Source organism: Hypanus sabinus, chromosome 21, assembly GCF_030144855.1.
Source record: "Hypanus sabinus isolate sHypSab1 chromosome 21, sHypSab1.hap1, whole genome shotgun sequence".
Classification (NCBI taxonomy): Eukaryota; Metazoa; Chordata; class Chondrichthyes; order Myliobatiformes; family Dasyatidae; genus Hypanus; species Hypanus sabinus.
In genome coordinates this window covers 21,117,462-21,189,550 of record NC_082726.1, presented here as the reverse complement: position 1 = coordinate 21,189,550, position 72,089 = coordinate 21,117,462, and the positions used below count along the sequence as shown (strand labels likewise).

Sequence of the window (72,089 nt, the reverse complement as noted above, 5' to 3'; positions counted from 1 at the left end):
TCAGTCACTTCGACCCCAGGAAAGAGATACCAGCTGTCTACACTAGTTCTCATAATTTTGGAAAGCTTAGCCTCTGCCACTACAGAGAAAACAACCCTAGTTTTTCTGTTGTTTCCTTATGCCACAAGTGCTTTATTCTCGGCATCATTCTGGCAAACCTCCTATGCGCCCTCTCCAAAGCCTCCACATCCTTAGTATAATGGGGCAACCAGAATTGAATGCAGCACTCCACATGTGGCCTAACCAAGCTGCAGCCTGACCTGGTAGATCGGTAAATCTTGAGTAGGTCTGCAGAGAGCAACTTGCAATGAACCACCATACTCTGGCTCAGCTTGCATCTTGCGTACAGGAACTCTCCTGACTCTTGAGATCAGTGCCTCAAGTAACGAGGCCAAGCATGTCATATGCCTTTTCATTGGCACCCCATCAACCTCTACAGCCATTTGCAAGGAGCTATGAACTTGGACCCAAAGATCCCTCTGTACACAAGGGTCCTGCCCCTTTACATTTGATCTCCCGAATACAACACCTCACACTTGGCCAGATTAAACACCACGTGCTATTCCTCTCCCCATTTCTGCAACTGTTCTTTTCCATCTGATAGACTTGTGCACGTAAGCATATCTTTAATTCTCATAAAGTGAAAGAGCACCCAAAGAGTACTGGCAACCGTGCTCCCGGACTTTCCCATGCAGTTCAGAAGGGGGAGGGATACTCTGGCTAAAAGATGGACTTTGGAAAACTAAAAGCAATCAGATTTAAAGAGCTCCAGCTGTTAATCACATCTGCCAGACCTTCAATTTCAGATGTTCGTGGGACCTTGGAAAGGTCAGGAGCAAGAAGAGCCCTCCCACACCCAAGTACAGAAGAAGGGTCAGTAACTCCTTCTACCACACTCGGTGGGGGCGCTGCAGCAGAGCTACGGACTTTGCCTAGCTCTGATATTTCCTGGAGGATGACCAGCATAGATTCTCCCTCCTGCCACTGGTGAGCATTTGACGGAGAGAAATGTCTCCCCCAACCACAGTGTGTGGGAGTTGGCCCATCTGCGTCTTTCCCAGAGAAACAGAGCAGCCTAGACCTTAGCTACCAGGCTGTAACCAAGCAGGACCCTTCCTTGTTAGAAAACTTACCAAGGATCATTCAATACCAACTACCCCCTTCTGAAAACACATCTGGCCAACCTCTCATCACCTAACACACATTAGGCCTCTGACGTGGCAAATGCCCAAGATACGAACCAGCAAACATTGGCAAGTGAAAGCTGAAGAAGCCACAGGATCACATCCTGGTGTTCGTGTACTCCCAATACCCCTCCACCTTCCCAGAAGGTTGAAGGGATTTGTGTGCTTTGGTAAGGGGAAGAGGTTCATGTGAGGACACCGCACAGATTTGGAGGAACCATTCACTATGATCAGTGGTGCAGTGCGTGCCAGGGAAGGATGAATTGTGGCTCCATGCAAAGGACAAGAGGAGAAAATTTCGTCCTGATTGCAAAGATGAACATCCAACAGATATGGAACACAGCAGTGGATTTCAGAGGGGCCCCTGGCAAACGTTGACACTTCTTTCCCAGTTCTCCGACAAGGTAGGCACACAGCAATGGATGGATCTGATATTTCTTGTGATTAATTCTTGGATCCCAATCTTCAGAGCAACTTTTTAGATGGAAAGATCTCTACTTGTGACTGATTCCAGTCCAAGTTCCAATTTCCAAGCATTCGAAGTTACATCTTTCATAACTGAGCTACAGAAGTAAAACTAGTCCTTTGGTCATCCAATCCATGCCAACTATCAAGAATCAATTTACACTAATGTTATATCAATCCTACTTTCCCACATCCTCCAGCTTTACCATTCACCTACGCGCTAGAGGTAATATTTACAGCAGCCAATTGATCTGCATATTTGGGCGAAACTAGAGTACTTGGCGGAAACGTACGTGGTTACAGGGACAACCCACAGACAGCACCCAAGGTCACAGGATCAAACCTGGGTCTCTAGCACTGACGCAGCAGTCCTACAAGCAGTGCAACTATGTCTCACACGGCCCCTTCCCATTGTCTAAAGCTTCCATTAGCCTTTCCTATCTGGTCTCCAGAGAAGCTTTGAACCATTCAGGCCCATGAACAGTCATTCCAGGTGAGGCCACATCTCACCTGCAAGTCTGTCAGGGTTACCTACTGCGTCCAGTCTTCCCGGTGTGGCCCGCTCTGAATCGGTCAGACATGACATTGATCAGGGCGGCATCTCCACCTCCTCTTCAGCAGGCAGGATTTCCCGGCAGCCGATCATTTTAATTCCACCCCCCCAATCTCTTCCAACACGCCAATCCATAGCTTACTCTACTGCACCAATGAGGGTGGAAGGAGCAACACTTCATATTCTGTCTGAGTAGCCTGCAAACGAACGGCATGAACATTAATTACCCTTTAAAGCAGTCGTGCCAGAGTTGTTGCCTCCAGAGCTGGTCCACTGTAAAACAATTTAAAAACCATTAGTTTCTCTTCTTTGTCTCTCTCGGGAGCAAATAGTATCATGCTGGAAGCTGGACCCTTTCAATCTTTGGATAACTCCTTGGCACAGATGCAGTTTAATTCACAGAATTCTGAATGGTTTTGGACAGGAATGCAAACATGAGATGGAAATGCAGAAGGTTTGTTTGATTCCATCCTTCACAATTCTTAGTTGACGTACTTGCAAAGGAAGTCGTTAGTAATTAAAAACACACACATAATCTTGAAAGGTCCATCTGTGGAATGGTATCAATGTGGAAAAGATATTGCTTGTGAAAAATACACTCAGTCATAAAGTGAGTAATCATTAAAGCAGGCTCTCCGGAGATTTACAACTGTAATCCAGAGCATGTGGCAGCTGGTTTTATCAACACTGCATGAAAGGTGTTTTGGCTGCTTTCCACATCTCTAACAAGCCATACCTAATTTAGCTGTCTTAACACTTCTGAGGGGCTATTGTCAGTGCCCATGCCTGGAAAATAGGGTACTAAGGATGCTGATGGAAACTCCTGCTAACTGATGGCCAGAAGCCCCATCATTTCTTTTCATAGGTCATGACGTTGGGCAGAACCCTTGGCTTGTAGCGCATTGGAGACTATCGCCTGTTTACATCCCCTCTCCATTAGCACAGCCTAGCTTGTGACTCACAATACATCACACTTCTTTCTCACCCTCTAACAATCCCATTAACAGCCCATTCCCTCAGCAATTCTGCTTTCACCCTTTCACAGATATCCTCTTCCAAAAAAATTTAAAGATTAGTTTTGTATTTATCACACGCCTATCGAAACATTAAAACATAGAGTGCAATGCGCTGTTTTGAAACAGTCCACATCAGAGCTGAGGGAAACCTGCAAGTGTTGTCGATGTTCTATCGCCAATACTGCATGTCCACAACTTACTAACCTTAACCCATATGTCTTTGGAATGTGGGAGGAAACCAAGTCAAACCAAACCATGCTCAACGATGTTCTGTATTTGATACTTCAATAATGTTTGAGTAATCTTGTATGTATGTTATTTAATTAAGCATTCTTGTTCTGTTAAATAATTAATTATGGGTCATATGCAGAAGTACTTTAATTGCACACGTCATCACACTACCACGTGATACATCAACACATACAACCACTGGAGGAACTCAGCAGGCTGGGCAGCGTCCATTGAAACGAGCAGTCACCATCTTGGCCCGAAACATTTCCATGGATGCTGCCTGACCTGCTGAGTTCCTCCAGCATGTTGTACGTGTTGACTTACCATATAACCATATAACAATTACAGCACGGAAACAGGACATCTCGGCCCTTCTAGTCCGTGCCGATTCAACCACAGCATCTGCAATGTACTTTGTGTTTACCACATGATATATGCCTTCCTTGCTAAAAGAAAAGTTACACTTCATTTTGGTCTCCTGTATTAATTAGTTTAATATTTTGAAGTTACAGAACATAACAATGGGGAGAATGTACAAACTCCTTACAGACAGTGGTGGGAATTGAACCCCGATTTAAGACATTACGCTAACTGTGACGCTATAATCATCCCTCTCCCACCTTCTTTCCATTTTAACACAAGCCAGTTTCTTTCTCCCAGTTCTAAGGGTCTTCAATCTCAAATGTTAACTTTATTTCTCTTTCCACAGATGTGGCCTAGCATGTTGAATGTTTCCGGTATTTTCTGTTTCTTTCAGACATTCATCACCCACAGTTTAAAAAAGTTTCATTTCATCTACAGTAATTTGAAACTAGTTATCATCCCTGTTATAAGAAATACCTAAGGGTGTGGCATTCATTGGTGTAATTTCATTAGACTGGCTACTTGCTGAATAGTAATTTCTTTCTAGTTATGGAGAAGTGTGTTACAGGCCCTGCAGACCTCTGAGTTTGCACTTGCCACCAAACACACATTTACACTAATCCTAAATTAATCCCAATTTTGAAGGAACCTATTAATCTATATTTAATGATTTTCAGATTCTGGATTCACAGACACAGATGTGATAGGCGAATAGTTGGCCACGTGCATAAAATGCTGGAGGAACTCAGCTGGTCAGGCATCATCTATGGAAATGAGCCGATAGTCAACATTTCAGGCCAAGACCCTTCTTCAGGGTTGAGAAGGAAGGGGGAAGATGCCAGAATAAAAAAGGTGGGGGAAGGGGAAGGAGGCGAGCTTGAAGGTGATAGGTGAAGCCAAGTGGGAGAGAAAGGTCAAGGGCTGGAGAAAAAGGAGCCTGTTAGGAGAGAAGAGTGGACTATAGGAAAATTGTTGGAAAATTAACAATAAATTAAACAATGTTTTGTCCCCGTTAGGATAGCTCATCCACCTTTGATCTGCACCTGGCATTCAATTCTCACCTGTGCCGTTTGCATGCGACAGGGGCCACACCTCGGTACGCTGCTTTGACAGGTGAGCTAAGCCAGGTGAGGGTAGCTGGTTTGCTCAGATGCTGCAGCGATAGTAGGGGTGTGCCTATCCTAGCACGCAAAGCCAGTTCCGGTGGACCAGGCAGATGGGATCCAACGGCCAGGAAGGCGGTTCTGCAGCACTCTGTAGAGAGGAAAGGGCAGGGCGAGGCGCAGAAGACGTCACGGCCATCCACTGCAACCAACGAGGCCTCTAGTCGTGACGATCACACGTACAACTGGGATAGGGCTTCTGAGGTCGAACTGAGAGGAACTGCTTCAGTGCAAAGACTTTTCTACCTTAAAAGCTTTCCTGCACAGGTCTTCATTGCCATCGTCGAAATCAGCAGACAGACAACAAATGATAAGATAAACTCTTGACCTCACAATCTACCTTGTTACAAGTTTACACCTTTTTGACTATCTACACCGCACTTTCTCAGTAATGTTACCTTTGATTCTGCAAACTGTAGTTATTGTGTTACCTTGTTCCACCTCCATGCACTGAGTAATGATTTGATCCATATGAACTGTATGCAAGACAAGCTTTTCACTGTATGTAACAATAATAAACCAATTCCAATTCCAATTCAATTTCCATTGACTCCAGATTCCCAGAGGAAACTTAGATTCAGTGGAGCACTAAAGGTCCGAATTCCAGAGCCATGAGTTTGTAGCCAGACTCAAACTTTCAGGACCCAGATTCCAGTGGTATTGGTTGCTAAAAACTAGAAGCCAGAGGCGGAGCCCACCATACTATCCCACCAGCCTCTAGGCGGCGTGGCCCACGGCGGCAGCGGCCTTTCGGATCTGGTGCAACTTTAATTCAGTTTTTTAATTTAATTTTAAGGCAGAATTAGGTTTTAGGGCAATGGATAACAGAGCCACTATCTACCATCGCCAGATACAGTGATCGCCCAAAAACAAACCTTCATGAGAATCTGCTGGTTAGATTGCGCAACCTCGGCTTGCTGAGGGAATCGGGCCTGCGGTCCTCGGAGTCGCCTGATGCCAATGGCCAGAATTGGGGACGTTGTGAGCAGTGTGTGAGGAAGCGGAAGCAAAGCGGGCGGGCAGGAGTCCGTGCCAGGAGAAAAGCAAGCCCTAGCCGTCCGGCTCTCCCGTCCATTCTGCTCTCCGATGTCTGCTTGCTGAGAGAATCGGGCCTGCAGTCCTCAGAGTTGCCTGATGCCAGTGGCCGGCGTTGGGGACGCGGTGTACGAGGAAGCGGAAGCGAGGCGGGCGGGCAGGAGTCCGTGCCAGGAGAAAAGCAAGCCCTAGCCGTCCGGCTCTCCCGTCCATTCTGCTCTCCAATGTCTGCTTGCTGAGAGAATCGGGCCTGCAGTCCTCAGAGTTGCCTGATGCCAGTGGCTGGAGTTGGGGACGTGGTGTACGAGGAAGCGGAAGCGAGGCGGGCGGGCAGGAGTCCGTGCCAGGAGAAAAGCAAGCCCTAGCCGTCCGGCTCTCCCATCCATTCTGCTCTTCGATGTCTGCTTGCTGAGAGAATCGGGCCTGCAGTCCTCAGAGTTGCCTGATGCCAGTGGCCGGAGTTGGGGACGCGGTGTACGAGGAAGCGGAAGCGAGGCAAGCGGGCAGGAGTCCGTGCCAGGAAAAAAGCAAGCCCTAGCCGTCCGGCTCTCCCGTCCATTCTGCTCTCCGATGTCTGCTTGCTGAGAGAATCGGGCCTGCAGTCCTCAGAGTTGCCTGATGCCAATGGCCAGAATTGGGGACGTTGTGAGCAGTGTGTGAGGAAGCGGAAGCGAGGCGAGCAGGCAGGAGTCCGTGCCAGGAAAAAAGCAAGCCCCAGCCGGCCGGCTCTCCCGTCCATTCTGCTCACCAAAGGACATTAAATTGGACTACATCTGTGGCAATGAAATACCCGGCGGGAGTATAGAAACAGATGGAATCCCAGACACTGCCATTCAGCTGTTTATTTATGTAACAGATTTTCTCCTAAGCCATCGGACTACCAACCTACTGCCCTCTGCTGTGCCGATTGTCTTGCTTATTATTTATTGTGATGCCTGCACTGTTCTGTGTACTTTATGCAGTCCTGGTAGGTCTGTAGTCTGGTATAGTGTAGTTTTTGTGTTGGTTTACGTAGTTCAGTGTAGTTTTTGTATTGCTCATGTAGCCGCATGGTCCTGAAAAACATTGTCTCATTTTTACTGTGTACTGTACCAGCAGTTATGGTCGAAACGACAATAAAAAGTGACTTTACTTGACTTGACTTCTTTACTGTTAATTTCCACCATGGTATCTGGCAAATTTAATTTCAATGATTAAATATATTAAAATCCTGGAAATAAATTGATAGTTAATTTCAGTTACAGTAACTACGTAGATAAGAATGGAGTGCAAAACATAGAATGTAGGACATAGAAGAGTACAGCACAGGAACAGGCCCTTCAGCCCACAATGTTGTGCCGAACCAGCTAAAAATCAAATCAAAAACACCCAAACACTAAGAAACTCATGCAAAATGCTGGAGAAACTCAATAGGCCAGGCAGCCTTTATGGAAAAGAGTAAACAGTCAACTTTTCGGTCTGAGACCCTTCATCAAAAAAGATGAGAAGTTAGAACAAGAAATTGGGGAAGGGGAAGAAGACATACATGGTGGGTAGGTGATAGGTGAAACTGGGAGAGGGGGAAGTTGATAGGTGAAAGAGATAAAGGGCAGGAGAAGGAGAACTCTGATGGGAGAGGGTAGAAGACCATGGAATATAGGGAGAAACACCAGAGGGAAGTGATGGAAGTGAGCAGAGGTAAGGAGATATGATGAGAGAGGGAAACAGGAATCAGAATTGGACTATTTTCACTGTGCCCATGGTCTGTTTTTTTTAATCAATTATGCGATTGTTTGCACTGTTGTAACTATATGTTGTAACTATGTGGTTTTGTGCAGGTCTTGTAGCTTTAGATTTTAGTCTTGTTTGTCTGGTGGATTTGGAGCTCCTTTCCAGGGAACGCGCTAAGACGGTAGCACGATATTAATACACAGCAGCCTCTCTGGACTCTGGATTGGGGATTGCCAAAAGTTATGTGGATTTTCTAGTGTAGTCTGTTTTGTCATATTGCTTTTGTGATATCATTCTGGAGGAACGTTGTCTCATTTTTTAACTGCATTACATTTGTGGTTTCTAAATGACAATAAACTGAATCTGAATCTGAGAATGGTGAAGTTAAAGTGGGCAATTTCTGGTATTTCAAGAAATCAATGGTCATGCCATCGGGTTGGAGGCTACCCAGACCGAATATAAGGTGTTGCTCCTGCAACCCGAGTGTGGCTTCATTGCAGCAGTAGAGGAGGCCATGGACTGACATGTCGGAATGGAAATGGGAAGTAGAATTAAAATGGGTGGCACCGGGAGATCCCGCTTCTTCGGTGGATGGAGTGTAGGTGCTCATTGAAGCGGTTTCCTAATCTACGTTGGGTCTCACTGATATACAGGAGGCCGCACCAGGAGCACCAGACACCGTATATGACCCCAACAGACTCACAGGTGAAGTGTTGCCTCATTTGGAAGGACTGTTTGGGGCCCAGAATGGTAGTGAGGAAGGAGGTGTAGGGGCAGGTGTGGCACTTGTTCCATTTGCAAGGATAAGTACCAGGAGAGAGATCAGTGGGGAGGGATGAATGGGCAAGAGATCCCTGTGGAAAGTGGAAAGGGAGGAGAGGGAAAAACCTGTTTGGTGGTGGGATTCCATTGGAGATGGCGGAAGCTAAGGAGATTTATGTGCTGGACACAGAGGCTAGTGGATGGTAGGTGAGAACAAGGGAACCCTATAACCCTATCTCTGGTGGGGTAGCGAGAGGATGGGGTGAGGACAGACACGTGTGACAGCATATGTTAAAAATAACTGGTGGATACCATTTAGAACACAGACTGGAAGATTGTGGTTGGTTGACTGGAAAAGGTTCTCAATTAAGTGATGGAATATTGTTCAGTTATTTAACTTGGTCAGAACAGTACACCTTAAAAAATTATTTCTTTGTATAGTAGTTTTCTTATGTCGTGCTGCAGCAAAACAACAGATTTCACAATATATTGTATGTCCTGTTAATAAAACTGATTCTGATTCTAATTTGGAGAAGAACAAAGGCAAAGGGAAATTTGTTGAGAAGTCATACGTCTTTTGGATATAAGAGCACAAAGAAGCCACTCAGCCCTCGAGTGTGATCTGTCATTTCAGCATGGCAGATGTATTTTTTCAACCCATTCTCATGCCTTCTTGCCTTAGCCCTTAACCCCTCAACCAATCAAGAGCCTATTAATCTCTGCCTTGAAGACACCCAGTGGCCTGACTCCACAGCCCTCCATGGCAACAAATTCCACAGTTTCATGACCCTCTGGCTGAAGAAATTTCTCCTCATCTCAATTTTAAAGGGACATCTCTTTATTCTGAGACTGTCCGCTCGGATCCTGAGCTCTCCTACTAATGAAAACATCCTCTTCGTTAGTCCAGGCCTTTCAGCATTCAGTAGATTTCAGTGACACCCCCATCACCTTCATTCTTCTGAGCTCCTTTGAGTACAGGTCCAGAGACACTGAACTCTCCTCAAAGGTGAAATTCTTCACTCCTGGGATCATTCTTCTGAAGCTTCTCTGGACCCTCTTCAAGGATAGCAAATCTTTCCTTAGATATGGTGCCCAAGATTTCTTATAACATTCAAATGCGGTTTTGATCAACTCTACACGAAGCCTTAGGGAGAAGTCAGGGCCAATGGTCACCATTCATATTCCACGCAAGGCCTTTTGAATAACCAAACCTGAAGCCCGATACATCCGACCTCTGTGGCCAAGGCTATTTCCAGTAAGTATTGCTGCTTCCCTAATATATTTTGGGAGTATGAGTTACAGTCAATAGTAAAGTCAAAGATTAGGTGACAGCCAATGTCAGTTTAGACATGACCTTTCTGAATGACAGAGCTGGCTCTAGGGTCTCATGTGATCTACTGTCTTATTTCTTGTGTATGTTGAATATATTACAGGACTGGAACCCAAGGGAGTAACTATTGATCTCAGGGCAAGAGTTCAAATCCCATCTTGGAACTTGGGAAAGTAAAATTTATTTAATAATTAAACACATGTGCAGCCAGACATTCTCTTCAGCAATGATGACTGTGGATCTGCATGTTGTTGTAAGAACAAACCCATTTTACATCAAGGAAGGAAAACTACTATTCTTACTCAATTGGGTCTTTTTGTGACTCCGGACCCCTCCCCCCCAATTCCCCACACTCTGCTTGACCCTTGACCGTGAAAAGTCTCAAAAAACCAAAAAGCTCATGGGCTCAAAGGGGAAAGGTCACCAAATTCACATCCAATGAAAGAATCAAGAACAAGTGAGTGCAGGAAGTTGCCAGTGTTGCAACTGAAAGCCTAAGGGTGTTTGGACAGAGAGCTGGAATATCAGAAAGCAAGAACGTATGGGAAAGTTGTGGGTGGGAGACACAGGACACAAAATTGGCACAACAGTTACTAAAATGACTTCATACACAATTGACAGCGATCACTTAGTTTGTACACATTTGATCTGCACTTGAAGCAATTTTAGCTCTGGTATATTGGTTCCTTTCTTCCTGTTGCATCCTAAGTCATAATTAGAAAGCAGTCCCCAAAAATGATGAAGTCTTTCTTTAATTATGATTCCCATGATTTTGACATACTTGAGACGGGAAATTCCATTAAAGCGGAACATCATTCACTGCTGCCACTGCAGTGAACTCTATCAATAACAAATATTCTGTCTGTGTTTTCATACAAGGATTGCTGATGGTTTGGGGATTTTTTTTCAGACTTTTCACAGAACTGAAACACAAACAAATCAGTTATATTTTTCATGATACTGTCACTGAGGTTGTGATTTTATTTACTTTAATGCAAAGGATAATAAAGATTTTTGTTTGTGATGTTCACCCCGAACTCCCTATGCACAAAGAAATATGTCTGAACTTAGGCCTCAGGCTTCATTGCCAATGGTCAAAAAGTGCCAGAAATCTGTTGAGTATCAGCTTGTGACCCAAAAAGAGAACAAGAAAGTGAAGGCTATCTGGAGAGAAGATGGGTAGAGGGTCATAGGCTTTAAGGGGGAGGGAGGTTGGTGATAGAGTTCTAGAGTTACCCAGTCCCTTTGGCCCAAGTTATATATACTGAACACAATGTCCCATTTGCCTCTGTTTGGTCTGCATCCCTCTAAACCTTTCCTAATCATGTACTTGTCTAAATTTCTTTTAAACATTGTAATTGTGCCCACTTCTTCCCCTTTCTCTGCCATACCTTACCACCCTATGAGTGGGAAGGCTTTCCCTCAGGTCCCTGTTAAATCTTTCCTCTCTCCAGCATCTGCAGATTTCCTCTTGTCTGAGAGTAGGAGACTGGTTGGATCACTCTGTGGGACGGTTCATCAAGCATGTCAATCTTGTCATTTCTGTCAAGGAGTGATCTGAACACAAAAATGAGACATTTTATTGGAGAAATGAGACATTTTTACATTGATGGATTGGGGGCCAGTGACATTCTGAGAGCACACAGCTGATGTCTAAATAGGACCTGGAGTGAGTTGGAAGCCAGGCCATTGCATTCTTGGCAACCTGAGTGATCGGCAGGAAGAATATTACATAGTGCTATGGACATTGAAGACATATTGCATGTATTTTCCCTTGACTCATTCTCTTTGTAACTTGAGAGATTTATAGTCAATCATATTTCTCCACGTAGTTACTAAGTAATTCAGGCTAATATCACTAAATGTGAGATTTTATTTTCCCCAATATGCACATAGATATGGATTGGGTGTTACACTGTTTTTTATGGAAATCCCAGCACTGTTTGTCTGTAAAATGACTCCAGGACCTTTAAAATCATTCTTCAATTGCCCATTTTTCTAGGAACTTTATGTTTGTTTAATAATGTGATAAAAAACAGGCATCAATCAAGCTGCCACATTATCCCACCTGCCTGACCTGTTGCAGCTTTAAGGCTCAAATGTTTATTGTAGTTTATTCTCAGACACACACAGAGCTGTGAGACAAACGAGACCCAGGTTCAGTACAGACCCCGAGTGCTACCAGAGAGGAGCCTGTAAGTTCTCCCTGTGACCTGGTGGGCTTCCCCTGGATTTCCTCCCACATCCCAAAGACAGGCAGATTGGCCACTCTAAATTATCCTTAGTGTGAAGTGAAGGATAAAATCTCAAGAGGGTTAATGAAATATAAAATGGGATTAACATATTATTAGTGTAAATATGTGGCTGCTATTTGTTGTGCGCTCAGTTGGCCTAATGACCTGTTTCCATGTGTATCTTTAAAACTCCCTAGCCCTTCTAAGGAAAACCAATATTCCATCAGTCTTCCTAACTGCTTGCCACTAATTTTCTGTGCTATGTGAACTAGGGGCCAGCAGATCCCTTTATTATTACATTTTGTCGTTTTGATTCTTTATTCTTCCTTTCAGAGTGGGTCACCTCACATTTTTCACATTATACTCCATCCGTCAAATTCTTGCCCACTCACTTAACCTATCTATATCCCTCTGCAGGCATTTACTGTCCTGCTGAGCCACAGCACCCTCAGTGCATTCATCCAAGTCATTAGTATGGATGGTAAATAGCTGAAGACCCAGTGCTGAAGCCTACCATTTACAGATCATCATCTGAAAATGACCCACTTATACCAACTTTTAGTTACACTCTCCCTATTCCAGACCAACATATCACACTGTTATAAGACATAGGAGAAGAATTAGGCCATAAGGCCCATCGAGTACACACTGCAATTCAATATTGGCTGATTTATTTTCCTTCTCAACCTTGTTCTCATGCCTCCTTCCTGTAACTTCTGGCATTCTTATTAATCAAGAACTTATCAAGCTTCGCTTTAAATATACACATTGACATGGCCTCCACACCTATCTGTGACAATAAGTTCTGCAGGTTCAACATCTACTAGCTGAAGAAATTCCTCCTCATCTCTGATCTAAAGGGACATCTTACTTTTCTGACGCTGTTTCTCCTGGGGTCTGACACCGTCCAGGCCTTCCAATATTTGATAGGTTTCAAAGAGATCCCCCCACATTCTTCTATACTCCAGTGAGTACAAACCCAGAGTCATCTTTGTTAACACTTGCATTCCCATGTTAATTCTTGCTCCTCGTGTATTAACCTTTTCATTCCCAGGATGAGCTCCAACTCCTATGCACTCTTACATTGATGCAAAAAGTCTCTTCAGTAGCAATTTACTGAGTGCCTTCTTTGTTATATTTTATCAACACTGTTTTCTGTATCCTCAAAGAACTCTCTCAAATTTTCCAAATATGATTTTCCTTTTATAATACTAAATTGACTTAATTTAATTGCTTATTAATTTTCTAAAGGTCTCAGTATTAATCATCCATCATTAAGGACGCCCTCTCTCCTCTTATTACTTCCGTTAGGGAGGGGTACAAGAGCTTGAAGACTCATTCAAATTTTTACAAACAGCTTCTTCCCTTCTGCCTTTAGATTTCTGAACAGTTCATGAATCCATGTACACTACCTCATTATTTTACTTTCTTTTTGCACTATTCACTTATTTTTTGTATTTCTTATTGTAACTTATGGTATTTTTGCCACATTGCACTGCACTACTGCTGCGAAACAACAAATTCACAGCAGACGTCAATGATAACGAACCAGATTCTGATGTTGCATTCCAGGATTTTCCAAATGACATATGTTAACTGTCCACTAATTGTCTGTTTACAGTCTCCTTCATTTCCTGAATAGCAAGTTTCACTTCTCTGGAGCCTCGTCAATATGCAGGGAAAGTTGTTCTGGTTTGCATAAGTGTGAGATCATCCCAGGAATGAAAGGGTTAACATATGAGGAGGGAGAATGATCCCAGGAATGAAAAGATTAAAGTATGAGGAGCATTTGATGGCTCTGGACCTGTTATTGTTGGAATTTTGAAGAATGAGGGAGGATCTCATTGCAACATATCAATAATTGAAAGCCTAGATAAAGTGGACATTGAGAGAATGTTTCCTATAGTGGGGGAGTCTAGGAACAGTAGGCACAGCCTCAGAATAGAGGGACGAGGAAGAATTTATTTAGCCAGAAGGTGGAGAATCTGTGGAGTTCATTGCCACAAACAGATGTCATTGGATATATTTACAATGGAGGCTGATGGGTTCTCGATTAATTAGGGTGTCAAAGGTTATCCGGAGAAGGCAGGAGAAAGGGGGTTGAGAGGGAAAATAAACCAGCTGTGATGGAATGGTAGAGCAGAATCAATGGACAGAATGGGCAAATTCTGCTCCAATGTCTTATGGTGTTATTCCAAACAGTGCATCAACTGTCACAGCAACCACTTCCTCTAGGTTCCTGGGATGGTGGACATTAGGTCCAAGTGACATATGAGCCTTTCACTAGTGACAGGGCTTATCTTAAATTCCCCCCCTCCTTATAGCCCAATAATTATCTATCATTGTTGGAATGTTTTCATTGTCATCTACTGTGGTCACTGATCCGAAATAATTATTTAGACTCTCTGCCATTTCTTAATTTCCCGTTATTAATTCCCCACTCTCATTCTCTTAGCAACCAATGTTGACTTTGGCTCCATTCTTCATTTTTATATGCCATAGTTGTTCCATTTTTACATTATTTACAGTTTACTCTCTCTTCTCCCGCTGTTATTTTTACTCATCTTTTGCTGGTTTATACAGATTTCCCAAACTCCCGGCCTACCACTAATCATTGTGACATATTGTGGTTTTTCTTTCAATCTGAAGGCATCCTTAACTTTCATAGTTAGTCAAAGATGGCGATTCCTTCATGTGGGGTCTATCTTTTCTGCCAGAATATTTCTATGTGGAGATTTAAGTATTACTTCTGTAAATGCAGATTTATCTTTTTAATTACGTTTTTTCAACCCGCGCTATCCTCATACCATTGTAATTTGCTTTAAGTTCAGGATAGTATCAGTCCCAATTTTCTTACTCTCAAAATGCCCTTATCGTTCATTAGACAAAGGAAGATAGTTGCAGCTGTGGACTTCAGTTATTGCTGCTGGTGGACCTCCTCACAGGAGATCCTCACCCTCAGATGTTGAAGGAAGATACTTCAACATCTTCCTTCCTTCAGAAGGTAGAAATGGGACCATTTGCTGATGACTGCACAGTGCTCAGATCCATTTGCAACTCTTCAATAACTAGTCCATGCCTGCATGGAACGGGACCTAGCAGAAGATAACATCTCTAACAGTAATGAGCTCAACCACTGATCACTGACAGTCAATGTGATTACAGTGACTGAGATCGACCCATTATCAACAACCACTGGGTTCACCATTGGGCAAAAACTCAAGTGGACCAGCCACATAATGTCATGGTTCCAGTTGGCCATTCCCCTTTTACACTTCTTTCTCCCTGATCATGCCCCAATTTCAGTCAATTGCTGCTAGTTACCCAATAATCATACACCTGGCTTTCATCAGAGACTGGGAAATAAGTACGAGGACGACTCTATCACAGGTTGCCAGTTTGTTGGTCAATTCTAGTGTGATACTTCGTTCCCTGGTCCAATTAGAACCGTTAGTTCTACGTTCTGCTCTAGTTTCTAGGGAGTCTCTGTGAATCCCGTCTCCTTGTCAAGATTCCTCTGGTTTCCTGCTCTACGTTCAGGTCTATGCCAGCCTCCCCAACAGAGTCGACGTGCCAATGTCCTGCACTTGGGTTCTCCTCTGTCGCCCCCATGTAACACATAAATACAGCAGCTACAATGGCGGGTTAGATAGTGGGTGCCCCACAGTGAAAAACATCCCAAAGTCTTCCCACTACCTGCAATGCATGATTAGGAAGACTGCTGGAAAGGACATTATGAACAACATTCAGAAAGTTTAGCAACAGTCAGGATGCAGCAGCCTATTTGACTGGTGCCCCATTCGCTCGTTCCTTCACTGGCACATACTAACTGCAATGTATACCAGCTACAACATGCACTGCAGTCAGTTGTCCAGAGCAATATCTGAAACTAATGCATCTACCGTCAAGATGGACAAGGCCACAAGGCATATTCATCAACCACAGGCTTCCCTCCAAGGGTCCAGGTAGAAAGATATCACCGATCTTTTGTCACCATCATGAGAGAACACACTCCTTTATAAGTAACTACGTTCAAAGCACTGTTACTCAGTCACAGACTCTGTTGATATGGGTCTGGAGCAGTAGATTGGTCCAGTTAACGTTCCCATTGCCAAAGACTCACAGTGTTGCCAATTCCAATGGATAAATCTCCCTGCCCTTACTTGTATACATGCCAAGATCCCACAGTACAACTGCAAGAACAGATTGATTCCCTGGCCACAGTTCCTGTCTCACCCAACACTGCCAACGAATGATTGGCCGTTCACCCAATTTACTGTGCGTTCCCAAGAGAGATGATTGGCTTTATTTGTCACGTGTACATCCAAACATTGAAACATACAGTGAAATACGCCATTTACGTCAACGCCAAGCACATTCTGAGGATGTGCTGGGGGCTGCCCACAATCATCATCAAGTGCCAACATGGCATGCCCACAACTTGCTAACCTGGACGTCCTTGGAATGTGGGAGGACACCAGAGCACCTGGATGAAACCCAGGCAGAAGTGATGATTCAAATATTCAAAGGTTCAAAGTATATTTATTATCAAAGTATGGACGCAGTGTACAACCCTTAGATTCGACTACCCCCAGACAGTAATCAGAAACTAGAAACACATATTACATGAAATGCAGAGTTCTCTAAATGAGTCCTACCCACAAACCGTGCTGATAAAACCTGGCTGGAGACCCGAGACTCTGGCAGCAGCGAGCGGCAGGGAGAGGAAGCCTGGTCAAGTGCAGGCAGATGGCGCTGAACACCCGCTCGACTTCTGCTGTCCTCGTAGATCTCAGCCTTGCTCAATGCTTTAATCAGCAAGATCGGTGAGAAATGACATCAATCTTGGGCTCACACCCCATTTCCCAGCTTCTTTCCTCCAGGCTCTACGCTCCGCTCCAAATCTCATCGAACTCCGTCGATGACAGCAAAGCACCAGATCGCTCAGTCATCCCAAAAACACACCATCAAAGTATAAATCACAGGTCCTAATCACACGCAGCTTAGTAAACTCGTATTGGAAAGAAGGAAAAAGTAAAGAAGTAGCTTCAGGAGCAAACTAACTCCTTACAGACAATGATGGGAATTGAACCTGTGTTGCTAGCACTGTAAAGCCTTGCACCAGCCATTACACTACCATGTTTAGTATGAGTTCACTTCCTGTGTTTACTATGAAATTGACTGATGACTGATTAAGTACTGTGTGAATTAGTTTCTTCCACTAATGAGAACCTTTTCAAACTCCTCATTTTGAGCTAACAACAGTTTCATCCCCAGGTTTGCTGCCATTTATTTTTGTCTTACATTGACTCAGCAGCAAATAAATTGGAAACAAGTTAGAGTCACAGATTATAGAGCAGGTAAGCAGGCACTTGGCCCAAATTTCCCATCTAAGCCAGTCCCACTTAGCCACATGTGGTCTGTATCTCTATAAACCTTTCCTATCCTTGTACTCATCCAAATGTCTTTAGTAATTGTTATTGTACCTGCTTCAACCAATCTTTCTGGCAGCATGTTCCATTTAAACACTGCTCTCTGTGTAAAGAAGATGCCCATCGTGCCCAGATAATTCTATTATAAATCATTTCCTTAGCATCCAATTTCCCAACATGACGAGGAAGACCAGCATTTAAGGGCACTTCACCGGGTTTCCTGAGGTCTGCAATGTGCAGGAAAAATAGTAATCCCTTTTCTAAAAACAAGTGTGGTATGTGATCCTTGAGACCTCCTGGCTTTGATGGCTAAATAGAGTTAGCAGGTCTTTTTCCAGAGTGTTTTTCCCTTTATCCGGAGTATCTTTTCCAATTTCCTTTGAATTTTATTTGTTTTATTTGTGTGTTTCCCACCTACCTTTGGGAAGGATGGGGATAGGAAGGTATTGACCTGGAGTGTGGAGATCTCTGTGGGTTTTTGGGTAAATTTTCAAGCTGCCATCTAGGATAAGATTGATGCTGTCTATCAGTGGTCTGTGGGAGAAATTGCCTGGGAGTGGTTTCTGTGTAGCCAGCTTTGATGCCAAGCAGCAAGAAGGAAAGCTAACCCTGGTACTGCCCAATAATGATGAAGGCCAAAATGGCTTCCTGAGTAGGAATATGCCCTTTCTATCCATATTTTTAAATAATTTATATTGCAGCGTTCACCATTGAGGACATTTTCAAAAGGTGACGCCTCAAACAATGGTATTCATCATTAACGACTGCCATCACCCACAACATGCCCTCTTCTCATTGCTACCATCATAAAGAAGTCACAGGAGCCTGAAGACACAAAGTGAATGGTTTAGGAACAGTTTCTTCCCCTCCACCGTCAGATTTCCAAACAGGAAAAGAAGCCATGAACATTACCTTCCCATTTATGCTCTCTCTTTGCACAGCTTGGTTAATTTATATGCATATTTTTCTTAATATAATACATAGTGTATTTTATGTATTGCACTGTACTGCTGCTGCAAAACAACAAATTTCACGCCATATGTCATGATAACAAACCTGGTTCAGATTCTGAGTGAGAATTCGAAGGTTAGTTACTGCCCTCATGCCAATACTTGCATGAAAGTATATCAAATTGTTACATACCCAGAACACCTTTTCCCAGAGAAACTAGGAGTGTTGGATAATCTGTCAACCATTCTTCACCAAAACACCTTTGGGGATCTAGAACTGACATGGGGAAAGCCACAGTGATGGAGAGCTTTGAGAGCCATGGGTCAAAGTTGACCGCTTGCCCTTTGAACTGAAAGGTTGTGGGTTCAAATCCCACACCAAACATTGTCCCACCTTAGCACTCTGCTGCAGTGTGTTGCAAGTGTGTTCTAAAGGAGCTATGGTTGCCTCCGTTATTATTAAGGAACACTGCTTTTTGGATCATGAGGACCATTCCTGGATGCAAGACATTGTTTTCACTGGTGAATGGAAGAATAGCAGAGATGGATGTGTCCATCAGATTTGAAAACAACTTTGTGCACCTGGGTGCTGCTTTATCCGAACACTCCTAAAGTGTGCAAGCTTGACTTACACAACAGCTGGGATCTTTACTATAAGAAACCAACTTGAAGACACCAGAATGGTGGGAATGGGTTGCTCAGTGCTTATCCCTTTGTGTGGTTGGGTGCCGAGGGTTAGAATGCAGACCAGGAAAAAAAGAAGGAAGGAAAGAATGAATATTTCAATATTAATATGTGGTTCAACTTGATATGCATGCAAGTAATGTTATGCTGACTGTACTTGAAGTGAGTGTATTTTTCTGCAAATCTGTTAGCTATTAAAAACCTATTTTTAAACTGAACTTCATTTTGAAGTGGTCATGACTCTTACCTCATAGAATAATTTTTCACAGCTAGACTTGTCCAACATAAAAACAAGTCAGAATTCCTTGCCACTCTTTCTGTTATTCAAACAGGCACACAAAGGTGGGATCTTTCCCCACCCCCACCCCTTCGCTCCCACCTGGTGGCATGTACAATGAAAGTAGAATCCTACTCACCCTCAAAGCCCTTCAAGGAGACCAACAATGTCCTATTTTGCTCTGTACGAGCAGACATTAGGTGATCCAGTCTCCACTCTGTGGGCGTTGCTTTGGGTAACATGGACACACGGATCTCAGGGCCAGGGGACTTGAACATGGCTGCCTGGCTCCGAGACACTACTCTGTCATTTAATGTCATGGTAACTGGTGCTGAACTTCATGTTGGCCAATTCTGTTTCTGATTTGGTTGGAGTTCACTCCATGCACAATGGATGTCCTGGTCTGATCTCACTCACCCAAAGGAAAGAACTTTTCCTTTGTTTCCCAAGAGATACTGTTCCTCTGACTTTCTGTCACAGAGTGTGCTCAATGGAGTGCACAACACACAAGTCATATGCACTGGCAGCTCTCTCCCCAACATCGGTCTTACCTACATGTGGTGCTGCCCCAGAAGGCAACATCACGAGGCATAGATGGAGTGGACAGCCAGAGACTTTTTCCTGTGGTAGTAATGGCTAATACAGGGGGTATAGTTTTAAGGTGACAGCAGGGATGGTTAGGGAGGATGTCAGAGATAAATTCTTTACATAAAGACTGGGGGTGTCAAGGATGGTAGTGGAGGCAAATACATTAGGGGAATTTAAGAAACTCTTTAATAGGCACATGGATGATAAAAAAAATGGAGGGCTATGTAGGAGGTAAGGGTTTGATTGACTCAGAGTAGGTTAAAACAACATTGTGGGCCAAAGGGCCTGTTCTGTGCTGTAATGTTCTATGTTCTACATTCTATCAAAGATACCCACCATACAGGCCATGCCAGTTTCTCACAGCTACCACTGGGCAGTAGGTAAAGAATCCTAAAGCCCCGCAACACCATGTTCAAGAACATGTACAGTACTTGCTTTCAGTCATTCGGTCCATGAACAATACTGCTCAACCGGAATCACTATCTCAGCACAGCAATGCTATGACCACTTTGATCTCTTTGGATGCCGTTGGACTTTCTTTGTGTTCTAATTGTGTTTTTGTATAATTTACATATAATTTATTTTTTTCTTGTGGATGTTGCAAATCTGATGCTATGTGCCTGTGATGTTGCTGCAAGTGAGTTTTATCATTGCTCCTGTACATACACATACTTGTGCATATGCCAATAGACTCATCTTTAACTTTGATGTGGGTCACACCAGATGAACTATAGTGTAATATAGAAACACAGGAACATAGAGAACCTACAGCACAATACAGGCCCTTCAGCCCACAATGCTGTGCCAAACATGTGCTTACTTTAGAAATTACCTAGGGTTACCCATAGCCTTCTATTTTTCTAAGCTCCATGTACCTATCCAAGAGTCTCTTAAAAGACCCTATTGTATCTGCCTCCACCACCATCATCAGCAGTCCATTCCATGCACTCACCGCTCCTGGCATAAAAAACTTACTCCTGACATCTCCTCTGTACCTACTCCCAAGCACTTTAAAACTATGCCCTCTCATGTTCACCATTTCGGCCCTGGGAAAAACCTCTAACTACTCACACAAGGCATATAAGGTGCCTCTCATCATCTTATACACCTAAATATGGTGTCTGTCCCCTGTGTTACTTTGCAAGCTCAGGTACTAGGCAGATACAGTCATTGACCATACAGTACAAAACAAGAGAGTAACTTAATAAATCATGGGTTAGGTTGCGCTTGGAGCATTGTGTGTCAAACCGGTCACTATGCTATAGGAAAGATGAAATTGTGCTGGAAAAAGCGCGGAGGAAATTACTTTGATTGGAGAACTTTATGTGGAGAGGTTGGACAGGCTGGTCCCTGGAGCCAAGGAGCCAGAGGGGTGACCTGATAGATGTATCGTAGTTAGATAATGTGGACGGTCAAAAGGAAAGAATTTTAAAGGAGATCTGAAGAGAAAGTTTTATACAAAGAACAGTTAAATATCTGGAACTCACTCCCAGAGGAGGTGGTGGAACCAGATATGATTTCTTTCTTTAAGAGACATTTAAACAAATAGTTACAGGCAGGGCATGGAAGGATACGGGCCTAATGCAAGCAAATGTACCATTCAGAGACCCAGCAGTCCACAGGAGGGAAGTGCAAACTCCACATAGACAGCACTCTAGGTCAGGATTGAACTGGATCTCTGACTGTGAGACTACGTCTCTACGAGCTGTGCCACTCTGCCAAGCAGGGAAAGTCTGATCCCACAATAACAGAATTGTGTTTATTAACACTGACTTATATGATGTGAAAGATGTGAAATTTGTTGTTTTGCAGCAGCAAAATGGAAAAAAAAGCAAAAAAATTAGTATAACATAAAAATAAGGAAATAGTTAAAAAATAATGTGGTGTTCATGGGTTTCTATACAGTTCATAAATATGTCGATGGGGGGGGGAGGAAGCTGTTTCTATCATGTTGAGGGTCTTCCTGTACCTCCTCCACAATGGCAGTATTAAGCAGAGGACATGTCCCAGATAGCAAGGGTGGTTAATGATAGATGTCACCTTCAAGAGGCACTACCTCTTGAAGCTGTCCTTGACCGAGGAGAGGTTTGGTCCACAATGGAACTGGTTAAGTCTACAACCCTCTGCAGCTGCCTGTGATCCTTTGCGTCGGGACTTCCACAGCAAGCTGTGATGCAACCTGTCTGAATGTTCTCCGCTGTACATCTGTTGAGATTTTAAAGAATTTTTTCGGTGATATACTGAATCTGCACAAACTCCTAATGAGGTAGAGCCATTTTTGTAACCTCTTCATGATTACATCAGTGTGCTGGCCCCATGATAAACCCTCTGAGATGTTGATACCCAGCAAATTGAAGCCACACACCCTTTCCATCCTCCCAGAGAACAACTGTTAGTTTTATCACAGAACATTCAACTTTCCAAAATTATCATAAATCAAAGTCTGCAAATGTGACCCATTTCCTTCTAGTAATGATACACAAGTACCTCAACTCACTCTTAACACATTGTTAGTGTGGGAACGATATTTTTATTTCATAAGATTCAATTTTATAGCAGTAATGGATATTTATGTTGCCCAGTGGAATGATAAAATCTGCAGGAGAGAAACATGAAAACACATATGTGAATCCAGTGTAATGTTTCCCAGATGCATACAGCTTTCACAAATTCATAGGAAATCTTGTCCGGATTGCTGCTAATGATTACCTGGTACATGATAGCATGCACCATTTCATATCCATTTTTTTTCTAAGGTCATAGCTAAACTCAAAGCTTAATCCAAGACCTTTAAAGGGCTGGTTCTGTAAGCTTCTTAAATGAATGCCCATGTAATAAATCAGGCATGGGCAAACTACGGCCCGCGGGCCATATGCGGCCCGTTAAGCTTTTTAATCCGGCCCGCAGAACTTGATGAAATTATATTAATAACCTTGTTAACGTTTTTTCCCCGCAATTCTGGCATTTTCCCAATAGATGACGCACTCTATATACATTGACCTTTGTTGAGGTGCAGCGTATTACTCCACATTTGCGCTTTACTTTGTGGCGACCCATTTCCTGGCACATCCGAACCGGCTCACAATTAGCCAGCGTACCGGCTAAGGGAAATAGCCTGCGGGGATTTGCAAGCACAGAGCTTTGGAGCCTCTGCGCCAGGGGGGGCAGGTTGAGGGATGCTTAGAAGTGAGGCTGGGGATTTCGAATAAAGTTTTTTCCTTCGACTGCAGTTACCGACTCCGTGTCATAATTTTAGCGCTGCGTGTAGCACACCGCTACAACCTCTCACCCCTTCTGTAAAGATGAGTGGAGCTAAGAAAAGAAAAGTGGATAGAGAATGTCGGGTGTTCAATAAGGAGTGGACAACTAAATATCTTTTTACCGAACACAGATCAACTGCTGTATGCCTGATATGCCAAGAGACTGTGGCAGTTTTTAAAGAATATAATATCAGCCGTCACTTTGCCACAAAACATGCCAACTATGCTAGCAACCAGTCAACGAAAGAACGGGAAGCTAATGCTCAGAGGTTGGCAGCTGATTTACAGGCTCAACAAAATTTTTTTCACCGTCAAACTGCCATTCATGACTCAAGTACCAAGGCGAGTTTTATGCTGTCATTCAAATTAGCAAAGACCAGCAAGCCTCTGTCTGAAGGTGAGTTTTTAAAAGAATGTATGGTGGAGACAGCAGGTGTATTGTGTCCGGAGAGCAAAGACAAATTTGAAAAAATCAGTTTATCACGCAGGACAGTGACTCACCGTGTGGAACTGATAGATGAAGATATAACCAGCGACTTAAATAAAAAGGCAGAGTCGTTCACGTTATATTCATTAGCACTGGATGAAAGCAACGATGTAAAAGACACTGCTCAGCTCCTCATTTTTATCTGAGGAATTAACAATACTTTTGAAATAACGGAGGAGTTTTTGACAATGGAGTCTCTGAAAGGAAAAACACGGGGAGAGGATTTGTATGACCGGGTGTCTGCTGTCATCGAAAATATGAAGCTCCCTTGGAGTAAATTTATCAGCGTCACCACAGATGGATCTCCTAATTTGACGGGGAAAAATGTCAGCCTGCTGAGGAGAATACAGAATAAAGTGAAAGATGAAAATCCTGACCAGGATGTTATTTTCCTTCACTGCATCATCCACCAGGAATCTCTATGTAAATCGGTATTACAGCTGAATCATGTTGTGAATCCTGTCGTAAAACTTGTCAACTTTATACGTGCAAGGGGACTTCAGCACCGTCAGTTCATCACGTTCCTGGAGGAAACTGATGCGGATCACCAGGACCTACTTTATCACTCCCGTGTCCGCTGGTTAAGTTTGGGCAAAGTGTTTCAACGAGTATGGGAGCTCAAAGAGGAGATCGGTGCATTTTTGGAGTTACTGAGGAAGGCCGGCGAATTTCCTGAGCTGAGCAACAAGAGCTGGCTTTGTGACTTTGCGTTTGCTGTGGATATATTTTCACACATGAATGAACTGAACGTGAAGCTACAGGGGAAGGATCAGTTTGTGCATGACATGTACACAAACGTGAAAGCCTTTAAGTCCAAGCTGGCTTTTTTCTCCAGGCAAATTTCAAATAAGTTATTCACTCATTTTGCCACACTAGCCACGCTGGAAGAGGCTGGCGCAAATGTGAAAAAATACAGCGAGTCACTGGATGCGCTGCACAGAGAATTCTGCCGTCGCTTTTCTGATTTTGAAAAAATTGACAAGTCACTTCAGTTGGTGGCCTGTCCCCTGTCACAAGATCCTGAAACAGCACCAGAGGAGCTACAGCTGGAACTGATCGACCTTCAGTCTGACCCCGTCTTAAAAGAGAAGTTCAACTCTCTTAAACTGAATGACTTTTATGCTTCACTTGGTAAAGAGGTGTTTCCAAACCTCCGGAGGACGGCATAGAAGATGCTGGCGTTGTTCGGCTCGACCTATTTGTGTGAACAGGCGTTCAGCGTCATGAACATCAACAAAGCCAGCCACAGATCCAAGTTAACTGACCAACACCTCAGATCCATCCTGAGAATCGCCACAACAAAACTAAATCCAGACTTTGATGCGCTGGCTAAAAAGGGAGACCAACAACTCTGTTCCCACTGAAATTAAAAATAAGTTTCTTCGTTGTGGTATGTAAAAAATGCATTTGCAAATATTTTTTTCAATAAGCCTTACATGTTACATGTCATTTCTGTTAAGTGATGGACATGAGTAGTGCGCAGGTGCACGTACGTTCTCAAAATAAAAAATGCGCTCCAGATCAAATAACGCGCTCCGCATACTGGCGTGCTGACACTGTTCTGTCCTTGTGCTGGTCATTGTTAAGTTTTGGCACAGGGGACAATTGAATAAGAAGGAGCAGGACAAGTAGACCTGCATCTCCTACCGTTTATGAAATAAAGACAGTCAGGAGGAGAGTGATGATGATAATATCTTGAAGGATAACAGAATTTTCAGTGCTTTAAAATAATAACTGTTACTATTTAAAAAAGCTGTATTTTATTCATTTAATTTTCAGTGTTTTAAAAGTCATTTCAATAAATAGCTAAATACCATGGGACTTCAAAGGCAGATATTTTGTTGTAATGCATTTGTTCATTTTCAATTGAAATTAAAGCACATGTTTTCTACATATCCCATGATATTTTATTTTCTCTTATGAGGTGTATTACCAAAACACTCCGTCCATCTGCTCCTGGTCCAGCCCCCCTGTCAAATTTTAGAACACTTTGTGGCCCTCACGTCAAAAAGTTTGCCCACCCCTATAATAAATGTTGGCACGCCTGTAAGAGTCTTGTGGTATCCTGGGCAGCACGTATCCTAATGCACCAAGCCTTGTTTGCCTATCACCTTGAACCCATGGCTTCCAGCAACATCTAAATGTTAATCAACACACACAAATGGCTGGAGGAACTCAGCAGGTCAGGCAGCATCCATGGAAATGAATAAACAGTTGACGCTTCAGGCCGAGACCCTTCTCCAAGACTGGAAAGGAAACCAGAAGATGACAGAATATAAAGCTGGGGAGGGAGGGGGCAGTGGAAGGTGGATAGCTAGAAAGTGATAGGTGAAACTAGGCGGGTAGGAAAGTTAAAAGGCTGAAGAGTCTGGGTGAGTACATGGTTGATGAGTTGGCGGTCAGGAGAGATGACAGAGGGGAAGCAGTGAGAGAGGGACTCACTGAACTCCCATCGAAGAGAAGATTTAACCTTCCCAGGGCAGGCATTCCTCGGAGACTTCACATTCATTTGTTCAAACCCCTTCATAGCCCAACCCTGCCTTTTACCCCCTCCTCGCCCAACCCTGGCTTTTACCCCTCCTCGCCCAACTCTGCCTTTTACCCCCTCCTCACCCAATCCCACTCATCACTGTGCTTTCTTCCAGAGATCTTTATCTGCTTTCAGAACAAGAGCATGGGAGCAGGAAAAGGTCATTGATGACTTCTGCACCACTCTCCATGTAATGTGAACACAGTTGGTCTTGAAGCTTCCCTCTCTCTTTACTCTGCTATTTCTGGGTTTTCTGCTGCATTGGTCAATAAATTCCTTCATAAACCTCCCTTGCAATCATTAAAATCCTTCCACCTTCACCAATTTTTTGACCATCTGCACTACTGACTCAGTTGCCTTTTGTCTGATCTAGCTCTTACTAAGTTTTTGGTGACACGCCAGATAATAGAGAAGTGCAAATTTTTGAGTTGCAGACTTTTATATTATTTGGTATTTGGAATAGTGTGTGTGTGTGTGTGTGTGTGTGTGTGTGTGTGTGTGTGTGTGTGTGTGTGTGTGTGTGTGTTTGTGTGTGTTTGTGTGTGTGTGTGTGTGTGTGTGTGTGTGTGTGTGTGTGTGTGTGTGTGTGTGTGTGTGTGTGTGTGTGTGAGAGAGAGAGAGATACCCATGCCATAACCCTGGTCTGATCTACAATCCTTTGCATGATGAAAGCTGACTTCATTCTATTAATCAGATTTGCTCTGGTGATCCTCCAAGTCCTTAACACCAACTCTAACAGAAACTCCACTCATGGTGTGTCCATTGTCAATGAGAACACCAGCTCACGACCATGACCATACCCAAATTATATCTGCACAGTCCTGACACAGGACTTTGACTGGAAACATCAACAAATCCTTCCTTTTCGCTGATGATATTGCTCAACCCATTGAACATGTCCAGCAAATTGCTTGTTATAACTGTCCACGACCCCTCCAAGTGCATTTGCTCAATCTGTTCAGGCTCACCAGCCTGCTACCCATGAGAAATGGCTCAATGAACGCTACCCAGTGAACCCTCTGCCAAGCTACCGACTTGCCCTCTTCTGCCAATCCCACATCCTTGCAAGAGATCTCATGATTCATCCTCGCACACACTGAGGATCCATCATGGGATCCCTCATGCACTTGATTCCAGGAGAAGTTTAGGAAGTAAGTTAAGGAAACATGCTGTAGAAAACCCAGCCATGGCAGGGTAAAGAGAGTGGGAATCCATAGATAAGTTACAATTGATTGTGTGTAGGATGGGTCCAGCAGACAGGTCCAGATCCTGCACACATATCAACACCTGAACCTCCCCAAAAGTAAACCAGTTTTTGTAAAATCCCAGAGTCAAGGCTAGAATACTTCTTATTATTAAAGAATATGGAAATTACATTGTACCAGGGTTTAACAGAACTCCCAATTCAATCACAAAATAGATTAGAACTTCTATGTCAATATTAAAAACCATACAGTGGCTTCTAAAGAATAATAAAATATGGCAAATATGTATTTTGTGATCTTAATGAAGCATGTCGGACCCTGAGGGAGTTTGTCAGGAATTATGTCAAGATGTGTTTTCTTGGTTTGATGGAAGAATCTCGAATGAGGGACATGGACTAAAGGACAGTCATTTAAATCTGAATTTTAAAGGAATTTCTTCTTGCAGCAAATGGTCTATCTCTGGAATTCACTACCCCAGAGCATTACGAGGGTCAAAGCATTCAAAGTGAAGTTAAATATATTTTTAAGACATCAGGGAATTGAGGAGAATGGGAAACTGACACTGAATGAGAGTTGGTAGATGGATAAATTGGTTTATGATTGTTATACATTCAGTAGTCACTAGATTAGGTATTTGCTGCACTAATGAAACAGCCATTGAGTGTACGTTGTGGTCTTCTGCTGCTGTAGCCCATCTACTTCAACGTCCACAGTTTTGTGTGTTCAGAAATGCTCTCCTGCACATTACTGTTGGAATGAATGGTTAAACCAGCGGGGGAGAAGATAATCCTCCCATAGCCAGGATAGTCATAGTCATGATATGGGAGCTGCCTGAAAAGCCAGGTGGGTAGACCACAGGAGATGCTTCTGACAGATGACACTTTAATGTTCAGGTACAGACCCAACGAGGCAGCCACTGGACTCACGTTAAACCGTATGACTCACCTTCTTGTCACCCCCACAGCCAAGTCCCCCCTTAAGCAGCGTCATTACAAAGAATTAAAGTGATGAACACCAGTCGGTTGCATCACATCTGACCATGCTGATGAACCCACCGATGAAAGAGAATGGAAACTCCAGAGCAGAACGCACAGAGAGAGAGAGTGGGTTAGCAAATAGCGAATAAAGTTTAAAGTATTATGGTAACTATACTTTGTAATAAGGGCTGGTTCTTGGAGGTAGATGATTAGTTGTATAGATCAGAATAGAAAGGGGAAAATAGGTGGGAAGGGAATCCGAGTTGAGGCAGAGACGTCAAGTTCCATAACCGAGAAAGAGAGAAGACATCACACGCAGTATTGGAAGGCAGCCACTCCAGCTGAATGGGAAGTGACCACGAGTAAGCTGGGCCCGTTCAGTAGATGAGCCAGTGATCGAAAGGATAGACTGGGAAAGGGGTGTCATCAGGGGAGGTCCTTGCTGCTATTCAAATGCAGACCACCCCAAATCCTCCTGTGGGTCAATCAAAAAGACTGGTTGTCAAGATCATTGTGATAATCTTCTGTTATGGCATGGAGTGTGAGCTGTTACCTGTGAAACTAAAAGTTATCTTGCTGTGGCCCTGCCACAGAGTAAGTACTGACAGTTTCCACATAGTTTTAGCTCTTAGAGATTGAAGGGGTAAAGAGGGTGTGATGAAATTTCTAGAATGCTTTATTGCCATTTCTGCACATTCTTGTAAATAGCTAATTAGGGATGTCAGATAGTGTAGATGTAGGTACACATAGGTTAATAATTGGGGAAATGGTCGGAAGTAAAGGGCAGTTTTGCTGTCCTGCTTAATCAGATTCTCCTTAAAGTTTGGGCTTCCTAGGACAGGTTTATGTCCAGGGGCCAAGAGGAGGGTATGTTAAGAGTACCACCCACACTCAGATCTGTTTAGGTCAACAGCTACAGAACTATGGAGTATCAAAGGATATTGTCATGGTCTGGTCCATTGACTCCTCATTTCAGTTGATTTCCTTTTCCCCGTGTCCTCCTGGACTCCTTCATTAGGGCACCTAATTCTCATCTGAACCAGCAGCATAAAAACTCTGGCTTACATCTACTCTGGACTGGACCGTCACTTCAGCCAGAGAGGCAAAACATGTTCTGGGCTGCCGAGAATAGTGGACTCTAAGTTGCTTCGGGAGTTCTGTCATTTTTGTGTCCAGCTGAGTATTGCCAGCCATTTGCCCGCTACTCCAAGTCAAGATACGAGTTGTCTGCCATTGGTTGGTTTTGTCAACTCGTGTCCAGCTGAGGATTGCCAGCCATTTGCCGCTCCTCCAAGTCCAGGTCCAAGCTCCGTGTCCGAGTCCAAGCCCGAGTCCTTGCTCAGTGTCCAAATCCGAGTCCCAGCTCAGTGTCCAAATCCGAGTCCCAGCTCTGTGTCCAAATCCGAGTCCCGGCTCTGTGTCCAAATCCGAGTCCCGGCTCTGTGTCCAAATCCGAGTCCCGGCTCAGTGTCCAAATCCGAGTCCCGGCTCTGTGTCCAAATCCGAGTCCCGGCTCAGTGTCCAAATCCGAGTCCCGGCTCAGTGTCCAAATCCGAGTCCCGGCTCTGTGTCCAAATCCGAGTCCCGGCTCAGTGTCCAAATCCGAGTCCCGGCTCTGTGTCCAAATCCGAGTCCCGGCTCAGTGTCCAAATCCGAGTCCCGGCTCAGTGTCCAAATCCGAGTCCCGGCTCAGTGTCCAAATCCGAGTCCCGGCTCTGTGTCCAAATCCGAGTCCCGGCTCAGTGTCCAAATCCGAGTCCCGGCTCAGTGTCCAAATCCGAGTCCCGGCTCAGTGTCCAAATCCGAGTCCCAGCTCTGTGTCCAAATCCGAGTTCCGGCTGTGTGTCCAAGCCCAAGTCCCAGTTTAGATTCCGTCTTCTTGTCCAAGTCCAGGCTCCATGACCAAGCTTCAGGTCCAGGCTCCTCCATGATGTTGTCCACTTAAGTATCTAATCCTCATTCCCCAGCCATCCTCGCAACTATTAATAAACATGCATCTGTTAATGCTATCCACATGTTGGTGTCCTGCACTTGGGTCCTCCTCCAGTCATCCATTCCAACAGATATGTCAGTCAGCTGAATTGGTAGATATGGTGTCTGTCTGTCTATATGTAAGAGACCGGCTACCAAAGGTTTCAAAGGTATGTTTAATGTCAGAGAGATGTATACAATAGACATCCTGAAATGCTTTTTCTTCCAAACCATCTACAAAAACAGAGGAGTGCCCAAAGAATGAATGACAGTTAAATGTGAGAACCCCAAAGTAACCCCCCCAGCTTCCCTCCCTCCTGTGCGTGTGGCAGCAAGTAGTGAACCCCACTTCCCAACAAAAAAAAAGTATTGGCCCCTGCCACCAAGCACTCGAGTGTGAGCAAGGCAACGACAAAGACACAGGCTCTCAGTGCTCACTCCAAAGACTTTGCGTTTCACCCAGTATTCAACATACAACAGCTCTCTCTCTCTCTCTCTCTCTCTCTCTCTAATAAGAGAGAAATAGATGTCTCTATGTCACAGCGAGAGGGGAGACATAACAAACAGGTCACTGGTTTATGATGTTAAAAGCCTGTCATTTTGTGTCATTTTTTTCTGAGCTCTGTGCCCAAAGATCTCAGGTCTCTGGGCACACAGCCAGAGTTCTTCTGATGGTCTGTCGGCACACCGACCTTCGATCCGCCCGTCTCCAGAGCCTGGAGTTCCTAGGCCTCCAAAGGCGAGCCCAACTCTTAGGACGCACTTTTGGCATGAAGGATAACGGCTCGTCATGAAACCCCCAGGTGCGGGTCCCATTCCCGCAAAGAACCAAAGTCAGCATGTAACTCCAGGTTAGGGTCTTCAAAAGAACCCTGAAATGGAAAAATAAAGATATTAAAGATGGGAATAGAGCTGTTTCTGAAGATACAGTGCCATGTAATTTGTTGAGACAGGGTTACCAGTTGTGAAAATTGGTTACTGACTGCTTGGGTCACCAGAAGGAGAGTGTGTATATTTGTTTGGTGGGATTAAGTGTAACGTGGCTACTGTGAACACATTGATAGTATGGCAGATATCGCATGGGACTCCAGAGGGTGTGTGCATACTTGTTTGGAGAATTCTTTGTGTATGTCTGATTGTATGTGAGAAAACCTGAGAAACAAAGCCTAAGAAAGGTGATAGTACCAAAATATTTAACCTTCTACATAAAAGGGAAATGGCAACATCATGAGCTCTGTTATGAAGAGGGGTAAAGCTCACAGAGTATATAATCCATAAACTTGAGAAGGTTGAAGAATGGACAGAGCTGGGTGGGTTAAGGCCTAGAGCCTGGGGGAACATTAGCTGTGGTGGAAAGGCCAATCAAAGAGCAAGGGAGAAAAAAAGTGGGTCATGGATATTTGCAAGAGAGAACAAAGTGCCTGGAATCACATTGTGGATTCAGAGCAAGAAGGCAGCGAGCGGAACAGCTAAGGATTTCCGGAGAGAAGGCGTTTGACTTCTCAGGGTAAAAGAGAGGCAAGACTGCGCAGGCACATGACGTCAGCCAGTAGAGTGGGAGGTCCTGGAGTCTCCCGGATGGCCATATCTACACCCAGTGTGTCGAGCTGCAGCTCCTAAGAGACCGCGTTAGGGAACTGGAGCTGCAGCTCGATGACCTTTGTCTGGTCAGGGAGAGCGAGGAGGTGATAGAAAGGAGTTATAGGCAAGTGGTCACACCGGGGCCACAGGAGACAGACAGGTGGGTCATGGTTAGGAGGGGGTAGGGGAAGAGTCAGGTACTGGAGAGTACCTCTGTGGCTGTACCCCTTGACAATAAGTACTCCTGATTGAGTACTGTTGGGGGACGGGGCAGCATACCTGGGGGAAGCAACGTGGCAATGTCTCTGGCACAGAGTCCAGCCCTGTGGCTCAGAAGGGTAAGGAAGGGAAGAAGAAGGCAGTAGTGATAGGGGACTATATAGTTAGGGGGTCAGACAGGCGATTCTGTGGACGCAGGAAAGAAACTCAGATGGTAGTTTGCCTCCCAGGTGCCAGGGTCTGAGATGTTTCAGATCGTGTCCAAAATAACTTGCGGTAGGAGGGAGAACAGCCAGAGGTCATGGTACATATTGGTACCAATGACATAGGAAGGAAAAGGGAAGAGGTCCTGAAAAACGACTACAGGGAGTTAGGAAGGAAGTTGAGAAGCAGGACCGCAAAGGTAGTAATCTTGGGATTAATGCCTGTGCCATGCGACGATGAATATAGGAATAGAATGAGGTGGAGGATAAATGAGTGGCTGAGGGATTGGAGCAGGGATTCAGATTTCTGGATCACTGGGACCTCATTTGGGGTAGGTATGACCTGTACCAAAAGGACGGGTTGCACTTGAATCCCAAGGGGACCAATATCCTGGTGGGGAGGTTTGCTAAGGCTACTGGGGAGAGTTTAAACTAGAATTGTTGGGGGTGGGAACTGAACTGAAGGATTAGGGAAGAGGAGGTTAGCTCACAAATAGAGAAAGTTTGTAGACAGTGAGAGTGGGAGGATAGGCAGGTGATAGAGAAGGGACAGGCTCAGACCAAAGGATTGAGATGTATCTATTTTAACGCAAGGAGTGTTGTGAACAAAGTGGATGAGCTTAGAGCGTGGATCAGGACTCGGAGCTATGATGTGGTGGCCTTTACAGAGACTTGGATGACTCAGGGACAGGAATGGTTACTTCAAGTGCCGGGTTTTAGATGTTTCAGAAAGGACAGGGAAGGAGTCAAAAGAGGTGGGGGTGTGGCACAGTTGATCAGAGATAGTGTCATGGCTGCAGAAAAGGTGGACGTTATAGAGGGATTGTCTTCAGAGTCTCTGTGGGCGGAAGTTAGGAATAGGAAGAGGTCAATAACTTTACTGGGTGTTTTTTATAGGCTGCCCAATAGTAACAGGGATATCGAGGAGCAGATAGGGAAACAGATTCTGGAAAGGTGTATAATAACAGAGTTGTCATGATGGGAGATTCTAATTTCCCAAATATCAATTGACTTCTCTGTAGAACGAAGGGTTTAGATGGGGTGGAGTTTGTTAGGTGCATTCAGGAAGGTTTCTTTGCACAATATGTAGAAAAGCCTACAAGAGGAGAGACTGTATTCAGTGGGTGAGCATTTGGAGATAGTGATCATAATTCTATCTCCTTAACAATATCATTGGAGAGAGATAGTAACAGACATGTTAGAAAAATGTTTAATTGGAGTAAGGGGAATTATGAAGCTCTCAGGCAGGAAATTGGAAGCTTAAATTGGGAACAGATGTTCTCAGGGAAAAGTACGGAAGAAATGCGGCAAATATTCAGGAGATATTTGTGTGGTGTTCTGCAAAGGTGTGTTCCAATGCGACAGGGAAGTTATGGTAGGGTACAGGTACCGTGGTATAAAAAGGCTGTTATAAACCTAGTCAAGAAGAAAAGGAAAACTTATAAAAGGTTCAGAGAGGTAGGTAATGTTAGAGATCAAAAAGGTTATAAGGCTAACAGGAAGGAGCTTAAATAGGAAATCAGGCCTTTGTGGGTAAGATTAAGGAAAACCCCAGGGCATTCTACAAGTATGAAAAGAGCAAGAGGATAAGATGTGAAAGAATAGGACCTATCAAGTGTGACAGTGGGAAAGTGTGTATGGAGTCAGAGGAAATAGCAGAGGTACTTAATGAATATGTTACTTCAGTATTTACTATGGAAAAGGATCTTGGTGATTGTAGTGATGACTTGCAGTGGATTGAAAAGCTTGAGCATGTAGATGTTAAGAAAGAGGATGTGCTGGAGCTTTTGGAAAGCATCAATTTGGATAAGTCACCGGGACCAGATGAGATGTACCCCAGGCTACTGTGGGAGGTGAGGGAGGAGATTGCTGAGTCTCTGGTAATGATCTTTGAATCATCAATGGGGATGGGAGAGGTTCTGGAGGATTGGTGGGTTCCAAATGTTGTTCCTTTATTCAAGAAAGGGAGTAGAGATAGCCCAGGAAATTATAGACAAGTGAGTCTTATTTTAATGGTTGGTAAGTTGATGGAGAAGATCCTGAGAGGCAGTATTTATGAACATTTGGAGAGGTATAATATGATTAGGAATAGTCAGCATGGCTTTGTCAAAGGCAGGTCGTGCCTTACAAGCCTAATTGAATTTTTTGAGGATGTGACTAAACACATTGATGAAGGAAGAGCTGTAGATGTAGTGTATGTAGATTTCAGTAAGGCATTTGATAAGGTACCCCATGCAAGGCCTATTGAGAAGTAAGGAGGCATGGGATCCAAGGGGACATTGCTTTGTGGATCCAGAATGGGCTTGCCCACAGAAGGCAAAGAGAGGTTGTAGACGGGTCATATTCTGCATGGAGGTTAGTGACCAGTGGTGTTTTTCAGGGATCTGTTCTGGGACCCTTATTCTTCATGATTTTTATAAATGACCTGAATGAGGAAGTTGAGGGATGGGTTAGTAAGTTTGCTGATGATACAAGGGTTGGAGATGTTGTGGATAGTGTGGAGAGCTGTCAGATGTTACAGTGGGACATTGATAGGATGCAAAACTGGGCTGAGAAATAGCAGATGTTCAACCCAGGTAACTCAAGTGATTCACTTTGGTAGGTCAAGTATGATGGCAGAATATAGTATTAATGTTAAGACTCTTGGCAGTGTGGAGGATTAGAGGGATCTTTGGGTCTAAGTCCATAGGGCACTGAAAGCAGCTGTGCAGGTTGACTCTGTGGTTAAGACAGTGAATTGGCCATTAATAGTGGAATTGAATTTAGGAGCCAAGAGGTAATGTTGCAGCTATTTAGGACGCTGGTCAGACCCCACTTGGAATACTGTGCTCAGTTCTGGTCGCCTCACTACAGGAAGGATGTGGAAACTATATAAAAGGTGCAGAGGAGATTTACAAGGATGTTGCCTGGATTGGGGAGCATGCCTTATGAGAATAGGTTGAGTGAACTTGGCCTTTTCTCCTTGGGGCGACGGAGGATGAGAGGTGACCTGATAGAAGTGTATAAGATGATGAGAGGCATTGATCATGTGGATAATCAGCTTTTCTCCAGGGCTGAAATGGTTGCCACAAGAGGAGACAGGTTTAAGGTGCTGGGGAGTAGGTACAGTGGAGATGTCAGGGATAAGTTCTTTACACAGAGAGTGATAAGTGCGTGGAATGGGCTGCTGGCAACGGTGGTGGAGGTGGATACGATGTCTTTTAAGAGACTTTTGGATAGGTACACGGAGCTTAGAAAAATAGAGGGAAATGGGTAAGCTTAGTCATTTCTAAGGTAGGGTCATGTTCGGCACAACTTTGTGGGCCGAAGGGCCTGTGTTGTGCTGTAAGTTTTCTATGTTCTATGTTCTAAATAATAGAGTTACAGAAGAATGGGGATGATTGTAGGGAATGGCGAGGTGGTGTATAAGTGAGAGCAGGTCAGATTGAAGGAACAGTTAGAACACTTATGGGGAGAGAGAGAGAGAGAAAGGGAGAGAGAGAGAGGGAGGGACAAAGAGAGAGAGTGGGGGAGGGAGAGAAAGTGGGGGGAGGGAGAGAGAAAGAGGGGGAGAGGGAGGGAGAGAGAGTGGGGGAGAGAGAAAGGGAGAGAGAAAGAGGGGAGAGAGAGGGAGGGAGAGAGAGAAAGTGGGGGGAGGGAGAGAGAGAGAGAGTGGGGGGAGAGAGAGAGGGAGGGAGGGAGAGAAAGTGGGGGGAGGGAGAGAGGGAGAGTGGGTGGAGGGAGAGGGAGAGAGACAGAGACATGGGTGAAACACAGACAGAACAATTAGGACAATACAATACTGAATTAGTCAGAGATCTGTAGGTGGGTGCTCTCTGGGCAACAGAGTTGGGAATATCTGCTGAGGAAGTTGATGAGGTAAATTGGGCCAGGGAGCTGACAAGTACCTACAAACAGGAGAGGTTATACCCAGTACTGCCTGCCAGAATGGCACCAAGCAATGCAGGATCAAAATCCTGATGACCCCAGCCAGCCTCACACACTCATCCCCACCATCCACAAATCCTTCACCCCAGGGGAAAAGCAGAACCTTCTATCCAATCTACCCTTGTTTAGGGTTGCGTGTGACAATGCAGAATTTTGGTATAAGTTAGAGGAAATGATTGAAATCCACCAGATGCTCTCCAAAGGTATGCACATATTGGTTATATGCCTCATTTGGAGATTGTGTCCTAACAGGAGAAGGGGACATGAGAGTCCGCCATTAAGACAGATGGAGCCTACAACAGAACCTAAGTCCCCAACCACCCTCTCTGTCCAATCTGACTGCTGACCAGATTATAGAACCAGTATAAACAGCCTTGAGGTCAGACAAATAGCCATCTGTACCATCATCAGCACTGGTGATCCACAGATGTACACAACAGCATTGTTCATGGCCCGGTTGTGGTGAACTACATATACCTGTCTGGACACGCCTCTCTGCTGACTGCTCCTGTGGCTCCTCCCACAGACCCCTGTATAAAGGCAATTGGAGGCACTGCTCCTCCCTCAGTCTCCAGGATGTTGTGTGATGTTCTCTTGCTGCTGACCGTGCTTTCTTCCAGCTAATAAAAGCCTATCTCAACTCACGTCTCCAAGAGTTATTGATGGTGCATCACCGGTATTGCAAAGTTAGTGGACACGGGCATCAGTAACTGAGCTGCCCTTTCCAATAACTGGAGAAGCTACTTATAGTTTGGGTGTAGGGGGAATGCTGGGTATTTAGTAGTTCAGAAATATTTGAGTAATCTTACATGTGTGTGTGTTTGATTAAGCATTCTTGTTTGTTTAAATAATTCAACATCAACAGGCACTCAGTAATTCTATAATTAAAAGAGCAAGCTTTTCAGAAGTGCTTTGAAATGTTCCATGGTACTAGCCTGGCATATCTCAGTCAGCAGAGTATTCCAGGCTTTAGGTGCATAAGAACAAAAGGCTGCATCACTAGTTTTTATGTGCTTGGTTCGAGAAACATTAAACATGGCAGTATTTGCAGATCTAATATTACAGTTAGGGATGTCAAGGGATAGACACTCCAAAATCTACGGAGGAACTAGGTTACTCAGAACCTTATATACAATTAAGAGTATTTTAATCTGATATTTAGTCTGATACCAACCTGGCTCTCAAGGAAATGTACAAGGTCATTAACACGCTGGAGACTGCACACTCAGAGGATGCCTTCATTGTCACCGGTGATTTTAATCAAGCGTCACTGACAAAAGTCACTCCAAAGTTTTGTCAGCACATCCAGGTGAGCACTCGTGGAGATTACACACTTGACCACTGCTGCACTCCCTTCCGCAAAGCTTACAAAGCTCTCCTTTGCACAGCTTTTGGAAAATCAGATTACTTTTGCTGATGTACAGGCAGAAGCTGAAACAAAAGGCAGCTGTAGTTAAAATTGGCCACTGTTGGTCTGGCCAATTGGCCTCCATGCTGCAGAGCTGCTTCAATGATGTCTTCATGATGAGGATGTCTCCAAGCTCACGGTTGGAGCCAGTGCTTCATCCAGAAGGGCATCGACGATGTTGTCCCCCAGAAGTCAGTCAGGGTCTTCTCAAACCAGAAACCCTGAAACAGAGCGACATCGGGCTTGCATCGCTGCAGATCAACTAGAGCTCAGGAAAAGCAGCTACGATCTGTGCAAAGCTATCAAGGCTGCGAAACAACAATAAAAGGAGAAGATTGAGTCAAAATTCACAACAACCTGCACACGTGACTTGTTACCATCGCAGACTTCGAAGCCAAATGTTGTGCCGCCGCTGACATAGCGGCCTCTCTCCCAGATGAGCTCAATGGCTTTTACGCTCAGTTTGATGTCGCTAACTCTGAGCCTCCGAGGAAGGCTACCACTACTCCTGCAGCCTGGGCATCTCTCAGGCTGAGGTACGCAGATGTTTCCAACAAGTGGACAGCTGCAAGGCTGCAGGACCAGACAGCGTCCCAGGGTGAGTACTTAGGATGTGCGCAGCACAACTGGCAGGTGTGTTTACTGATATTTTTAATCTCTCCCTCAACCAGTGTAGAGTGCCCTCCTGCTTCAAATTATCCACCATTGTCCCTGTACCAAAAAAGACCATGGTAACATGTCTGAACGACTGGCATCCTGTCACACTCACCTCAATAATAAGCAAATACTTTGAGAGGCTGTTCAAGAATTACATCTGCAGCTTGCCACCACCCAAACTGGACCCCCTACAATTCACCTACCGACACAACCGATTGACAGATGACACAATAGCCACTGCTCCACACACCATCCTTACACATCTGGAGTAGAAGGATGTATATGTGAGAATGCTGTTCTTGGACTACAGTTCAGCATTCAGCACCATAGTTCCATCCAGGCTCGACAAGTAGCTCAGAGACCTCGGCCTTGACCCTGCCTTGTGCAGCTGGATCCTGGACTTCCTGTCAGATCGCCAGTAGGAGGTAAGACTGGACTCCCTCACCTCCAACCCTCTGACTCTCAATACAGGAGCCCCAGCCCCTCAGGGTTGCGTACTGAGTCCCCTCCTTTATTCCCTGTATACCCATGACTGTATTGCCACTCACAGCTCCTAATTAAATTTGCCGATGACACAACATTGATTTGCCTTAACTCAAACAATAATGAGGTGGCCTATAGGGAAGAAGTCATCTCTCTGACACAGTAGTGTCAAGAAAACAACCTCTCCCTCAAAGTCACAAAACCAAAGAAGCTGGTTGTGGATTACAGGAGGAATAGAGACGGGCTAACCCCTATTGACATCAATAGATCTGGGTAAACAGTAGACAGTAAACAGTAAAGGGTAAACAGCTTTAAGTTCCTCGGCATCCACATCACAGAGGACCTGACGTGGTCTGTACACACCAGCTGTGTTGAAAAAGGCATAACAGAGCCTCTTTCACCTCAGATGGTTGAGGAAGTTTGGTATGGGGCCCCAAATCCTTTCTACAGGGGCACAATTGAGAGCATCCTGACTGGCTGCATCACTGCCTGGTATGGGAATCATACATCCTTAATCGCAGGACTCTGCAGAGAGTGGTGCAGACAGCCCAGCGCATCTGTAGTTGTGAACTGCTTATGATTCAGGACATTTATAAGGACAGGTGTGTAAAAAGGGCTTGTAGAATCATTGGAGACCTGAGTCACCCCAACCACAATCTATTCAAGCTGCTACCATCCGGGAAGCAGTACCACAGCATAAAAGCCAGGACCAACAGGCTCCGGGACAGCTTCTTCCACCAGGCCAGCAGACTGATTAACTCACGCCGATTTGAGTGTATTTCTATGTTACATTGACTGTTCTATTTATTATAAATGATTATGATTGCACATTGCACATGGCACATTCAGCTGGAGACGTAACATAAAGATTTTTACTCCTCATGCATGTGAAGGATGTAAGAAATAAAGACAATTTAAATTGATCCTAATGGACACAGGCAGCCAGTGTACTGATGCCCGAAACTATGAAATACACTTTCCTTTTTTCTTTTCTCGTTTAAGATTCTTGCTGCTGCATTTTGAACAAGCTGCAGCCAATTTATCTTTCTTAGGCAGTCCAGAAAAGAGTTCATTACAGTCATCTAATTGGCTAAACACAGAAGCATGTAACAATTTTCTTGCATTTTGAGATGTAATAAGAAATCTAATTCTTGCAATGTTCCTTTTATGAAAGAATGCAGTCTTAATAATACAGTTAATATGAGATTTGAAATTTAGCTCAGTCAATAATAGCACATAAATTCCTTACATCTAGCTTGATTTGTAAGGCCGGATGAACAAATTTGTTTCTAAAACTCACACTTTAGCAAGTGTGAATCACACTCTAATCACGTTTTGCATAAACCCCATATGTAGTGGCTCATAAAATCTGATGCACTGTAATCTGTCCAGAGTAAAGGGAAGGAGCTAAACACCAGGGGACTCTAAGAGAGACCTCGTTAACCACTAACCAGCCTATATGGCCAGTAAAGAAACCAGAGAGATCATATTGGTTAACAATAGACCATGCCATCCTCAATAAGACCACACTGAGATGGCATAGCTTTGATGCCAGCCCAGCCACAATCCTGAGTGGCCTGTCTCCAGAACAGCATTTTCTGATTCTGGACACTGTAAGTGGATTTTGAAGGCTCCTATTAGCACCTGAGTCACAAGACCGATTTGCCTTTCCTCTGGGTGGGCAGCAGTATATGTGGACCAGACTCCCCCAGGGATTCCACAATAGCCCAGCCATTCTTCATAAGGTCACAGCACAGACAATTCAACACCCTAGTGCTCGGCCATCTTACCATATGTAGGTGATCTACCAAATGCCTCGGAGGATGAAGCTGGTCACTTAGGGGTGATAGCCAGTGCTTCAGAAATACCGCTGTTGCCACTGCTGCTGGTTCGAGCCACTCCAATCAGAGGGGCTGCTGGTTCACGTCACTGCAACTGGAGAAGCTGCTGGTTCGAGTCACTGCCACTGGAGGGGCCGCTGATTCGAGTCACTGCCACTGGAGGAGCTGCTGGTTCGAGTCACTGCCACTGGAGGAGCTGCTGGTTCGAGTCACTGCCACTGGAGAAGCTGCTGGTTCAAGTCACTGCCACTGGAGGGGCCGCTGGTTCGAGTCACTGCCACTGGAGGGGGTGCTGGTTCGAGTCACTGCCACTGGAGGAGCTGCTGGTTCGAGTCACTGCCACTGGAGGAGCTGCTGGTTCACGTCACTGCCACTGGAGAAGCTGCTGGTTCGAGTCACTGCCACTGGAGGGGCTGCTAGTTTGAGTCACTGCCACTGGAGGAGCTGCTGGTTCACGTCACTGCCACTGGAGAAGCTGCTGGTTCGAGTCACTGCCACTGGAAGAGCTGCTGGTTCACGTCACTGCCACTGGAGAAGCTGCTGGTTCGAGTCACTGCCACTGGAAGAGCTGCTGGTTCACGTCACTGCCACTGGAGAAGCTGCTGGTTCGAGTCACTGCCACTGGAAGAGCTGCTGGTTCACGTCACTGCCACTGGAGAAGCTGCTGGTTCGAGTCACTGCCACTGGAGGGGGTGCTGGTTTGAGTCACTGCCACTGGAGGAGCTGCTGGTTCACATCACTGCCACTGGAGAAGCTGCTGGTTCGAGTCACTGCCACTGGAGAAGCTGCTGGTTCGAGTCACTGCCACTGGAGGGGCCGCTGGTTCGAGTCACTGCCACTGGAGGGGCCGCTAATTCAAGTCACTGCCACTGGAGGAGCCGCTGGTTCGAGTCACTGCCACTGGAGGAGCTGCTGGTTCGAATCACTGCCACTGGAGGGGCCGCCGATTCAAGTCACTGCCACTGGAGGAGCTGCTGGTTCGAGTCACTGCCACTGGAGGAGCTGCTGGTTCACGTCACTGCCACTGGAGGAGCTGCTGGTTCACATCACTGCCACTGGAGGAGCCGCTGGTTCGAGTCACTGCCACTGGAGTGGTCGCTGATTCGAGTCACTGCCACTGGAGTGGTCGCTGATTCGAGTCACTGCCACTGGAGGAGCTGCTGGTTCACGTCACTGCCACTGGAAGAGCTGCTGGTTCACGTCACTGCCACTGGAGGAGCTGCTGGTTCAAGTCACTGCCACTGGAAGAGCTGCTGGTTCACGTCACTGCCACTGGAGGAGCTGCTGGTTCACGTCACTGCCACTGGAAGAGCTGCTGGTTCACGTCACTGCCACTGGAGGAGCTGCTGGTTCAAGTCACTGCCACTGGAAGAGCTGCTGGTTCACGTCACTGCCACTGGAGGGGATGCTGGTTCGAGTCACTGCCACTGAAGGAGCTGCTGGTTCACGTCACTGCTACTGGAGGGGCTGCTGGTCCACGTCACTGCCACTGGAGGAGCTGCTGGTTCAAGTCACTGCCACTGGAGGGCCGCTGGTTTGAGTCACTGCCACTGGAGGAGCTGCTGGTTCGAGTAACTGCCACTGGAGGAGCTGCTGGTTCGAGTCACTGCCACTGGAGGGGCCGCTGATTCGAGTCACTGCCACTGGAGGAGCTGCTGGTTCGAGTCACTGCCACTGGAGAAGCTGCTGGTTCGAGTCACTGCCACTGGAGAGGCCGCTGATTCGAGTCACTGCCACTGGAGGAGCTGCTGGTTCGAGTCACTGCCACTGGAGAAGCTGCTGGTTCGAGTCACTGCCACTGGAGGGGGTGCTGGTTCGAGTCACTGCCACTGGAGGGGGTGCTGGTTTGAGTCACTGCCACTGGAGGAGCTGCTGGTTTGAGTCACTGCCACTGGAGAAGCTGCTGGTTCGAGTCACTGCCACTGGAGGGGTCGCTGATTCGAGTCACTGCCACTGGAGGGGGTGCTGGTTCGAGTCACTGCCACTGGGGGAGCTGCTGGTTCACATCACTGCCACTGGAGGAGCAGCTGGTTCACGTCACTGCCACTGGAGGAGCTGTTGGTTCGAGTCACTGCCACTGGAGTGGCCGCTGATTTGAGTCACTGCCACTGGAGGGGCTGCTGGTTCGAGTCACTGCCACTGGAGAAGCTGCTGGTTCATGTCACTGCCACTGGAGAAGCTGCTGGTTCGAGTCACTGCCACTGGAGGGGCCGCTGGTTCGAGTCACTGCCACTGGAGGGGCCGCTGATTCAAGTCACTGCCACTGGAGGAGCTGCTGGTTCGAATCACTGCCACTGGAGGGGCCGCCGATTCAAGTCACTGCCACTGGAGGAGCTGCTGGTTCGAGTCACTGCCACTGGAGGGGACGCTGATTCAAGTCACCCACTGGAGGGGCCGCTGGTTCGAGTCACTGCCACTGGAGAAGCTGCTGGTTCGAGTCACTGCCACTGGAGGAGCTGCTGGTTCGAGTCACTGCCACTGGAGTAGCTGCTGTTTCACGTCACTGCCACTGGAGGAGCTGCTGGTTCACATCACTGCCACTGGAGGAGCCGCTGGTTCGAGTCACTGCCACTGGAGTGGTCGCTGATTCGAGTCACTGCCACTGGAGTGGTCGCTGATTCGAGTCACTGCCACTGGAGGAGCTGCTGGTTCACGTCACTGCCACTGGAAGAGCTGCTGGTTCACGTCACTGCCACTGGAGGAGCTGCTGGTTCAAGTCACTGCCACTGGAAGAGCTGCTGGTTCACGTCACTGCCACTGGAGGGGATGCTGGTTCGAGTCACTTCCACTGAAGGAGCTGCTGGTTCACGTCACTGCTACTGGAGGGGCTGCTGGTTCGAGTAACTGCCACTGGAGGAGCTGCTGGTTCGAGTCACTGCCACTGGAGGGGCCGCTGATTCGAGTCACTGCCACTGGAGGAGCTGCTGGTTCGAGTCACTGCCACTGGAGAAGCTGCTGGTTCGAGTCACTGCCACTGGAGAGGCCGCTGATTCGAGTCACTGCCACTGGAGGAGCTGCTGGTTCGAGTCACTGCCACTGGAGAAGCTGCTGGTTCAAGTCACTGCCACTGGAGGGGCCGCTGGTTCGAGTCACTGCCACTGGAGGGGCCGCTGATTCGAGTCACTGCCACTGGAGGAGCTGCTGGTTCACGTCACTGCCACTGGAAGAGCTGCTGGTTCACGTCACTGCCACTGGAGGAGCTGCTGGTTCAAGTCACTGCCACTGGAAGAGCTGCTGGTTCACGTCACTGCCACTGGAGGGGATGCTGGTTCGAGTCACTGCCACTGAAGGAGCTGCTGGTTCACGTCACTGCTACTGGAGGGGCTGCTGGTTCGAGTAACTGCCACTGGAGGAGCTGCTGGTTCGAGTCACTGCCACTGGAGGGGCCGCTGATTCGAGTCACTGCCACTGGAGGAGCTGCTGGTTCGAGTCACTGCCACTGGAGAAGCTGCTGGTTCGAGTCACTGCCACTGGAGAGGCCGCTGATTCGAGTCACTGCCACTGGAGGAGCTGCTGGTTCGAGTCACTGCCACTGGAGAAGCTGCTGGTTCAAGTCACTGCCACTGGAGGGGCCGCTGGTTCGAGTCACTGCCACTGGAGAGGCCGCTGATTCGAGTCACTGCCACTGGAGGAGCTGCTGGTTCGAGTCACTGCCACTGGAGAAGCTGCTGGTTCGAGTCACTGCCACTGGAGGAGCTGCTGGTTCACATCACTGCCACTGGAGGAGCCGCTGGTTCGAGTCACTGCCACTGGAGGGGTCGCTGATTCGAGTCACTGCCACTGGAGGAGCTGCTGGTTCACGTCACTGCCACTGGAAGAGCTGCTGGTTCACGTCACTGCCACTGGAGGAGCTGCTGGTTCAAGTCACTGCCACTGGAAGAGCTGCTGGTTCACGTCACTGCCACTGGAGGGGATGCTGGTTCGAGTCACTGCCACTGAAGGAGCTGCTGGTTCACGTCACTGCTACTGGAGGGGCTGCTGGTCCACGTCACTGCCACTGGAGGAGCTGCTGGTTTGAGTCACTGCCACTGGAGAAGCTGCTGGTTCGAGTCACTGCCACTGGAGGGGTCGCTGATTCGAGTCACTGCCACTGGAGGGGGTGCTGGTTCGAGTCACTGCCACTGGGGGAGCTGCTGGTTCACATCACTGCCACTGGAGGAGCAGCTGGTTCACGTCACTGCCACTGGAGGAGCTGTTGGTTCGAGTCACTGCCACTGGAGTGGCCGCTGATTTGAGTCACTGCCACTGGAGGGGCTGCTGGTTCGAGTCACTGCCACTGGAGAAGCTGCTGGTTCATGTCACTGCCACTGGAGAAGCTGCTGGTTCGAGTCACTGCCACTGGAGGAGCTGCTGGTTCGAGTCACTGCCACTGGAGAAGCTGCTGGTTCACATCACTGCCACTGGAGGAGCCGCTGGTTCGAGTCACTGCCACTGGAGGGGTCGCTGATTCGAGTCACTGCCACTGGAGGAGCTGCTGGTTCACGTCACTGCCACTGGAAGAGCTGCTGGTTCACGTCACTGCCACTGGAGGAGCTGCTGGTTCAAGTCACTGCCACTGGAAGAGCTGCTGGTTCACGTCACTGCCACTGGAGGGGATGCTGGTTCGAGTCACTGCCACTGAAGGAGCTGCTGGTTCACGTCTCTGCTACTGGAGGGGCTGCTGGTCCACGTCACTGCCACTGGAGGAGCTGCTGGTTCAAGTCACTGCCACTGGAGGGCCGCTGGTTTGAGTCACTGCCACTGGAGGAGCTGCTGGTTCGAGTAACTGCCACTGGAGGAGCTGCTGGTTCGAGTCACTGCCACTGGAGGGGCCGCTGATTCGAGTCACTGCCACTGGAGGAGCTGCTGGTTCGAGTCACTGCCACTGGAGAAGCTGCTGGTTCGAGTCACTGCCACTGGAGAGGCCGCTGATTCGAGTCACTGCCACTGGAGGAGCTGCTGGTTCGAGTCACTGCCACTGGAGAAGCTGCTGGTTCGAGTCACTGCCACTGGAGGGGGTGCTGGTTTGAGTCACTGCCACTGGAGGGGGTGCTGGTTTGAGTCACTGCCACTGGAGGAGCTGCTGGTTCGAGTCACTGCCACTGGAGAAGCTGCTGGTTCGAGTCACTGCCACTGGAGGAGCTGCTGGTTTGAGTCACTGCCACTGGAGAAGCTGCTGGTTCGAGTCACTGCCACTGGAGGGGTCGCTGATTCGAGTCACTGCCACTGGAGGGGACGCTGATTCAAGTCACCCACTGGAGGGGCCGCTGGTTCGAGTCACTGCCACTGGAGAAGCTGCTGGTTCGAGTCACTGCCACTGGAGGAGCTGCTGGTTCGAGTCACTGCCACTGGAGGAGCTGCTGGTTCACGTCACTGCCACTGGAGGAGCTGCTGGTTCACATCACTGCCACTGGAGGAGCCGCTGGTTCGAGTCACTGCCACTGGAGTGGTCGCTGATTCGAGTCACTGCCACTGAAGGAGCTGCTGGTTCACGTCACTGCTACTGGAGGAGCTGCTGGTTCAAGTCACTGCCACTGGAAGAGCTGCTGGTTCACGTCACTGCCACTGGAGGGGATGCTGGTTCGAGTCACTGCCACTGAAGGAGCTGCTGGTTCACGTCACTGCTACTGGAGGGGCTGCTGGTTCGAGTAACTGCCACTGGAGGAGCTGCTGGTTCGAGTCACTGCCACTGGAGGGGCCGCTGATTCGAGTCACTGCCACTGGAGGAGCTGCTGGTTCGAGTCACTGCCACTGGAGAAGCTGCTGGTTCGAGTCACTGCCACTGGAGAGGCCGCTGATTCGAGTCACTGCCACTGGAGGAGCTGCTGGTTCGAGTCACTGCCACTGGAGAAGCTGCTGGTTCAAGTCACTGCCACTGGAGGGGCCGCTGGTTCGAGTCACTGCCACTGGAGGGGCCGCTGATTCGAGTCACTGCCACTGGAGGAGCTGCTGGTTCGAGTCACTGCCACTGGAGAAGCTGCTGGTTCGAGTCACTGCCACTGGAGGAGCTGCTGGTTCACGTCACTGCCACTGGAGGAGCTGCTGGTTCACATCACTGCCACTGGAGGAGCCGCTGGTTCGAGTCACTGCCACTGGAGGGGTCGCTGATTCGAGTCACTGCCACTGGAGGAGCTGCTGGTTCACGTCACTGCCACTGGAAGAGCTGCTGGTTCACGTCACTGCCACTGGAGGGGCCGCTGATTCGAGTCACTGCCACTGGAGGAGCTGCTGGTTCGAGTCACTGCCACTGGAGAAGCTGCTGGTTCGAGTCACTGCCACTGGAGAGGCCGCTGATTCGAGTCACTGCCACTGGAGGAGCTGCTGGTTCGAGTCACTGCCACTGGAGAAGCAGCTGGTTCGAGTCACTGCCACTGGAGGGGGTGCTGGTTCGAGTCACTGCCACTGGAGGGGGTGCTGGTTTGAGTCACTGCCACTGGAGGAGCTGCTGGTTCGAGTCACTGCCACTGGAGAAGCTGCTGGTTCGAGTCACTGCCACTGGAGGAGCTGCTGGTTTGAGTCACTGCCACTGGAGAAGCTGCTGGTTCGAGTCACTGCCACTGGAGGGGTCGCTGATTCGAGTCACTGCCACTGGAGGGGGTGCTGGTTCGAGTCACTGCCACTGGGGGAGCTGCTGGTTCACATCACTGCCACTGGAGGAGCAGCTGGTTCACGTCACTGCCACTGGAGGAGCTGTTGGTTCGAGTCACTGCCACTGGAGTGGCCGCTGATTTGAGTCACTGCCACTGGAGGGGCTGCTGGTTCGAGTCACTACCACTGGAGAAGCTGCTGGTTCATGTCACTGCCACTGGAGGTGCTGCTGGTTCGAGTCACTGCCACTGGAGGGGCCGCTGGTTCAAGTCACTGCCACTGGAGGAGCTGCTGGTTCACGTCACTGCCACTGGAGGGGCCGCTGGTTCGAGTCACTGCCACTGGAGGAGCCGCTGGTTCAAGTCACTGCCACTGGAGGGGCCGCTGGTTCGAGTCACTGCCACTGGAGGAGCCGTTGGTTCAAGTCACTGCCACTGGAGGAGCTGCTGGTTTGAGTCAATGCCACTGTAGGAGCTGCTGGTTCACGTCACTGTCACTGGAGGGGCCACTGGGTCCTGATGCTCTTGGAGATGTTATCAAAATTCTGGGATTTATTCAAACAAACTGTAGTTCATATTGCAAACTCGAGGAAATCTGCAGATGCTGGAAATTCAAACAACAACACACACAAAATGCTGGTGAAACACAACAGGCCAGGACGAAGGATCTCGGCCCGAAACGTCGACAGCGCTTCTCCTTATAGATGCTGCCTGGCTTGCTGTGTTCCACAAGCATTTTGTGTGTGTTGTTGTAGTTCATATTGACCTCTTTCAATTTGATGTTTTCTTTGTGTCCTTGCCCATTCATTTTTGTTGCAGATTGGCAAGCTGGAGGTTAGTGGGATCTGTTAGTTTTTGTGTGAGGGAGGGGTTGGAGGGCACTTGGGCTTTGTGAGATACGGTGTGGGAGGATTAATATCTTTCTTTCAATTACCTATATGGTTTTCTGTATTCTATGGCTATCTGGAGAAGACAAATCTCAGAATTGTGTCTGCGTACATACTTTGAAATACGGGTAGTGCAGGTAAGTGAACCTGTTGTGATGGTGGGACAACATCAGTAATCATCATCTTGACAGAGAGGGAGGCACACGAGTGCAAAAAATGGAAATTAAAATTAGAATTAGAATATAGTTAGATTTTACATCTATCCCACAGGGTGCGTGAGTAAATATTTTTGCGTTATGACTCTATCACAATGTACAGACATGTGAATTTACAAGCCTAATGGCTTGTAGAAAGAAGTTGTCCTGTAGGATGTTGGTCCTGGCTTTAATGCTGTGGTAGCGTTTGCCAGATGGAAGCAGCTGAAGCAGATTATGGTTGGGGTGACTGGTGTCCCTGATGGTCTTCCAGACTTCTTTCTGCACCTGATGCTATAAGTGTCCTCGATGGAGGAAAGTTCAGATCCACAGACACACTGGGTTGTCCGTACCACTCTCAACAGCGCCCAGCGATCAGGGTTGGTGCAGTTCCCATACCAGGTGGTGGTACAGTCAGTCAGTATGCTCTCAATGTTGCCCCTGTAGAAGGTCTGGAGGTATTTAGGGGGTCCGTGCTGAACTTCTTCAGTCACCTGAGGTGGAAGAGACGCTGTTGTGCTTTTTATTTGCCAGAAAACTGGTGTGTACAGAGCAGGAGAAAGATACTGGTGTGAAGGAAACACCTCCAGAAGGGGAAACAGAGAAAATTTTTATAGATGCGTCTCAGAGGTATGTAGATAAAAAGCCAAGGACTGGATGGACCATGGTGAAGGAAACAGGTGAGGAATTAGCTGCAGGAAACACTGGACTCAGGTTAAACTGGTTGACTCACTTTCTTGTTGCCTCACAGACAGAACAAGGGATCAGTTGTTAGTGTCATTGCAGAAAATCTAAGTGGTGAACACCAACCTAGCCACATCTAACCACAACTGATGGAAGTGGACCCACAGATGAAAGAGGATGGGAACACAAATGCAGAAGACGGAGAGAGAGAGAGAGAGAGAGCGTGTCAGCAAACTGTGAGCAAAGTTTAAAGTATAATGGTAACTATACTTTGTAATAAAGGCTGGCTCTTGGAGGTAGATGATTAGTTCTATAGATCGGAATTGAAAGATATTGGGGAAAATAGATGGGAAGTAACACCACGTTCCACAACCTCAATGTCAAGGCAGACCAAGAAGGAGAGAAGTAATCGCACGCAGCATCGGAAGGCAGCCACCCCAGTTGAACGGGAAATGAACACAAATTACCCTTTCTGTGATTGGACCAGCGATTGGAAGAAGATTCCAGGAGGGAGTGCCATTGGGAAAGGCCTTTGCAGCTATTCAAATAGAGTCTGCCCCAAACCCTCCTGGAGATCGATCAAAAAGACTGAATCAACACACACAAAGTGCTGGAGGAACTCAGCAGGTCAGGCAACACCTATGGAAATGAGTAAACAACCTTTCAGTCCTGAAGAAGGGTCTCGTCCCGAAACGTTGATTGTTTATTCATTTCCATAGATGCTGCCTGACCTGCTGAGTTTCTCCGGTATTTTGTGCGCTGCTCCAGATTTCCGCTATCTGCAGAATTTCTTATGCTTATGATCAAAAAGACTGTCAACGTCATTCTGTCATGGCATGGGGTGTGAACTGTTATCTGTTAACCTGAAACAAGGTTACCTTTCTGTGACCCTGCCCACAGAGTGCCTATTGACTACCACAACTGATAGCTTTAGCTATCAGAGATTGAAGGAGTGATCAAATGACTGGAAAATTTTATTGTCATCTATGTGCCATCTTGTAGACAGCCAGTTAGGGATGTTAGATAGTGTAGATGTAGATTCACGTAGGTTAATAACTGAGGAAGGGATCTGAAGTGGAGAGCATTTTTGCTGCCCTGCTTAATCAGATCCGCCTTAAATTTTTGCCTTCCTAGGACACATTTATGTCCAGGGACCAAGAGTAAGGTACATTAAGGAGTATTCTGGAGTTATGTGAATATAGCAGATATTAATTCAAACAAGAACGAGGCTTCAATTCTTATTGTAAATGTAAATAAGTTGACGAAGCTTGTAATTAGCGTTCAGTTTTTTTGTAAATGGCAAGCTGTAATTTGAAGTTAATTGCATAAACTGCTCCACAGACTAAGAGATTGCATATGCAAGAGCCAAACATTAAGACAATGGGGTTGTGCTAATTGGCTTGCATAAAGCCAGGTAACATGACCAAGTCACTTGCACCATGGCGACTCGAGTGTAAGCTGGCAGACCAGACGGATGTTGTCACTTAGCATATCAAACATGGTTACAGGTATAGGAAGTCAAAAGTTTTTGTGTATTTATCATAGTTGTGTACTCGGAAACAGCCCTGACAACATTAATTTTGGGTGATTAGCTTCCCTATTATCAGAAGGTTTTCGAATACTTACACAAATTCAGGCATTTTGATCTTCACAGGTGTCTTCTCAATTACAAAGCGCTTCCCCTATGTATCTCAAAGGAACCATTTTTCAACACAAAATATTGAAGTGAATAATGTCATTGCAGCTATTGAAATTTTACTGAATCACCTTCTGTTACGTTTGGTCTTAAGGGTATAAACTGTGATGTACCTTTGGGTTTGTGGGCCTCTATTGAGAGTGTCTCCAGAATGATGCCAGACCGTTGTGTTGAATCTGAGGTCTCAGTTGATCAGGATTGACCATGGATGTTGTGTCCTAGCTGTCTAGATACATGAGCCTGGGCAGTACAATACAGAGAACATGATGTTGCCCATGTAGTAAGCTCTACCTCTCCACGCAGCTGATGAACTCTAAGGAACAGCGGAGACCGATACAGACTGGCTGCAGGAGTTGTTAGTCAGCATTGAACTCAACATAGGACTACCTCAGGTACTCCAGCTTCGGACTTTTCCTTGGGGTTTACTGAGTATAGCCCCAAGGCAGAAAATGTTTGGGAACAGAGGCTTCCTTCTCCTAGATGAACTGCCAGCTATGGCTGATGAGCCCTGTCTGCCTGAAGCAACTGGTTTCAAGGTGTCAGTAACCTGCCTATGCCCCTTCTCCTGCCAGTCGAAATGGTTCTGCTGGGCTTAGTACCTAAGCCACACATGAAGACCAGGAGCTCAATTTGATTGTCAGGGGCTATTTGAGTTGCATGCCATTGGGAGCATTTAATAGGTAGTGGGAGCTTGTTCCTATTGGTACTCCCAGCTATATCAATCTTAGGAAGCTTGTGCTAAATAAAGACTTTTACATCGCCAGCTCAGTGCATCACCAGTGACTTTGATCACAGTCACAACAGAAACATAAGTTGATCTTGTGTTCTTGCTTCACTGCATTAAGTCATTTGTTCATTAGTAAAGCTATCTATGCTCAGACTTGAACTAATTTTCCTCCCCCTTCCCACAAGAGCTTCTGTCCTCAGCTTCCTTCATTGCTAGAATGAGGCTAAACACTATCTGTAGGAACAGCACTTCATATTCCACCTGAGTAGAATAGTACAAACAAAGGCACGAATATTGAATTCTCCAATTTGAGGTCAACCGCCCCTCACTGCCCCTTTGTGATCTCTTCCCTTGAACTACCCAATTCTTCCCACACTCATTCCAGCCCCTATCACCCATCTTCAGTTTCCCACTCCCATTATTCCCATCTGCTTTCCTCCCTTCCCGTCCTTGATTCCATGCTCCACCTTTTTCTGTTATCAGAATTCATTTTTTGATGCTCTCTGCTGCCTCCACCTATCACCTCCTGGCTTCTGTCACTATATATGCTCCTCCTCCACCTGCCAATTTCCCCATCTCACCTGGACCCTCCTATCATTTTCTAGCTGTTGCTCCATCCGTTCCATAAGAATGTAATATGTAGGAGCAGAATTAGGCCATTCGGCCTATCATGTCTGCTCCACCGTTTCATCATGCCTAATCCATGTTTCCTCTCCACCCTGCCCCCCAACCCTTCAAGCCCTGACCAATCAAGAATCTATCAACATCTGCCTTAAATATATGTAAAGATGGCTTCCACAGCTGCCCGTGGCAAAGAATTCCACAGATTCACCTCTCTCTTGCCAGAAAAATTCCTCCTCATCTCCTTTCTTAAAGGATACCCTTCTATTCTGAGGCTGTGTCCTCTGGCCTTAGACTCTCCCATGATAGGAAACAATCTCACCACATCCATTCTGTGAAGCCCTTTCACTATTTGATAGGTTTCAATTAAGTCACCCTTCATTCTTCTGAATTCTAGTAACACAGGCCCAGAGCCATCAGATGTTCTTTATATGACAAGCCATTCAATCCTGCAGTCATTTTCAAGAACCTCTTTTGAACCCTCTTCAGTTTCAGAATGTCTTTTCTAAGGTAAGGGGCCCACAACTGCTCACAATACTTCAAGTGAGGCCTCACCAGTGCTTTATAAAGTCTCAACATTATGTTCTTGTTTTTATATTCTAATTCCTCCAGAATATAAATTATACTTCATATAAATATAGATTAAATCCTCTCCACCTTTTTATAGTGGCTATCTCCCCTCTATCTTTCATTCCAGATGAAAAGACTCAATATGAAACACTAACTGTCCTTTTCCTTCCACAGATACTGCCTGACCCACTGAGTTCCTCCAGCGTCTTGTCTTTTTGTTCATATTCCTGCATCCGCAGTCTCTTGTGTCTCCACAGAACTAGGTCTTCTTGTTTGAAGTAGGGAAGGTAACACTGACTTCACGATGTGCTTTCATAAATGGCAGGTTGGTAAATAGATAAATTGGTGTATTATCGTCATATGCTGAGGAACAGTGAAGTCTCATCACATCGGTAAATTGAAGGAGTACAAGGGAAAAGCAATAAGAGAGGGCAGAATAAAATGTTACAGTTACAGATAAAGGGTACTGCAGGTGAGGAAGTTATTTTATATCGGTGGTATAGAGGCCGTCCTTGAGTCTGGTGGTACGTGCTTTCAGGTTTTTGTGTCTTCTGCCTGATGGGGGGGGGGGGGGGGAGAAAAAGAAAATATAAGAGGAGGAGGGGCTTTGATGATGTTGGCTGCTGTACGAAAGTCACAGGGTAACACAGTATGGGAGCATGTTCTTCAGCCCCTGCATCTGCCATAAAGTAATGTGAATTTGTTTGGTTTATTGCTGTCACATGGACTGAGACATAGTGCAAAGCTTTTCTTTCATACTTGTGGGATATCAAGGTAAAACTATAACAATGCAGAGTAAGGCTACAGACAGAGTGCAGAGCAGTTAAACATTAAGGTCATAACGAGGTAGATTGTGTGGTCAAGAGTCAAATTTATCACACTAGGAAACAATTCAATAGACTTATAACAGAGGGTGGAAGCATCCTTAACCCTGGAGGTCAATGCTTTCAGGTGTTTGGAGAATAGAGAATGTTCAGGGTCCATTCTCCATTGTATTCAACTCATCCATGTCTCGTGTCCATTCATCAACATATGGCACATAGAACAGTAGAGCACAGGAACAGGTCCACTATGTTGTGCCAAACTAATTAAGCTAATGACACCTAATGCTTTCTGCCTCCATCGTGCCCCTTTACCTCTGCCATGGTATTTCGGGTGCCCCTCTAGATATTTCTGAAGTGCAAGAGTCTGCCTTCGTAGCCATTTGAAACTCAAGCTGCCTTCTGAATGAATAGTTCTGAGTGATACACCCTCCAGATTGCTTACTCAACTTCAATCTATACCTTTGCTCCTGAACATTTCAAAGTTAACGTATTATAAAAGTACTGTAAATATATATAAAACTATATACTATGCTGAGATTCAGTTTCCTGCAGGTTTTCACAGTTCCACTAAGAAAAACAATAGAGTTAATGAAAAACTACACACAAAGACTGGAAAACAACCAAATGCAAAAGGCAAACTGCAAATACAAAGAAAACAAATAGTAAATAAATAAGGAAGCTGATTGATAGATAGATAGATAGATAGATAGATAGATAGATAGATAGATAGATAGATAGATAGATAGATAGATAGATAGATAGGCAGATAATACTAAGAACATGATTTGTAGAGTCCTTGAAAGTGAATGCTTAGGTTGTGGAATCAGTTCAGAGTTGAGGTGAGTGAAGTTATCTACAAACGTACATTGGGTTAGGAGCCCAATGGTTGAAGGGTAATAACTGTTCCTGACATACAAAAAAGCTGGATGAACTCAGCAGGTTGGGCAACATCCATTGACTGCTCCTTTCAGCGGATGCTGCCCGACCTGTTGAGTTCGTCCAGCTTTTTTGTACGTCTTGATTTGACCACCGCATCTGCAGTGCACTTTGTGTTTATAACCGTTCCTGAACCTGGTGTGATGTGCTGTGGGACCTAAGAACTCTGTACCTCCTTCTCAATGGCAGAAGTGAGAAGGGAGCATGGCCTTGATGGTGGGGGTCTTTGATAATGGATGCTGTGTGTTTCTGGCAGCACTGCCTGTAGGTGTGCTCAGCGATGGAAAGGGTTTTTCCTGTGATCGATCACTTTCTGTAGGCTTTTTCATTCTTGGGCATTGGTGTTTCCATACCAGTGGTGTTTCCCATTTCTACTAAAGGAAAATGCTTCCTAATATCTATCCTATTCATGGCCCTTGGAATTTTTGCCTACCTCTATCGGTTTCCCCAACACGTTCTTATGTTCCGAGGAAAACAAACTGAACCTATCCAGTCTCACATCAAAGCTCTATTTCTGGAAATTTCTGGTTGAAGCTCCCCCACCCCTTCCCCAGTATTACCACACCCATGACTGGACAATACTTCGTCAGGCATCCATTCAGAGTAAAACTGGAGTGAACTACTATCCTGGTGTGGGGTCCTCCTGTGTGATGTTCCTGTGAACACAAAGCTGTGTGGCCAGGGTCTGCAATGGAGTTGAGCTGGCACCTGACTCTCTCTAATTAAATTGGAATTGGTATTGGTTTATTATCGTCACATGTACCAAGATACAGTGAAAACCTTTTGTTCGCATGTTGTCTGGGCAGATCATTCTTTACATAATAAGTACATTGTGGTTGTAAAAATTCAAAATGCAGGACATAGTGCAACACCTATGGAGAAAGCACAATGTGGAAAAAACACAGTAAGTTTGTTTGAAGTTGTTAAATGTCCCACAGTACAGTGCCTGCCTTCCATATAGATCATTTTATTGTGTTCAGTTCTGATCACTTCATTATAGGGAGGAAGTAGAAACTTTAGAGAGGGTGCAGAGGAGACTTGTCAAGATTCTGCCTGGATCAGAGAGCTAAGGCTGTTCTCTTTGGAGAGAAAGAGGATAAGAGGTGATGATAGAGTTGCATAAGATGATTTAAGACATAGATTGCTCAGCCAGCACTTCTTTCCCAGGATAAAAGGGGGCATAGTTTTAAGGTGATTGGAGGGAAGTATAGTGGGGATATCAGTATTAGTGAGCATGCAGACAACAATAAACCAATTAATTTACAACTTATCAGCTTACAAATTCAGCAATGTGGAAAGAATCTGGAGCACCTAATCTCCTTTTCTAACACCTGCATTTCAATATACGACACATATGTGATGTCCTGTCAGATATTTTAACTAGACTTTGCTGTATGCATCCGTTTTCCTCTCCCCAGTCCTTCCCTGCACCCCTCATCAAGCCAGATGCATGTCCCTTCCTAGGGGTCTCAGGAAAACCTAGAGCATCTATTAACTCAGATGAATCTGTGGAACTTCACGGACTCTTGGTTGCTGCTTGTGGAGTTCTCTGCAGATGCAAAGGATGGGTGAATCAACATGCATTCATCAGCAAAGGACTGGCAGTACAACAATCATCATTGCCTCTAGTCTAGAGACCCCCACCTGAAACACAGCTAATCACCACATGTTACCGCTGGTGGCAAGGAAATAGATTGAACCCAGTGATACAGATCCCACGTCATTGGGATAGGGCTATTGGCCAAAGGAACATCCTTATCACGAAGGCTGGGAACCTGGAGGTGATGCTGTTCCATGACATCAGTCCCTCAGCCTCCTGCACAGTCAGGACTTAAAATATAACCGTTCTACAAATAACAGTGACTACTATTTTGTGCTTTTAAATACTCATGAGAAAAGCTAGATAAACAGTCTATCCATAAGAAAAATAACCAAATAATCAAGCAATTAGTTAATTAGCTCCCATGAACAAAGGTTTAAAATAAAGATGCAAGAAGCTGATAATTTGTAGATTTTGGTTTTGCTGGTAGATCCATTTATAGACAAGAAAGAAGAAAGAATATGAATTTTCAAATTTCCATTCCCACGATTATATTCATCACGCAATGAGTTTTCCAGTCTCTGAGTAACATTTGTGTTTCTAAGGTCAGAGAGTAAACAAGTATAGTTCAAAAGGCTTTGATAATGTATTGTCATAGCTTGAGAAGTAAAGCTGAAAGGTAGGTTTCCATAATTGCCTGAAGATACATGCTTACTGGAGCTGATGGAGTTTGTATTACAGCATACTTGCTTTTGATCTTTTTAAACTCAGGACATTGCTAACGGGGAAGCATTCATTATCCACTCCTAACTGCTCTTGAGAAGTTAATGGCAAATTGCTGCCTTGAGCCACTGCTGTCCTTTTGGTGAATGCACTCCCCGTTGTTGCTGGATGGGGAATTCCAGGGCTTAGACCCAATGATAAAGAAGGGATGGTGATTCATTTCCAAGCCACTCAGTTTGCAGAGAGTGGCGAACACAGCCCAGACCATTACTCAAATCAGCCTCCACTCATTCTGTCTACGGCCTTCACTGCCTCAGGAAAGTAGCCAACATAATCAAGGACCCCTCCCACTTCTTCTCTTTTCCTGTTATGTCACTGGGTAGAAGATACAAAAGCTTGGGAATACGTACCAACAGGCTCTAGAACAGCTTCGATCCTGCTGTTGTCAGACTCCTATACACTAAATGATGATCTCGTGATCTGCCAATCTAACTGAGTGTGGCCCTTTCGCTTCATTTGTCTATCTGTGCTGCACTTTCCCTGTAACAGTAACACTATATTCTGCATTATATTTTCTCTTTTACTTATGGATGGAATGGTTTGTCTGGATGGCGTGCTTCTTTGCTTTGTCCTCTATCTTGGCACTGTACACGAGGCATCAATAGACCGATAAGCCAATACCACGTCAGCACTTAAAAGGAACCTTGTAGTTGCTGATGCTCCCATCTCCTTCTGGGTGACGGAGATCAAGAGGTTTGGGAGCCACCACAGGAGTAGCCTGAGTGAGTAACTGCAGTGCGTTGTGTGCATGCTGGAAGTTGGAGCCACAGGGTGCCAGTGATAGAAGGAATGAATGTTTAAATTGGTTGATAAGCTGCCAGTTTGGTGGGTTGCTTTAACCTGGATGGTGCTTGTGCTGCCATGTGAAGAACATTACATCACGCTCTTGAATTTTGCCTTGCAGGTGCTGGTGATGGAATACATGTGTGACCAAGTAACCAGAGGTTAAAGCCCTATTTTCCTTATTTGCAGGAGAACACACACTGATCTTCACTTAGAGGTCATCAGTGGAAAGGGTGAAGAGCATCAATGCCTCAGAAGATTCTTTTTTGGGCCAGACATGAAGAAGGACAGCCAGTGTCTCTAATTCATTTGGAATTTGAGGAGATTCAGTATGTCTCCAAAGACTCCAGCTAATTTCTACAGATGTTCGGTGGACATTCTGAGAGGCTACATCACTGCCTGGTGTGGAAGCTCCAACGGGCAGAGTCAAGAGAGGCTGCAGATGGTGGTGGACTCAGCTAGTTCCATTATGGGCACCATCAAGGACATTCTCAAAACGTAGTGCCTCAAGAAAGCTGCATCCACTAATAAGGACCTTCACCTTCTGGGACATGCCCTCTTCTCATTAGGGATCAAGTACAGGAGCCTCAAGATCTACACTCAGCATTTTAGGATCAGCTTCTTCCTGTCTGCCATCAGATTTCTGAATGATCCATGAATCAGTCAATACTACCTTGTTATTCCACTTTTGCACTATTTATTTATTTTTTATTTTATTGTAACACTTGCTAGATACTTATGCTTTGCACTGCTGCTACAAAACAAGTTTCATGACTTACATCAGTGATCAGTGTTGAGAAGTGTATGATTAATCACTTTGATAGAAGAAATAAAAAGGTTGACTATTTTCTAAATGGAGAGAAAATACAGAAAACTGAGGTGCAAAGGGACCCGGGAGTCCTTGTGCAGGATTCCCTAAATGTTAATTTGCAGGTTTAGTCTGTAGTAAGGAAGCAAATGTTGTAATGTTGAGACTTTATAAAGCACCTGTGAGGCTTCACCTGGAGTATTGTGAGCAGTTGTGGGCCCCTTACCTTAGAAAGGACATTCTGAAACTGAAGAGGATTTAAAGGAGGTTCACGAAAATTATTCCAGGATTGAATGGCTTGTCATGTAAAGAGCGTTTGATGGCTCTGGGGCTATATTCACTAGAATTCAAAAGAATGAAAGATGACCTAATTGAAACCTATTGAATGGTGAAAGGCCTTGACAGAGTGGGTGTGGAGAGTCTAAGACCAGAGGAAACAACCTCAGAGTAGAGGGCATCCTTTTAGAATGTCAAGAAGGAGGAATTTCTTTAGCCAGAGAGTGGTGAGTATGTGGAATTCTTTGCCACAGGCAGCTGTGGAACCCAAGTCTTTATCTATTTATGGCAGAGGTTGCTAGTTTCTAGATTGGTCAGGGCATGAAGAGATACGGCGAGGAGGCAAGAGATTGGGGCTGAGAGGAAAACTAGATCAGCCATGATGAAATGGTGCAGCAGACTCGATGGGCCGAGCGGCCTGGTTCTGCTCCTAAATCTTATGGTCTCATAATAAACATGGTTCTGATTCTGATACAGGCTGCGACAATTAAATATTTTTAATGTCTTTCATATAAGATTTGGTTTCAGAAATACTGACATACTAAAAACAAGTAAGTTTATTAATATAGACAATATACCCTTCCCAACAGAATGGCACTCTATGCATTTGCTTGGGATGTACTGAGCCATTTCGAGGAATTGCTGCACTGGTTGTCTGTCTCTGGGTAGCACTTTTGCTTCTGAGGCAGAAGGGTTGTAGGTTCACACCCCACAATGGGTGAAAAACATTAGCAGACTGTGTCGAGGAAATTCTAAACTGCTTCAGGTACTATTCTTTGGAGGTGACAATGAACTATCAACGGGAGGGCATTGTCTTATGAAGAGACATAGGAGATTTAAAAGGGAATATTTTCTATACAGAATGTTTGATATCTGGAACGGAATATGCTACCAGAGGAGTCTGAGCAATCAGATACAATAACTATAAATGAGGCAATATATACAACTGTATATAGGCAAGGCATAGAAGAATACACCCCTGAAACCAAGTGAAACTGGAACTAGAAGTCATAGGTTCAGGATAAAAGGTGAAGTATTTAAGGGGAATCTGAGGGGAAACTTCTTCAAGCAGAGGGTGGTGAGAATGTGGAACGAGATGGCAGCAGATGTGGTAGATATGGGTTCGATTTCAACATCTTAGTAAAATTTGGGTAAGTACATGGATAGGAGGGTTATAGTCCATGTGGATGAGATGGGACTAGGCAGAATGACAGTTTGGCATGGACGAGGTGGGCTGGTTTCTGAACTGTAGTGTTCTATGATTCTAAATAGAATTAGTGTAGATGGGATGAAGATTGGCTAAAACATAGAGAGATAAAGGGCCCATTTCTGTTCTGAACAACTTCATGACTCTTTGACTGTATGAACTGAGACTCTGTCTTTCCTTAGATGGGTGGATGCAGACAGCAGTTACGTGCTCCATCATGGACTATCGCTTCATAGTTGATGAGCAAACTGGCTTCTCTGTTCCTGACCGTGCAGCAATGATCACACTTCAAGATGCACTAAGGTTATAAAAGTGTGGCTATACAAAGTCTTCCTCCTCCATTTGCACATCCATTATCTTGAGACAATTATTTTATTTCCACATTACTATGAAACTATTTGGCTGTTTGTCAGCAGCTCTGACTTGTTGTGTTGCAATCAAAGCACAGAAACAGCTTGTTTGTAAACCCACCCCACCTCCCCATACACCCTCACCTCATTGGTACACCAGAAAGAGAATCAGGTTGGTTATCTATATAGGACCCTGGTCAGACCCCACTTGGAGTACTGTGCTCAGTTCTGGTCACCTCACTACAGGAAGGATGTGGAAGCCATAGAAAGGGTGCAGAGGAGATTTACAAGGATGTTGCCTGATTTGGGGAGCATGCCTTATGGGATTAGGTTGAGTGAACTCGGCCTTTTCTCCTTGGAGTGATGGAGGATAGAGGTGTATAAGGTAATAAGAGACATTGATCATGTGGATAATCAGAGACTTTTTCCCAGGGCTGAAATGGCTAACATGAGAGGGCACAGTTTTAAGGTGCTTGGAAGTAGGTACAGAGGGGCTGTCAAGGGTATGTTTTTTTATGCAGAAAGTGGTGAGTGCGTGGAATGCTGCTGGAGGTGGATACAATAGGGTCTTTTAAGAGACTCCTGGACAGGTACATGGAGCTCAGATAAATAGAGGGCTATGGATAAACTTAGGTAATTTCTAAAGTAAATACACAGCATTGCGGCTGAAGGGCCTGTATTGTGCTGTAGGCTTTCTATGTTTCTATCATGGACATATCGTGAAATTCATTCTTTTTCAGCAACAATACAGCTCTTGACATAAAACGTACTATAAATTACAATAAATAGATAGATAGATAAATAAATAAAAGGCAAATAAGTAAACAAATAAATAAATAGTGTGAAAGGAGAGCTAAATAGTCAAGTCTTTATTGCTTCCCAGAGTTTGTGTGTTGAAGACCATTTGCTGTCCATCCCTAATTGCCTGTGGAATGAGAATATGAAGTGGTTGTGTAAAGTGACCTGGATGGGAATGCAATGAGCAAGATTACTGATTACACAAAAGCTTGTGGAGTCGTAGATACTAAAGAAATTTGCTTAAAGGTACATGGGGAAATAGATCAGTTGGAAAATGGGGCAGGGGCAGGGAGTGGGTGCATATCGAATTTAACCCAGGCAAGGGTGGAATAATGCACTTTGGGAGATCAAATTCTGGTAGGAAGTGTTATCTAAATAGAGAGACCTTGTGAGCTTTGGGGTGAGTTGGGGTGAGTTGGGGTGCGTCCATGGCTCCCTGAAAGTGGCAAATCAGGTGGGTAGGATGGTGCAAAGGGCAATTGGTATGTTTGCCTTCAAAGTCAGAGGCACTGAGCGTAAGAGTTGGGATATCATGTTACACTGGAGTTCTTGTCGCCACAATGCGGGAAGGATGTAGCAGCAATAGAGAAACCGCAGAGGAGATTCACCACAATGTTGTCTGACTTTATTCACACCTCCTCCCTTCTTCCTACTCTCTCAATACAACCTTTGCCCCTTTCTTCTTCCTGTACGTTGTTAACCTTTACCCATTCGTGCAGCGTAGCATTTGATTGGACAGCTGTGTCGCTGAATACGTAAACGGAAAGACAAATCTCCCTGAGCCCACACTATCATTCTTTACTGACCAAACGTCTGCTCAAATGGCTTTCAGCTGGATTCAGTAATGTTGAAATCTTCTCTTTAAATTGATTGCTTCTTGTCATCAGTTCTGAGAAAACAAAACAGAGCACATTGTTGTTTTGTTAATATTGCCCTGAAAGTCATCTCAATAAGATTTGTATACATATATAAAAGGAGTCTTCAACATCTAAGACTTGGGAATGAAGAGATCCTATCTGCAAAACTTCTGTTGGCAGTAAGTGCAGGCAGTTTTCCCAAGCTATATGAGGAGTAATGAGTTACGTATCCTTGGAAACACAGACCCTTGCAGCTGTTTCTTCAGTAACTTTGAGTAATTGGTAAATTATTTCTGGGAGAAAACAGCAGTGATAAAAAAGGAAACGTTTTATTTTTAATTCATGTTGAACTAACGCAAATTTTTTTGCATGAATCAAGATTCTTATTTCCTTGGGGATAGATTAAGAATATTTCCCTTAGTTCTTTATGAACTTGAAGCATGAATTGGGAAGTACTGTCCTTTCTGCAGCCACATGTAACAAGGGATGCAATGGGGTTGTGTCCAGGTGAATGGAACCTGTGAGCATGTGGTGTGTCTCTGAGAGCACGGGCCTGTCTGCACTGTCCTGCATTTCTAGATGGACCTTGGACTCTGCTGAGTTCTAACCACAACCAAATCAACAAAGAAGACTGTGTGCTTTATTCTTGGATAACAACACACTGGCCTGTGTGGAGTCAGCACATTCTCCCCATGACCCTATGGATTTCCTTCCTCCCGCAATCCAAGGATAGCTGGGACTAATAGGGAGGATGATAAGGTTGGTGAAGTGAGTTGCCAGTGAATGGCCTATTTCCATGTTATATGACCCTGCGATATGAGGTTCAGCTGACACAACCACAGACCCTGCTACGCGTCCCTCGCAGGCTTGCTGCACACCTGCTTCGGCAATTGCGCTTATGAATATGCTGCTAACTACTGTTTCGTTATAGCGGTATTTAACTCCCTCCTTTTCATTGTAGTCTTGTCAAAACTTGACCTAAAGCTCAGGATCAATACACATACTGTTTACCCTTGTACTTGTCTGGGGAAAGGACTACCATTTTGACTGACGCTGGAAAGGAGTAGACTGCATTTAGTATTTAATTATTGCTCTCAGCTGCAGTGTTGGTAATTCCAGTGAGTCGTTTCTCTCTGAGAAAAGCAGTTTCTCCTCATCTCTATCCTAAATTTACTCTCCTGGATCTTGAGGCGAGACCCTTTGTTCTAGTCTCACTTACAGTGAAAATAACTTTCCGTCTCTACCTTATCCATCCCTTTTATAATTTGACATCTCCTCTCATTCTTCTGAATTCCAGTGATTATAGTCCTGGGAGTCTCAATCTCTCCTCATAGGTACCACTCTCATCACCAGGGTCAATCTGGTGAACCTCCCCCATATAGGATTTGTGTAGAAATGGTTGGCTGGAGATCAGCATGGTCTCTTTGGGCCAAAGACCCTGTTCCCATCCTCTCTGTATCTCTCTATAACTCCAACAACACGTCATGTACAGATATGATCCCACCATTATTATCTATTTCCTGGGTGTTATTGACAATAATATATAAATTCACCACACTATTTGTCGCCTTTGAAGTGTATGCACACTCATCCCTCATATCACAATTATTACAATTCATTCTATTGACTGGCTAACTCAGTAGATTCATTTCCTCAACTGTGTACATGGCTCATAAGATCTAGGAACAGAATTAGACTGTACAGCCCATCAAGTCTGCTCTGCCATTCAATTGTGGCTGATTTTTTTTTCAATCAATTCTCCTGCCTTCCCCCTATAACCTTTAACTCCCTTACCAACCAAGAGCCTCTCAATCTCTGTCTTAAATACACCCAGTGACTTAGCCTCCACAGCCATCTGTGGCAACAGTTTTGACAGATTCACCACCCAGCTGCAGAAGAAATTTTCCTCATCTCAATTTCTAGACCCTCCTACAAATGAACATTTGCTCACTTCATCCAGGCTTTCCAAAATCCGATGGGTTTAAATGAGATACCTGCTGTCTGTGCTCTTCACCCCCACTCATCCTTCTGAACACCATTGAGTACAGGCCAAGACATCAAACAGTCTTCATAGGTTAAACCTTTCATTCCTAAGATCGTTCTTGTGAAGCTCCTGTGGACCGGGTCAGCACGTCTTTTTGGTCGACTGTGCTCAGTTCTGGTCGCCTCACTACAGGAAGGACATGGAAACCATAGAAAGGGTGCGGAGGAGATCTACAAGGATGTTGCCTGGATTGGGAAGCATGCCTTATGAGAATAGGTTGAGTGAACTCGGCCTTTTCTCCTTGGAGCAACTGAGGATGAGAGGTAACCTGATAGAGGTGTATAAGATGATGAGAGACATTGATCGTGTGGATAGTCAGAGGCTTTTTCCCAGGGCCAAAATGGCTGCCACAAGAGGGTACAGGTTTAAGGTGCTGGGGAGTAGGTACAGAGGAGAAGTCAGGGGTAAGTTTTTTACGCAGAGAGTGGTGAGCGCGTGGAATGGGCTGCCAGCGATGGTGATGGAGGCGGATACGATGGGTCTTTTAAGAAACTCCTGGTTAGGTACATGGAGCTTAGAAAGATAGAGGGCTATGGGTGACCCTAAGTAATTTCAAAGGTAAGGACATGTGTGGCACAGCTTTGTGGGCCAAAGGGCCTGTATTGTGCTGTAGGTTTTCTATGTTTCTATGTTCTATGTTTCAGTCTTTCCTCAGAATGAAGCCCAAATTTGCGCACAATGGCGAATTGTTGCTTTAAAGGCGAGAGCATGGCAATAATTCAAGCTGTTCTGTGATTCTTCAATAGTGGCTGACATCAGGAATAGATTCATCCTTGCATACATGTCAGTTTCTCTTGTCAGAAATTCCCAGATTGATGATCTGGACCCTTTATTGAACCTCTAGTGAATTCACTAGTGTGGAGACTCTAATTCTCACTCAGAGCTGTTACCCTTGTCCTTCAGTCACTGGCATTTGTTTCTGTTGCTCTCTCTACCATCCACACAAGGGCAAGCTGTCAACCTTTGGGCAATTACCCAAGCTGATCCTTGACATCAGATTGATTTGGGAGTACACATCCCTGAATAATGTCAGTGGCTATGACAGGGAAACTCTTCTCCACAGGTCACTGCGTGAAAAGGGAACAAATGACAAGTTTTTTTTTCCTCCAGTCCTAATTAAGGGTCTCAGCCTGAAACGTCGACAGTGTTCTTTTCCATAGATGCTGCCTGACCTGCTGAGTTCCTCCAGCATTTTGTGTGTGCTGCTCAGATTTCCAGCATCTGCAGATTTAGATATCCCATGAAGTGACGACTGGGTGTATGTGAAAAAATGTGTTGTTCTTTAGCAGCAGTACAGTGCAAGACAAAAAAAACCAATAAATTAAAACATAAATATATAATGCAAAAAGAAATAATAACAAGTAGTGTTCATGGATTCACAGGCGGTCAAAAATCTGATTGTAGAGGTGAAGAAGCTGTTCCTAAAATGGTTAGTGTAGATTTGATGGGATGAAGGGCCTTGTTGTATGTCTAGATAACTTACTGTGTTACTTATATTCTCTGGTTACAAAATTAACAAAAACCCTGGAAAATTCAGACACAAGAGGCAGCAGATGAATCAGAATCAGGATTAGGTTTATTACTGATGTATGTTATGTAATCTGTTGCTTTGTGACAGTAGCACTATGCAAGGCATGAAAATTACGACAAGTTACAAAAATAAATAAATAGTGCAAAAGAGAATTTACAAATTAGTGCTCATAGGTTCATGGTCTGTTTAGAAACATGAGGGGAAGAAGGAGGGGACAAGTTCATAAAGAAAGAAGATTTCTCCTGACAATCAGTCACATCATTGTACAATAGTCTCTGCTTTATTATTTCGTACATTACATTACTATTATACAATATTACACATTATTGAACATTGGTAAATTATTATTATTCTGTACTTTATTATTAGTTAATATTATAATAATAATTATTAATTATTATTGCTAAGTGTGTTTTTAAATGTGGCTGCTTTAACAAAATAACTTCCCATCGGATCAATAAAGTGCTTATTATTATTATGATTTTAAAAGATTCCCACTTATCAGACCACACGGTAACTTTAATGTGCTCGCCTACCCAGTGTTCAAGCAGAGATTTACCGCTCAAACTTAGCATAGATGATCAACTGCGTTTCAGTCCGAAACCACTTCCTGTTCTCCTTATGGTCAGCATGGCTAGGTCAGCGATTGTAAGAATTTGAAATAGTAAATATTCCAAACAGTCAGCATCACTTCTTTGCATACTTGCTTTCAGGCTGCTGACAATGTATTTTGAGCCTTTTCAATCTGATAGCATGAATTTTTTTAGACTGAGATGTTGGATGAGGGATCATCTAAAACATCACCATTTCTCCTTCCACAAATGCTGCCTGACCTGCTGAGTGTTTCTGGCTTTTTGCTATTCTATGCTTTACGTCTTCCTGCACAGCTGGGCAGGTCCCTCCACTTTTCCATTAACAATACATTATACAGACCTGATAGTTTAACCTGCCAGTGATAGTGAGATTTATTCTATTCATTTATTTATGGAACGTTCAGGTTCAGCCAGCAGCGTTTGTCCAGGAAGACAGTCTCTGGCCCTGCCAAACATGTAAAATCTTTTTTTGTAATTTATTTTTTTATTGAAGTTCATCAAACAAACATTTCCATAAGATGTATTTCAGACATTGTACATATATATCATATAATCATATATATCACAAATCTCCACAAAGTAGTTATCTGAGGTATACGCTTGTAGAAAAGAGTGGAAAGAAAAAACAAGCAAAAGGAAAGAACTATGTACAAGTAGGGAGTGATCTTTTTTTTTTATTGATTTGTGAGAATAAAATCTGAGGTGCAAAACCTCTCGTTTGTATGGATGCTGAGTAACTTGTTCTCCCGTTACAAATCAGTACCATGAAGTAACAGACAGTGCACCATATGCAATATATGACTAAAGAGTTAGCAAAGAAAAACAAAAGGAAAAGGGCCCGTCTTAATGAAACTGTCTAATGCGCACATTGGAGCTTACAGTTTCTCTTCCATTGGTCCATCATTTTCTGTGGCCTTCACCGACTCCCAGCCCCACTCCAAGTCCAGTCCATCCTGCTGTCTACGACCTCTTCTTGCTGGTGTCTGATCGCCGGGCAAAGGACCCAGATCACCTCATTCTCAGGCACACAACTAGAAAAAAAACCACTCCCTTCATTGGATGGCGCACATTCCAAAGCCCCCATTATCTCCAGCCCCAACCCAAACGCTGCTGCTAGAGAAAAACCATTGCCTTAGCGGTGAAACCTTCCCCAGGGTGTTGCATTTATTTACTGTTGATTGATTGACTGACTGATTAAAGTACAATGTGGGGTAGGCCCTGCCAGCCCTTCGAGCTGTGCTGCCCTGCATCCTTCAATTTAATCCTAGTCTATAGACAATAGACAGTAGGTGCAGGAGCAGGCCATTCAGCCCTTCTAGCCAGCACCGCCATTCACTGTGATCATGGCTGATCATACACAATCAGTACCCCATTCCTGCCCTCTCCCCATATCCCTCGACCCCACTATTTATAAGAGCTCTATCTAACTCTCTCTTGAATGCATCCAGAGACTTGGCCTCCACTGCCTTCCGGGGCAGTGCATTCCACATATCCACCACTCTCTGGGTGGAAAAGTTTTTCCGCATCTCTGTTCTAAATGGCCTACCCCTTATTCTTAATAAGGATAATAAGTCTAGTCACGGAGCAATTTACAATGACCAATTAACCTACCAACTGGTACGTCTTTGTATTGTAAGAGGAAACAGGAGCACCCGGAGGAAACCCACACAATCACGAGAAGAACGCACAAACTCTTTACAGGCAGCGGCAGGAATTGAACTCTGGTCACTGGGACTGTAAAGAGCTGTGCTAACCACTACGCTACCATGTGGCAGATGCCGGGAACAAGGCTGCCACATTTAATGGAAACAGATACGAAATTGGCATTTGAGAGGCTGTTTGACAACTGGAATGTTATCTCTAAGTGAAACCACTATTGGAGCATCTCAGAGGTGTAAAGAAGTGAAACAGATCGCGGGCTGAGAGACGTTACAACAACAGTCTCAGCAAGCCCACAGAGCTGATTGTGGATATCATGAAGGGGGAGTCGGGAGTCCTTCTGAGGGGTCAGTGGTGAAAAAGGTGAGCAGTTCAACATTCCTGAGCATCAACATCTCAGCAAATCTATGCCAGGCCCTACAAATTGATGCAATCACAAAGAAGGCTCGCCAGCAGCTGTACTTCATTAGGAGTCTGAGGAGATTCAATACCAAAGACTCTAGCAAATTTCTAAGAATGTTGGTGGAGAGCATCGTCACTGGTTACATCACAACCTACGTGGACTTGCCAGTGCACAGGATCACAGGGGACTGCAGAGGGTTGTAGATTCAGCCAGTTGCATCATGGGCACAACCTATGCACGACTAAGGACATTTTCAGGAGGCAGTGCCTCAAAAAGGCAGCACCCATCATTAAAGACCCAATGCTTTCATTGGGTTACAGCCATCGGGGATGAAGTACAGGAGCCTGAAGACCCACAGCCAATGTTTTAAGAACAGCTTCTTCTGCTCCACCATCAGATGTCTGAATAGTCCATGAACCATCACATTGTCTCATTAGTCATCTTTTGCTTTATTTTTTAACTTACAGTAATTTTTATGTCTTGCACTGTATTGCTGCCACAAAACAACAAATTTCATGACATACAATAACAAACGTGATTTGGCTTCTGATTCCAATATAGACCATGTAGAGGCAAAAGAGATTTAGATTAATTCAGCATTGTGTTTGGCATATTCATCGTGGACTGCAGGGCCTATTCTTGAGCTGCAACGTGCTATGTTTTACGTTCCTTGCTGAAATGTGCTGAACTATGACATACTTTTTTTGGCAAGTCCTAGAGCTAACTGGGCAGACCAAAGCATGCTCTCCTTACCAGGAATTCTCTTCTCCAGTGAACGATTGAAAACAAATATTTTATGAAGTGAATGCTTTAGAAGTGATTCCTTATTGTTAAGACATAAATTTGGGTGCTATGATTTAAAAGAAAACATTGTATTTTTTTATTGCCCCAAAGAGCAAAAAAAAAATTTTGAAATATATTGCAGTCCCTCTTGTTTCAAGTAAGAAAAAGGCAGCAACTAGTTCACACACAGCACAATTCTGTAAGCAGAACAATGAGCTGTCTGGTGGAGCTCTGCCTTTATATTCCTCCTCAATCCATATCCAAGTATTTTGTCGCTGGAATTTAGAAGGATGAGAGGGGATCTGATTGATACGCTGGAATTTAGAAGGATGTGTGGGGATCTGATCAATACGCTGGAATTTAGAAGGATGAGAGGGGATCTGATTGATACGCCGGGATTTAGAAGGATGAGAGGGGATCTGATTGATACGCTGGAATTTAGAAGGATGAGTGGGGATCTGATTGATACGCTGGAATTTAGAAGGATGAGAGGGGATCTGATTGATACACTGGGATTTAGAAGGATGAGAGGGGATCTGATTGATACGCTGGGATTTAGAAGGATGAGTGGGGATCTGATTGATACACTGGAATTTAGAAGGATGAGAGGGGATCTGATTGATACGCTGGAATTTAGAAGGATGAGTGGGGATCTGATCGATACGCTGGAATTTAGAAGGATGTGTGGGGATCTGATCGATACGCTGGAATTTAGAAGGATGAGAGGGGATCTGATCGATACACTGGGATTTTGAAGGATGAGAGGGGATCTGATTGAAACATATAAGATTATTAAGGGATTGGACACACTGGAGGCAGGAAGCATGTTCCCGCTGATGGGCAAGTCCAGAACTAGAGGCCACAGTTTAAGAATAAGGGGTAGGCCATTTAGAACAGAGATGCGGAAAAACTTTTTCACCCAGAGAGTGGTGGATATGTGGAATGCTCTGCCCCAGAAGGCAGTGGAGACCAAGTCTCTGGATGCATTCAAGAGAGAGTTAGATAGAGCTCTTATAGATAGTGGGGTCAAGGGATATGGGGAGAGGGCAGGAACGGGGTACTGATTGTGGATGATCAGCCATGATCACAGTGAATGGCGGTGCTGGCTAGAAGGGCCGAATGGCCTACTCCTGCACCTACTGTCTATTGTCTATTGTCGCTTTCTGTTGGAAGCTTTGGAGAATAGTGAAAGCATCTATGATACAGTGAACTTTAATTCAAAAGGGCTCTGACAGAATCCATGAAAGGTGTGATATAAATGCAAGGCTGCCTTGGTGTGTTAAGAGGGAGCACTGTTATGCGTTGGCATGTCAGGTAAATAAATCTACTACCTACGTCATACGTGTGAGTGACAACAGATCTCCTTGGATTCTGTCCATCTAAATATCTGCTTACCAAACTCTCTGAGCTTGTGGTTCATGTGACCTTAGAACTGTGTTAAGATCTATATGACCCATTTGCCATCATCAGTTTACAGATGGTCATGTCTCTGTATTTCCTGCTGTTTCCTGTGCTTCCTCCAAGGCAAAGCATGTTCACCTTCCAACACCCCTAGAATTACTTTTAAAGCTGTTTCTCAGGCTTTGCGATAAGGAAGAAATCAAATCAAAGCTGACGCACTGAACCTCATACAGAATCCTACACGTGTGTTTCAACCTGCAGTATCATCATTCCAATTTTTCACAAGTCCTATCAATTTCTATTCACAATGGTAAGTCACAACACAACGTACACAATCCCAGACTCCAAAGAAGAGGAGACACAAGGGACTCAGATGCTAAAATCTGGAATAACAAACAAAATGCTATAAGAATGTAAGGTGATAAGATATAGGAGCAGAGTTAGGCCATTTGATCCATCAAGTCTGCAGCACCATTCCCATCATGGCTGATTTGTTGTCCCCATTCTCCTGTCTTTTCCCCATAACCTGTCATGCCCCAATTAAACAATGTTGACCAGAAAGAGCTACAATCTACAAATCAGCAAATAGGTATGAAGCAAGGGCAGTTGAAATAGACAAAGCAAAAGTCTTTGTTTTCACCATGAGGTTGCAGGGAGGGAGTTGGGCATTTTGTGAGACTGTTTTTGCAGCCACCATTTTGTGAACTGTTTGGTGAACTAGTTCTTGCTCAGGGATAACTTAATCAGGGCAATTGAACGTGGACTCAAGGAGTTTCTGCTGATCATCTGATAAACCTGAGACCATTCTCAGATAAGAAGCTGTTTCTTATGTTAAGCGCAGACAGAACAGCATGTGATCTGGACTTCTGAGTCCAGTGTTTGGCTGACCTGGTTAGACTGGTTTGAACCAGTCTGAGTTGGACAGAACAAGAGACATTACCTAAGTCACAAGGCTTAAGTAAAGATCCATAAAGCAACGGCGCCTGTAACCTTGGGCCACATCCAACGAGAACAAGCACAGGTCGGTCAGATGACCATGAGTCAATGGAACTGAAGCATCATAGATTGAGCTGATAAAGAAAAGAATAAGAATGGAGAATGTTGGGTCCACAGGCAGTGACGACTCTGTGGAGACCAACAATCGTAGAAGTGGATGACGGAAACATGGAGATTACATTGGGATCAAGAAGATTGCCTGGACAGTGTTGATTCATTTCCCTGGGTAGAACCTTTTTTCTTCTTTGCATGTTCATGGAAGGTCAGGGAAACCCAGTGGGAGTGCACACCAGTATTCAGTTCTATAAATTCATGTGCTTGTGAACTAAGCCAGTAAGTACAGATCCTCTCTGTGTCTAACTCAACATTACTACTGAGGGATCATCCTTGCAAATTCAAGAACATATCAATCTCCACTTTAAATATACTCAATTACTTGGCCTCTCCAGCCATCTGTGGTAATGATTTAGCACACTCTGGCTAAAGTAATTTCTCTTCATCTCTGTTCTAAGTGGATGTCCCTCCATTCTGAGGCCATGTCCTCTGGTCCTAGACTCCCCACTATAGGAAACGGCCTCTCCATATCGATTGTATCTAGGTTTTTCAATATTCTATAGGTTTCAATGAGATAGCTCTTCATTTTTCTAAACTTCAGCAAGTACAGGCCCAAACCTATTATTCACTGCTCATATGTTAACCCTTTTTTTTCTGGAGTCATTCTCGTGAACCTCCTGTGGCCTCTCCAATGTCAGCACAACTTTTCTTTGATAACGGGCCCAAAACCGCTCACAGTACTCCAAGTGCAGTCAGACCAAAGCCTCATAAAGCTTCAGTGTTACATCCTTG

At 45.2% G+C, this 72,089-nt stretch overlaps 1 protein-coding gene across 2 annotated transcripts; it reads left to right on the top strand.

Annotated features, from left to right (window-relative positions):
• The first annotated feature begins 23,642 nt into the window (after nucleotides 1-23,642).
• LOC132378881 (general transcription factor II-I repeat domain-containing protein 2A-like) lies at nucleotides 23,643-59,098 on the top strand. Of its 2 annotated transcripts, none has more exons than XM_059946150.1 (2): nucleotides 23,643-25,114; nucleotides 57,727-59,098. In XM_059946150.1, exon 1 carries the CDS (start codon nucleotides 23,913-23,915, stop codon nucleotides 24,891-24,893), a length of 981 nt encoding a protein of 326 aa, XP_059802133.1. In that variant the 5' UTR covers nucleotides 23,643-23,912; the 3' UTR covers nucleotides 24,894-25,114; nucleotides 57,727-59,098. The 2 variants fall into 2 exon arrangements, with proteins under 2 accessions (XP_059802133.1, XP_059802132.1); XM_059946149.1 differs by lacking the exon at nucleotides 57,727-59,098 and adding an exon at nucleotides 52,846-53,146.
• Nucleotides 59,099-72,089: the final 12,991 nt, after the last annotated feature.

Excerpts from the sequence above, each read along its gene's own strand:
- LOC132378881 (XM_059946150.1), top strand. The coding sequence starts at position 23,913 with ATGGAGTCTCTGAAAGGAAAAACACGGGGAGAGGATTTGTATGACCGG.